This window comes from Chrysemys picta, chromosome 4, assembly GCF_011386835.1.
Source record: "Chrysemys picta bellii isolate R12L10 chromosome 4, ASM1138683v2, whole genome shotgun sequence".
Classification (NCBI taxonomy): Eukaryota; Metazoa; Chordata; order Testudines; family Emydidae; genus Chrysemys; species Chrysemys picta.
Window position 1 is genome coordinate 77,671,059 of NC_088794.1, and position 72,089 is coordinate 77,743,147.

The following is a 72,089-nucleotide window of genomic DNA, read 5'->3' on the forward strand; positions in this document are numbered from 1 at the left end:
ATCACTTGTGACCAGGAATTGAGGAGTTTGTAGTAGTGAGATTTTGCAGTTTGTGTGGTTCAGACTTGGTTTCAGTTATAGACAAAGCTTTTGGAGTAGAGAGATGTTTTACTCAAACCCCTTTGCCTATCTTTAACAGAATATATTCCAGTTACTGATTTGAAATCTTAAACAGTTGGAAGGTTTTTTGTTTGTTTTAAATTTAACAACAAACTTTTTCATCTCAATCTTTAAAGTACTCTGCCTCAAACTAATTAAAAATATTTTTTAATAAATTACTTTAGTATTTTCTGCTCCTGGGGACAATATTGCTGCAAGTTCTATTATTAATGTTATTAGAGCTAGTCAAAATTCTTACACCAAAACATTTTCTAAAATCTTCTGATTTTTTTTCAATAGAAATCTAAAAACTGTGAAACTTTTGGTTTGTTTCCACTCATGCCTCCCTCTCCCCCGGTTCTCCTAATCCCTGTTTGCTTCCACCCTCCCGCAACCCCCACACACCTTTTTTTTTCTTCAGTGAAAACAAATTCAAAATTCCCAATTTTTCAGGTTTCTTTTTACTGGAAAAAAATTAAAATCCCCTTAAAAAGAAACATTTTGGGGAGAATGAGGGGAGAATACTTTCCAATTTTTTGTCTAGATCCAATTGTTGTTACAGTCCTAGATACCTGTACACATGGACAGTCTTTTATTTTTTTTTAATATAATATAAACAGACAAGGATGAAAGGGGAAACAGGCAAAGTTGAGAATAGAATACCCAGGTTTCCTGTCTCCACTCCTAACCACTATACCACACTGTCTCTCCCCAGATTCAACACCTCTGCGGTAGTAACAGCTCCGGCCCTGGGTCTCAACATTATTTGGTCCACCAGGCCAGTGATATTTTAAAATGGTAGAAGTTGTGTTGCATGGTCAAGTTGCGTCATTTACTATGTCTGGTATGTGGTGCAGCATGGAAGTAGTTATACATTTTTAGACATAATTATCACTTGATAACGAGTAATATGGACCACATTTGGGGGTGGAGGGAAGGAAGAATTAAACATGGTTGAGAAAGAAATGATTCCATGCATTCATTTTTGCATAAAAGACTTGCTGGGTAGTGACATTTTTTTCAGTGGTCAACACAAATCAGCTGTCTCAAACATAATCAAATTAAATGGAATACTGATGTTGAAATGTGTTGTTTTAATTGTAGTCCCGAGGCTTTTCGACAGAGAAGATGCCAGGCTGGGATTTGTTATATAATGCATGTATTCATAGCTTTATATGTCTTGAACAATTTAAAAATAGGTAATAGGTTTTCCAGTCTCCACATTTCTCCAAACAGGCTTTTATTTTGTTTTCTGAATATCATTATACCACCTTACATGTATCTATTATTGTGGGAAGAGACTTTCAGGCACAGTTTCTAGCTACTGTAGGTTGGAGTGCACAAAGATCCTGCTCTAAACATAGATTCATAGATTCATAGATTCTAGGACTGGAAGGGACCTCGAGAGGTCATCGAGTCCAGTCCCCTGCCAAGTTAGGCACATGCAAAGGTTTTCACCCCATTTAGCCCATCATAGACTTCCGTATATCTCTGCATTTCCCTGTTCTGTCCAGAGTGGGAATGAATGAGTTAATCTTTTGCACAGCGCTTTGAACATACAAAACATGATTTGTTTTTCTTCAGACGGTAGCATTGAGATTGGCACACAAGATAGTGGGGCAGCTGATGAGATTGTCTCTAAGGGTTTGAGTATTCTGCAATCACAGGGTGTGATTGCAGCCAAGCTAGCTTTAATCTAGCTAGCTCGTGTACCAGAACAGTGAAGCAACAGCAGCGCTTTCAGCATAAGCTAGTCCCATGAGTAGCTATCCAAGGTATATGTGATGGGTTCCCCCTCTCCGAGTTGCCACCTGATGTACTGGGGTACCACTGAGCCTGCCTGATCCAGCAGCCTGGGCTCCCTTACACTGTCATGCTGAGCCAGGCCCTCTCAAGCCTCCTTCAGCACACACACAGGTAGGGACACAGCTGCAGAAAGACACAGACTCTGAAATCAGCACTGCATGGGAAGGCTTCAGCTAAGGAATTGCCCAGCACTCAAGTGCACACCTCCTCTGGAGTATAAACGCAAAATTGTATCATCTTGCGCTGCACAGAGAACTATGCATTGTAAGCTCATTGAAATCCGCCCCCACCCTCAGTGTGGAGGAAAATATGCACAGCTTTTTGCCCCTCCTCCCCAGGTATGAATTACACAAACCAGTTTTAGAGAAAACAAAAACAAGTTTATTAGCCACAAAAGATAGATTTTAAGTGATTACAAGGGATAACACACTGTAGGGGGGTGGTCACCTGCTCCTGCCCTGAGGGGTTTAAAGACAGCCCCGGAAGAGGGCTGTGGTAGGGGAAAATCTACTAGGCTGATTGGGGAAGTAGCCACAGCTGGGCTATGACCCAATCATGCCGCAGCTGGCCCTTATAAGAGGGCAGTGGACTGGGGAGCAGTCAGTCTCTCTCTAGCTGTAGAGGGAGATGGGCCTGGCTGCAGGGAGCTAGAGACAGGGTACCTGAGTGGAGCAGGACTGGGGAAAGGCAGAGGAGCCAGGGAGCTCCAGCCTGGAAAGCCCCAGGCTGCAGCCTAGCATAAGGCAACTGGGGATTGCAGAGGGCAGCCCAGGGGTAGGCAAAGGCAGCAGGTCCAAACCCAACCTTGCCGGTGATGAGTGGCTGATACTGTAGTCTGCCCCAGGATGCGGGGGCTAGATGGAGACTGGCAGTAGCCTTATACAGAGGTGAAGTGGAGATATGGGGTGGGGGTTCACTGGGGAAGGGAGACCCTGATACTGAGGGGTGTACTGCCAGGGGGCAGCACCCCAGATAAAGGGGCACTGGAATCCAGGGAGGGACATGGGGGCCAAGCGGCAGTGGGACACCGGCCCGCAGAGGGTGCTCCAAGGCTGGAAATGAGCTAATTCCCTGAGAGACTAGCAGGAGGCACCGCAGGGGTAAATCCACTCACTTACACACACAGATCAAAGCAGATCACCCAGCAAATAAAACAAATGAAATATAAGCTTAAAATACTAAAACTGGTTACAGGTAGTAATTTCTCACCCGAAATGTTGTTTTAGGCAGATTGCAGAGGTTCTTGAAGGCAAACTCCTCTTGCTTGCAGTTTAAAACTCCAGGTATTTCTTTCACGGGCCAGACACCTTTCCAACCTGGGCTCAGTCCTTCTCCTCTCCTTTGTCCTTGTTTCTTAGATGTTCACAGCAGTCATCCTAGGTGGAATTCAGCGAAGAATGAACCCTAATTATGTCATTCTCCTGCCTTAAATAGGTTTTACATATGGCGGGAAAATCCTCTGTTTTCCAGTGTTGTTCCCCCATCCCCTCAGTGGAAAAATACTGGTATTCTATCATGGAGTCCAGTACCAGATGACTTGATCACATGAGCCTGCAATGTCAAAATAGCCATTAGTCTCAGGTTATTTGTAGCATCCCAGGAAAGCTTCTCAGGAAGGTGGGAGATTAGCATCTTCAAAGACCTATTGTTCTCCCTAATGGTCCATTGACTTGTTCCCAGCTAGCCAACCAGACTGATTGCATTCTCTCTAGTGAGCATTCCCCAGGTGCAAACACTTTTGTAGTACAGATGTATAGTCAATATTCTTAACATTAGATACAAAAATGATAAGTGCGTACAGATAGGATAATCATATTCAGTAAATCATAACCTTTCCAATGATACCTCACATGACCTATCCTGCATAAAACACATTGATTATGACACAATCATATAATGTTACTATGAAAAATAAGGGCAGCAGTGTCACAGTGTAGACATACCCTCAGAAGCTTTATTAAGAGCTCTGTAATAAAACTATTTGACAAAATATATGGGATTGAAGAGGTGGACAAAGGGTTGCAAGTATGTGCCATGCATTAACACATATAACTGATCATACATCCTGTCAGATTTCTCACACCTGGCTTATTTCCACTAGACACATCAGCAAAATCTTTTGCAATAGGACTGGGAGAGAAATCACAGCTCACTTCTTATTAAACATTAAGTACACTAGAGTTAAGGCTAAGAATACATGTCAGTAATTTAGGGTAAACTACAGTACAAGGGTATTGTAAATATCTCAAACCTAAGAAAATTCCCAGTTAAGGATGAATTTAAAAGAAGTCCAAGTATGTTAAAGTTTGGAAATGTATAGTGAGGGCATAGGCCTGATCACAGATTCTTCAAACTTCCTATATTGCTAAAAGTCACTGAAATCTTGTGCGTAGGCTAAATATGAATTTTTTTAAAGATTGATGATCAATTTTTCCACAGGCTTTTCTTCAATAGAAACCTTAACTCCTGCCCTGTTGTGACACCAGTAGGAGACAAATTATAAAAATTGAATGTGTCTTTAAAAATCAGCTTACCCTCATTAAGGTCCACAAACACTAAACTATCTTAAACATAAACTACAATATGCATATATATTTGAATGGTATTACTATATGGCCACCATTTCCCATTGTTCTTTATGTGAATGAAGCCACAATTCTTCACACAGCACAGAGAAGATAAAAATGATGGCACTTGGAAAACAAGAGGAAGGAGTAAAGATCAAATCGGAGACAAAGAATTAGAGCTAGTGGAAAATTGAGTAACTTGGAGGACTAGTGTCGAAGAGTGGAAATAATGAAGATGGCATAAAAAAAGACTTGAACTAGCCACTGGTGCATTCAGAAAACTCTGCAAGATCTGGAAGGCTAAAGAAATGTATATAAAAATAAGTCAGTGTCTATTAGACAGCTGTCATGCCAATACTACAGGTCAGAATGTTGGAGTATGAGGAAACCTAAAAGATACTGACTGCAGAAATGATCTGGCAGAGAAATTTCAAGACTACAGAGAATAAAAATAAATGAAGTGATAAGAAAATGGCCAGGACAAGAAATTATGCTGTTACAGAAAATTCAAGAAAGACCACTATGAAGCTGGTGCAAGGGAGAAAGTAATGGAAAGACTTCATTTGGCTCCATCGTCACTGCTGAGATGATGGACAGGAATAAAAAGAATATATTTATCTAGTAATCTTTTGATGTCAAACTCAATATCTTAGTGCAAGAGTGCCTAAATAACAGATTAATTTTCATTATTTGAAAATTATCCATAAACAGTTATTCAGGGCACAAACTCAAAAATCTAAATGAATAGCAATAGATTATGTTTTTGTCAGTCTGTTCCCAATGGAAGCAAGAAAAAACAGAGCTCTCAGAAGAAAGCTTTTTGTCATGCGGTTTCCAGATGAGTTTTTCAGACACAAGGGTTTAGATAAACCTTGAATATGTATTCAAGGTTTTGGAGGGCGGGTTCCATGAAAATCATCTAATCTCTGAGGGTGAATCCTGGCCCTATTGAATTCAATGGCAAAACTTCTATTGACTTCATTAGATCCAGTTTTTCCTCTTCAATTTTTTGATATCCACTTACCAAAATGAAGAAGAGTATGAAGCAAATGGAATAGATATTTCAATAAGATTCTTGCCATTGGGAGTTTTTGTTCCTGTTGCAAGATAATTTCACATGAAATTGTTCATCAGTGCAGAGCTTTGCTACACTAGTTTCCACCTATTGCTTTGGAAAAAAAAGTGCTCATTATTGTAACTGGTTTCAAATAGGTAGTGGCTTTAACTTCTGGTACTGAATATGAAACTTTGTGAATTTAAAAAGTGGGATATTCAAAGAGTTTATGGGATTTAGGTGTCTAAATCTCATTGCTATTAAATGCTAAATCCCCTAGGTCACTTTTAAAATCCTCTAACATTAAATATCCACACAAGCAACACACCCTTACTTTGCCAAGAAAATCTTGGATAATTCACTTGTATTTAACTCACACAAGTCCTTGATTCAGCCATGCACTTAAGCACATGCTTACATTAAGCATGTAAATAATACTATTGAATCGGTCTATTCTCACAGTTAAAATTAAGCATGTGCTTAAGTGCCTTCCTAGATCTGGACCTGAAACACAAAGACACAAATATAAGTCAGATATATTGACACAGCCATAGAAACTTATATCACAAATACAAACTTCAGTCTCTTTCCCAATGTGACATTTTCACTGAAGCAAGAGGGACCCCTTTAGAAATAAACTTAGGCTTTTGCAATACATCTGTTTCATTGTAATTATCATTTGCATTATTACTGATAGAAAGTAAATCTTGTTTTCTAAAATATGCAGTTTTTTTGTAAGTCTGTCTTTTTATCATTACTTTGCAGCATTACTCATAGTGCAATAAAAGATAAAAGCATTTAAAATATATTAGTAGAGCGTAAGTGCAGTTTACCTTTGTGTAAATGCTACGCAGAATGTTTTTCAAGTAATTTAGTGATGTCTATGAATCAGATAATACTCAGAATAATAATGGGTGTGAATGGCATTTTCCATAATAACTTCCATTTTAACTTCTTTAGCTATACAGGTGGATGTAACATTTAATTCCACAGGGGTTTGGGTTTCACTGGGACACACACTGTATAAATATTATATCTTGCAGATCAGTGCTACTAACAAGCTGGGGGGGGGGGGCATTGAGGGGATGCATACATTCCCTTTTACACCCAACAGCAATTAAAAAAAAAAGAAATTAAACCAAATAAATGCCATTTATACTACATGAACGTATTTTGCCTGTGAAGGGATGTCAGTGGCTCCATCAGCCCTTTAATAAAATGGAAGTATTTGATTCACTGTCCTGATGTTCCAAGGAATATCAGTCAATAAGAAATTAATTACATTGTGACATGCAATGTTTTTCACTTGCCTGTGAATCCAGGCTTTTGAGAGCACATCTGCCTCCTTTGATGAAATAAATTCACACAAAAGACGCAAACTCCCACAACATCTTAAAATTATTATGTATTATTGTCAAGGCTGCTTCCCCACTTTGAACTTTAGGGTACAAATGTGCAGGCCTGCATGAAAACTTCTAAGCTTAACCACCAGCTTAGATATGGTCCGCTGCCACCACTCCCAAAACTAATTTCCTTCCCTGGGTAGCCTTGAGAGACTCTACCAATTCCCTGGTGGATCAAGATCCAACCCCCTTGGATCTAAAAACAAGGAAAAATCAATCAGGTTCTTAAAAAGAAGGCTTTTAATTAAAGAAAAAGGTAAAAATCCTCTCTGTAAAATCAGGATGGAAAAATAAGCACTCTAGCAAAAGGTACATTTACAAGTTGAGAAAACGAAGATAAACTAACACGCCTTGCCTGACTGTTTACTTACAAGTTTGAAATATGAGAGACTTGTTCAGAAAGATTTGGAGAACCTGGATTGATGTCTGGTCCCTCTCAGTCCCAAGAGCGAACAACTTCCCAAACAAAGAGCACAAACAAAAGCCTTCCCATCCCCGCTCCCAAGATTTGAAAGTATCTTGTCCCCTTATTGGTCATTTGGGTCAGGTGTCAGCCAGGTTACCTGAGCTTCTTAACCCTTTACAGGGAAAAGGATTTTGGAGTCTCTGGCCAGGAGGGATTTTATAGTACTGTACACAGGAGAGCTGTTACCCTTCCCTTTATAGTTATGACAATTATATTACTGTAGTACTTAGGATCTCCAGTGATGGAACAGGCCCCTGTTGTGCTAAGCACTGTACAAATACAGAACAAAATGTACATTTCCTGCCCTAAACAGTTTACAATCTAAGAATAAGACAAGTCACAACAGATGGATACAGGTGTAGCCTATGGGATGATTTAGGTTAAGAAATAAGTAGGCTAATGTAGGCCAAAGCCAAATTTATAAATGTAGAGGAGTATCTAAGAAGGAAATTGAAGTTGCTAGTCTAAGAAAGATAAGTTGGATACAGGGAATAAGACAGGGAAACTGAAGTTAGGAAGGACATAATCCAAGGTTATGTTGCAGTTATGTTTTGCTTAAAACTGTATTGAGCAAGGTTTTAATGAGTGTTTTTAAGAATTGTGAATATTTTATTAAATTGCTATCTGATATTATGGGAAAGACATTTGTGCAGAAGTTAATTTAAATAATGTGTAATGTAAAGAGCCACTAAGGAGGTGGTGGCCATATAATTAAGGTAAGGGGCTGTTTAACTTTAATTGGTATTATAATGGATTATAAAAGGAGTAGTTTTGCTAAATTGCAGGAGAGCTCCACGTAACATCAAAAGTGTACGTTAAGTTCCAGGACTTTAAGCCTGTACTTCACTCTGTCAGTGGACTCATCACCCATTGATACACTATTTCATCTTTGATATCACAGAAACTTGGTAGAATGATGATTATCAATGGAACATGGTAGTCCCAGTGGACAAAATATATAGGAATGACAGAGTATCACGCTGATGGTGGAGTGGCACTATATTTGAAAGAAAGCATAGAGTCAAATACAATAAAAATCTTTTATGACTCAAACTGTACCATAGAATCTCTACAGATAATGTATGCTTGATTAATAATAGTATAGCAGTAAGACTATACTACCAACCACCTGACCAGAATGGTGGTTGTGAAATGCTCAGGAAGATTAGAGGCTACAAAATCAGAAAAGCTATTAATAATAGGTGATTTCAACGTTCCCCATTTTGAGTGAAAACATTTCACCTCAGGACAGGATGCAGAGATAAAATTTCTAAGCACTATTAATGATTGCTTCTTGGAACAGCTAGTTCTGGAATCCACAATGGGAGAGGCCACTGTTGAGTTAGTTCTAAGTGGTGCACAGGATCTGATCCAAGACATGAGTACAGCTGAACCACTTGGTAATAGCGACCATAATATAATTAAATCTAGATTCTTATAAAGGGGGGGGGGATTCTAAACAAACCAACCACAATAGCACTTAACTTCCAAAAGGAGAACTACACAAAAGTGAGGAAGCTGGTTGAACAACAATTAAAAAGAACAGTTACAAAAGTTGGATGCCTGTAAGCTGCATGGAAGCTCTTTAAAAACACCAAAGTAATGGCTAAAACTATATGTATATCTCCCCCCCCCCTTTCAAAAAAAGCAACAAACCAGTAAAAGATCTAAAAAATACCATCATGGCTAAACAGAGTAAGAGATAATGAGAGACAAAAAAGACATCCTGTAAACATTGGAAGTCAAATAGAAGTCAAATAGAAAGGAGTATAAACTGTAGCAAGTCAGGTGTAAAAGTATAATTAGACAGGCCAAAACAGAATTTGAAGAGCAACTAGCAAAGGAAACAAATATTAACGGCAACATTTCTTAAGTACAGCAATGGAGCCATTGGATGATTGAGGTGCTACAGGAACACTCAAGGAAGACAGGACTGTTGCGTAGAAGCTAAATGAATTTTTTGCATTGGTCTTCATTGAAGAGGATGAGAGGGAGACTCCCACACCTGAGCCCTTCCTTTTAGGTGACAAATCTGAGGAACTATCCCAGACTGAGGTGTAATTAGAGGAGGCTTTGGAACAAATTGAGAAATTAAACAGTAATAATCCCCAGCACCACATGGTATTCACCCAAGAGTTCTGAAGCATCTCAAATTTGAAATTGCAGAAGTACTCCCAGTGGTATGCATCCTATCATTTAACTTAGCCTCTATACTAGATGACTGAAGGTTAATTAATGTAATGCTGATTTTTAAAAAAAGAATCCCATGGCAATCTTGGCAATTACTGGCCAGTATGCTTAACTTCAGTGCCAGGTAAATTGGTTGAAATTGTAGTAAAGAACAGAATTTTTAGACACATAGATGAACACAATGTAAGAACATAAGAATGGCCATACTGGGTCAGCCCAAACTTCCATCTAACCCAGTATCCTGTCTTCCAACAGTGGCCAATGCCAGCTGCCCCAGAGGGAATGAACAGGTAATCATCAAGTGATCCATTCCCAGCTTCTGGCAAACAGAGGCTAGGGACAGCATCCCTGCCCATCCTGGCTAATAGCCATTGATGGACCTATCCTCCATGAATTTATCTAGTTCTTTTTTGAACCCTGTTATAGTCTTGGCCTTCACAATATCCTTTGGAAAAGAGTTCCACAGGTTGACTGTGCGTTGTGTGAAAAAATACTTCCTTTTTTTTGTGTTAAACCTGCTGCCCATTAATTTCATTTGGTGACCCTTAGTTCTTGGTTTATGAGAAGGAGTAACTAACACTTCCTTATTTACTTTCTCCAAACCAGTCATGATTTTATAGACCTCTATCATATCCCCCCCTTAGTCGTCTCTTTTCCAAGTTGAAAAGTCCGAGTCGTATTAATCTCTCCTCATACAGAAGCTGTTCTATACCCCTAATCAATTTTGTTGCCCTTTTCTGAACTTTTTCCATTTCCAATATATATTTTCTTTTCAGATGGAGCTACCACATCTGCACACAGTATTTAAGATGTGGGCATACCATGGATTTATACAGAGGCAATATGATATTTTATGCCTTATTATCTGTACCTTTCTTAATGATTGCCAACATTAAGTTTGCTTTTTTGACTGTTGCTGCACATTGAGTGGATGTTTTCAAAGAACTATTCACAATGACTCCAAGATCTCATTCTTGAGTGGTAACAGATAATTTAGACCCCATCATTTTATATGTATAGTTGGGATTATGTTTTCCAATGTGCATTACTTTGCATTTATCAACATTGACTTTCATCTGCCATTTTGTTGCCCAGTCACCCAGTTTTGAGAGGTCCTTTTGTAGCTCTTTGCAGTCTGCCGGGAACTTAACTATCTTGAATAGTTTTGTATCATCTGCAAATTTTGCTACTTCATTGTCTACACCTTTTCCCAGATCTTTTATGAATATGTTGAATAGGACTGGGCCCAGTACAGACCCCTGGGGGACACAACTATTTACCTCTCTCCATTCTGAAAACTGACCATTTATTCCTATCCTTTGTTTCCTATCTTTTAACAAGTTACCAATCTATGAGAGGACCTTCCCTCTTATCCCATGACAGCTTACTTTGCTTAAGAGCCTATAAGAGGGACCTTATCAAAGGATTTCTGAAAATCTAAATACATTATATTCACTGGATCCCCCTTGTCCACATTCTTCTTGACTCCCACAAAGAATACTAGCAGATTGGAGAGGCATGATTTCCCTTTAAAAAAAGTTGTTGACTCTTCCCCAACAAATTGTGTTCATCTATGTGTCTGAAATTTTTTTTCTTGACTATAGTTTCAATTTTCTGGTGTGGCTTGACTCCTGTGGCACCCTCTCATTGATCTTGTAGGTGCCTGACAATGGTCCCAGGCTTCTTCAGACAGGGCAGTGATATGGTTGGCGCAGCTAAACCCCACAATGATTCTCGGCTGCAGTCACCCAGTTACCTCACTTGCCAGAGGCTCATAGGTCTCCTCCTCAGTCTCCCTTGGCTGGGACACAGAATGTACTCCCTGGTTGCTGCCTTGGCTGGCAGGCTAGTGATCCTTCCTATCACGTAGGGCAGTAGCTAGCGCCTGACTTTTCCCCAGTCAGCACTGAACTGAGCCAGGCTCTCTCCTTTTCTCTTCCCTCCAGGCCTGGCACTGGCTGCAGGTATAATGGGGCTGGGATAGCTGGGCCCAAAGTCTCTCCTTAACCCCAGTCATGCTGGTGGCCAGTTTCTCTGCTTCATCACACTATTATTATGAATTATTAGTATTGTAGTAGAATCGAGGAGCCCAGTCATGAATGCTATTGTGAAAAATACTGTATAAACACAGTATAAAATAAAAAGACAGTCCCATGCAAATTTCTCTTTAACTGACTACTTTGAACAAATGTGGCCTTAGCAGACATTTTTTAATTTTTCATATTTTGGACTGCATTTTGTACAAATTGAAGCAAGATGGATGTGGTTTCCCTCCACACTTCTGCAATGGGGCCTTTTTCCCTGCTAGCAATATCCCTTCCATTCCATAAGGACCCCCTGTGTGTATAGTGTTTTCTTTCTGATGTGGACTAACATACATTACACACTAGACTGAGAATCTATTTCATTTGTGATATAAATCATAAACTTCATAGATTGCAATAAAGCATTTGACAGCCTCCAATGTGATTCATTCTGAGATAAGTAGAAGTGTTATGGTAATGCCAACAGAAATAACTGTTGTCAACAAGGCTTTTTATCAAAGCACACCATGCACAGTTAAAATAAAGTAAATGCAGACTTGAGCGGGTGGTTCAACATTGACACTTGCTGTCAACCAAGATGCATTCTCTCACTTCTAATGTTTGACATTGCCACTGACGAAATTGTGAGGAAAATGTGTAGATGGCCACAACACAGTCATCACATTGCTCACCACCAAAACACTAGAATATCTATATTTTGATGACCTAGCTCTTCCAAATGACAAAACCACCAACTTGCAAGTAAAGACTGAAAAACTGTCTTCCAGCATTGCAAAAAAGATGTAGTTAATAATCAGTTATGAAAAAAACTAACCTAACATGAACCTCAGCAGCTCCCAAATCAAACATGACTTTAAAAGGCAAAGGAGTACAAGAAGTGAGTCAGCTTAGATATCTTGGTAGGAATGTGCAAACCAATAGAGAACTGCTGGGAGCCAACAAGTAGAAAAAAGAGCAGCCAGAACAGTGATTGCATGTGGTGAGGGAGGAAAAGAATAAAATGAGGTCCAGATGGGGCCACTCTTCCACCTAGGACCCCCCTGAACCTAGAATTGTGCAGTGGAGATCCCACCATCTCTGGGGCACTAGGACCCAGGCAATGCCTCCCCCATCATGTGGTCTTGGGGGAAGAATTGCAGAGTGCAACCAGTCAAACACTACAGCCAGTAGAACCAGAAGCAGACAAAGCAGGGATCTTTGGACCTCTGGACATTCTAAGCAAAACTGTAGAATGTTTTATTACTTGGTCTGCCCTATGCTGAGTCTTTGTTTGCTCCAATCCTCCAGCTCCCACTCCCTACTCCCCCCCCACCCCAGGGCTGGCTCCAGCTTTTTTGCCACCCCAAGCGGTGAAGGAAAAAAAAAAACCCCGATTGAGCGGCCGCCGAACTGCCGCCGAAGACTGAAGCGGGTCGATTGAGTTGCCACCGAAGTACCGCCGAAGAGGAAGCAAGGCACTGAAGGACCTGCCGCCAAATTGCCACTGCAGACCTGGATGTGCCGTCCCAATAACGAACGGAGTGCCGCCCCTTTCTATTGGCCACCCCAGGCACCTGCTTCCTTCACTGGTGCCTGGAGCCAGCCCTGCCCCACCCAGTCTCTTTACCTTAACTTCACTCCAAACCAACATCTCCTACCTTCTCCTCTCCTTCCCTGTCCCCACTGTTTCCTTCCCTTTTCTTTCAATTTAGCAGATTCCCTCCTAAATACTACCACCACTACTCATCTGCCTTCTGTATCGAAACTAAGTATTAATATAGGTCCTACTCCTTTCTTAAGTGCAGAGATCACATTCCAGAGAAAGTCGAGGCATGTCTGATCCTGGGCATTTGAAAAACAGAGATTGAAAACTGAAAAAGTCTGAAGTTCAAGGGTTGCTATATTCAGTATTTGCCAGTATTGAAAAACTACTGTCAGATCCAAGGAACAAGAATGATTTAAAGGTCCAACATCTTGTAAGCTATCACAGGTAGAAAGACAGCTGTGAGACAAAATGAAGGAATGCAGACAATTCAATTTTAAGTGTCAAATAGTGTTGCCCCCATCAAATACCTATCATTATGCAAATTGATGTAGGTCATTGAGCAACCAGGTTGGCAGTCCAGTAGTCCCACCATTTGTTTCAATATGAGCTGGAAATACATGTTTTTTCATGTCTTCACCTGGCTTACATTAAATGTTATATTGTATAAGAGAGTCTTATATGAAGAGAGGAAAAGTGGTTTTGTGGTTTGGGCCACGTGCTTTAACTCAGAGTATCCATGTTCTATTACTAGCTCTACCAAAGACTTCCTGGTCCTACTCCCCCCATTTGTAAAATGCTAATAGTCATTCTTTCTTTCTTCCACTCTTTCTTTGTTTTGTCTGTTTTGATTATTAGCTGTTTGGGGCAAGGATTGTCATTGTCTCTAATGATGTGTTTATACCCCATCTAGCACTAAAGAATCCCAGTCTTAGTTGGAGCCTCTGGGCTCTCCTGTAATATAAAATAATAAAAATTAAGATAACAAATATTTGAATTAAAACCTGTTCTTAATTCAAACATTTCCCTAGAATCCACACACGAGAGCCCTGTGGAATTTGCAAGAGAATCAGGAAGCGGCCCTCACTCCAAAGAAATGTGAATGTGGACTGTCATTGTTTAGGCTTAAATGTAATTTTGTATATTTTTATAATTTTGATTAATACTACCAATGTTTATTGTTAATTTTTTCCCATTTTATCAAATGTTCACAGTTGCACAAAAATATTTAACACACTTTAAATTTTTTTTATTGATTATAAATGTTCACAGTTGAAGGAAATTATGGGGGGGTCAGACAACAATTATTTAATGACAATAGATGTTGAGGGTGCAATTAGACACCTATGGCCAGGGCCATCCCTAAGGGTGTTCGGGGCTGAGTTTCTATGTGCCGGGGGTTGCTGCTCCCCAGGCCCTGCCCTAATTCCATCCCTTCCCCCAAGGCCCCATCCCCGCACTGCCTCTTCCCACCCCTGATCTGCCCTGCTTCTTCTCGTCCCCACTCCACCTCTTCCCTGCCCAGTTCCGCCCTCTCCCCCGCAGTGCCTCCAGATGTGGTGAAACAGCGGATCGGTGGTAGGCACTGGGAGGGACGGGAAGGTGCTGTTCGGCAGGGCCTGCCAGCAGGCAGGAGCCACTAGTGAGAGGGGAGGTTGGTAGGGGGGCTCCTCCTTGCTCCCCTCCCCCCTCCTGCTTCACCTCTCTGCCCACCTCCTCACGAAGTCCGGGGCCCTCCAAAGCATGGGGTCTGGGGCCTGGGGCAGTCGCCCCGATTTGCCGTACCCTAGGGATGGCTCTGCCTATGGTTGGCCTGTGCCAGCTGACTTAGACTAAGGGGCTTTTTAATTGCAGTGTAGATGTTCTGGTTCAGGCTGCAGCCCAAGCTCTAGGACACTACTACCTTTCAGTGCCTTAGAGTCCGGGCTTCATCCCAAGACTGAATGTCTACACTGCAATTGAACAGCCCCTTACCCTGAACCCTGTGACCTCTAATCAGCTGATACAGTCCAGATGGGGTGTCTAACTGCAGTGTACACATACCCTGAGAGTCAAAAAGTTAAAACTTTATAATCTTTAAAACACAGGTTGTCAACATCACATATGAAAATATACGAAGTATGTATCCTTACATCAAACACTAAGAAGTTGTCAAGCAGCATTTTTCTTGTCTATTTTTAAATGTTATTATCTCTTGGAAATATTTTTTGTTGGTCTGTGTATGTTGAAATTGGCATTTAAATAAAAATCAAATCCTTCCAAGCCTAACTATGTTTCCTGGTTCAAACTGAGTCTAATGTACTGCTTCCTGTTGGATGGGGTATTTATCATTGGCCTCATTGTCCCTTTATTTCAAGTAGCAGGGGCTATTCTTTTAGAGCAGTGTTTCTCAAACTTGGGACGCCACTTGTGTAGGGAAAGCCCCTGGAGGGCCAGGCTGGTTGTTTACCTGCCACGTCCACAGGTCTGGCCGATCACGGCTCCCACTGGCCACAGTTCGCTGCTCCAGGCCAATGGGGGCTGCTGGAAGCGGCGGCTAGTACGTCCCTCGGCCCGCACCGCTTCCCGCAGCTCCCATTGGCCTGGAGTGAACTGCAGCCACTGGGAGCCGCGATCGTCCAGACCTGCAGAGGGGGCAGGTAAACAAACCGGCCTGGCCCGCCAGGGGCTTTCCCTACACAAGCGGTTTTCAAGTTTGGGAAACGCTGTTTTAGAGAGAGAGGATTCGAATTCTATTACTGTTGTCACCCTCATGTTCTGAGTGGCCATGGTGTGTGGCATAGTAATAAAGTCCTATTTGACCACAGATTTGTTATAATAGTTAAGAGTAAACAAAGGTTTTACATTTTCATCTTTTGCAATATTCAAATTCTAGATTACAATGACCCCAGCAGCTATACATCCCAAATGTTGCTCTATGAAGTTTGTCTATCAGAAAAAAAGAAAAAGAAAATAAAAAATCAGAAAATATGTATCAACTTTGTATCTTTAGATGGAAAAATATTGTGTGATTCACACACAATATATTAGCAAGATTCCATCCCAAACTGAGACCAAGAATAACTGGTGTTCTAAATAATCAGATATCAGTAAACCCCACACGAACTTCCATATAAAAAGTTAAGTGTTTCCTCCAGCCATTACACTGTAGATTCCACCCATTGATTTGCTGATTGAAAGGTTGTCATCAGTAGTTGTCAGAACTCTGAAAGAAGAAGGAAGAAAAAAACAGACTGTAGAACAGAAAGGAAAATACCATTGAAAATGTTTTTTTTCTTCAAAGACAGTTGACAGACTGCTTTGATGTGGTCTATACATAACTGGAGCTTTGAACTGCTTAGATATTCCCTACCTAATTGGGTGCCAAAGTTCATTATCATTCTCATAGTCCCTGAATATTGCCCAATCTTTTTTTTCTTCAAACATTGATTTTTATCTAGAAATTGCTGCAATGACTTTCCCCCAGGCAAGAGCCACCTTTTGGAGTGCAAAGCGTTATTTTTGATTTCCCAAAGATTTAGGCTAAAGTGTCTTTTTACTGTTTGTCATTGTAATTTTTTCCTAGTGAGATATCATTTGAGTTATCTTTTAATTCAGAAATGCCAAGGGGTAAAAGAGGAATGTGATTTTGTTACCATGCATTTCCCAGACCAAAAAAAAAAAAAGTCTCAGGATGCATGGTTTAGAAATGGATTTAGTTCTGCTATAATGCTATTCAACTAAAATGAACAGGGTGGTTTATATTTTTTCTTTATCGCCTGAGCTGGAAAATTTAAATTAGCATGTTCAGCTCTATGAAGGGGGGAAGAAAAACCTAAAAAGCTCAAGCTCTCTGATGTCTACAGTATGTGGAAATAGGTAATGAATTAGGCATATCACCATAAATTTTGAGCTAAAGCTAGTGGCAATCAATTTGAAATGGAATGAGACTGTTTCAAATGAATCACATTTCCCAACTGTTGAACATACAAGGTTCAAAAGGAACACAGTTGTTGTTATTTATTTATTGTACTGCAGTAGTGCCTACAGGAATCAATCTGGTATTGAGGTCCTATTGTGTTCGGCATTGTACAAGCCTCTAATGAAAATCTGGTAGTCCCAAAATATAAAAGAAAAATATTCTAATTTAACTTTTCATCTCCCGGGGCATCTTGTCTTGTCTTTTTCCTCTTTGTAGCATGTATGTGTTTGAGGGCAGGAACACGTTGGAACCAATCCAGTCAGTTGTTGAGCACCATCAAGATTAAAATACTTAATAAAGATGCATGGGACCCATTTTAAAGTTGGCCTGAGTATTAGAAATAATTGGAAAATGTCCAGTGAAACAAGGATTTTAAAGATAAAACAAAATATATTCCCATATTTGACAAGATTATATTTTCCATTTTCTAACCAGCTCTGCTAAATATGGAAAATTGAAGTATTTTTTAAAAAGAGGTTGTCACAAACTTACTCTGTAACTTTTGGCAAGTGACTTAAGCACAATGTAGCTAAGTACCCCATCTGGAAAATGAAGGTACACACATTCTTCCTAGGCCAAAGGAATATTTTGGTAGAGAATGTTAGGAGGAGGAGATATTTGACCAGATTCTATAGTTTTCTTTCACTTTTCAAGTGTACCCTGAAGTTGACAAAACATAATCTCCACTGCTATGTGTTTTTCTTTGTTGGCATCACTAACAGAGAAATTAATTTAATTTACAAATAATGAAAACGTAAACATTTTACATTTTTGGCCTTTAAAATATTGCCTCTTGCACAAGCCCATGGTCATCAAATATCCTATGTCAATTTTGCAAAAATAGGGCATTAGTCCCAGTTTAGTCCCAACTTTGTTAATTGTGCTGTGCCTACTTAAACTCCCTTTGCTGACATTACAGTTATTCTTCTTCCCTTCCTGTCCTGAACTGATGTGCATTGTGGTTGTGCAGTGATAAGCTGATAGAAGCAATTGCTGCATGTAGATTGTATATAAACTGAAGTTTGTTAAGCACTCTTTGAATCCTTGGGATGAAAGGTGCTCTAGAAATGTTAGTTTTATTAATTAGTATTGCTTTTATTGGGGAGAATAAAATAAAATAAAAATGTTGCAAAGATCTCCTCCTCCCCCCCAACAGGTGGCTGAATACAGCACTAATGGTAGCATAGGTCTGTGCGAGGCTATCTAGAACCATGTGGGGCTCTCCATCTCTGGTACCATACTCACCCTCGTAACAATATTAATTACTATACAATGGTATTTTTTAATTTATTCAGTTGATCTTTTTTAAAGGCCAAGTGTCCTACCTGCAACAATGAAAGCAGGATAGAAGAGGACTCTGTTCTCTCTTTAACCTTCTCTCTAGTTTTTATATTTCAAATAGATATAAATTGTTAAAACACAAAGAAACATTTGTTCCCTCTAGGCCAGTCAGAGAAGGATGGAAGAAAGTCTGTGTAACTGAAAGACATGCACCCACTTTATAGGTCACCTTTACTTACCATGTGTGCTTCAGTGACTTCTTGAAGTAGCAGAGATCCTCTCATTATGTTCCTTCATGCATTTGAACATTCCCTGTGGGGATCATGCAACAGAAGCTCTAATTTTTTCTTTCTTCTCCATCTCTGCTTTCATAGTTTCAGATTTTTTTAAAGTCTTTGCATTTAATACAGCACTTTCCATCTGAGCATCTCAAAGCACTTTTCAAACATTAGTGATTTTGTTTTCCCAACACTCCTTTTACGTAGGGATGTATTATCATCCACATTTTACACATGGGGAAATAGAGGTGCAGAGCAGTTTGAAATCTTTGGCCTAAACTGCTGTGACCAAAACTATTCTGTGAATTCTGTTAAATTTGTGAATAGTTTCTGACCAATTGAAGTTGCATTTTTCAGTGAATAAACAATTTAGTTGAAAAAGTTCTCAACTCTACTCCTGATCTCTTCTCTGAAACACACCCAACAACCTGTCTCTATTGAACAACAAGCCTTCCCTTTTGTCACTCAAGACTGTTAGCTGGAGGATATATTTGAGTCTCCATTCTTCCAGCTGTTTCCAAATCCTAGCATTTCTTCATCAACATCATCATCTCTAAGATCTGACTTTTTCTTTCCTTCTAGACAACTAAAATTCTTTTCCTGGCCCTTAACATCTCTTGTCTTCATTATTGTAACCTCCTTCTCTTTGGCTGCCTGCACACCCACATTTAGCCTCGTCTGGTCCACACAACATACTATCTTTCTTGCTGATCAGTTTGAGCCTTCCCTTTGGTTCCCCCCATTGGCTCACCCTTTTCCACAGCATCTGTTTTGAGATACTTATCTCTTTCTTCAAGTCCTTCCATATTTTTGCCTCAACCCACATATCTGCCTTTTGTATCATGATAAGTGGAACTGGATTCAGAGGACCCATGTTCTCTGGAGGGAAAGTTACTTACAAGACAACAGGAAAACAGGTAACATGGGGCATTAGGCTGGAAGCAACACAGCCACATGGACAGAGCAGTAAACAGGATTTAATAAAGTTCTACCAAAACTGCATTCAGCTTCAGACTTTGCTAATGAAACATGGTAGCAGCATCTGAACTGAGAGTTACCTGAAGTGCAGCAGCTGGCAGTGTGAGCCACAGAACTCAGTCTGAAGCCCACCAGAGCCCTGGATTTTGCAGACACAAACCCAGCCCAGTTGAAGGAGGAGTATGAGCCATACACAGACCTGACCATGCATGAGGATAAAACCAGCAGGGAAGTAAAATGATTATTGTACCTTAATGGGGAACAAGGCTGATAGGTCTGCACCACTCCAAAGCGCACCACTGCCTTAAGCCTCACAGTGATACTTGGAGCCCTGGGGACCTATTGCTTCCCAAAAGCAGAATGAAACTGTGGAACAACACAGGTTTTTCACTAGAGACCAATCCAAAGAGGAGATACACCCCAATGTTACTCCATTACACACACTTTCCACGTTTACTACATGCAATTTCTGGGACTTGACAGACCCCTAATTCAGGACAGTCTGTGGCACTTAGGATCACCAACTGTAGGAGTGGGTAATATAGGAAGGATGATCCCACATTAAACAAATCCTTAAACATGGGGCACACAGCTGAAGCCTAAAGAGAAAGGATAAAAGCCCTCGAAGGCACAACTTCCCTATAAGAACATGCATGAGACAACAGCAAAGGAGAGCAGGTGGCCAGGGTGTCAAATGTTCAGTAAATGCATTTACTTTGAGAGACAGCATGAGTGAGTAAAAAGAGAAGTGCTTGGCATTAAAATTACATTGCAAGGAATATGGCAAGTTGAACCACTTTATCAGTGTGTGCAAGAATCAGAAAGAATTAGTCAGACTTATACAAGAGGGAAAGTCACATCAAACAGTGATGATGACATCGTGACTTTCTCCTTGAGTCCAAGAGCATATCAGATCCAGGCTGTTAGGACTGGAAAGCAACAAAAGACAATACTAACCTCTGTGCATGCAAAAACGTTAACAGGAAAATGCGCTGTATGATTTCAGCCGGGCCTCCTGCAATGCGATTCCACAGGGTGAATTGGACTCAGACATATCCATTAGAAAAAGCAGGTACAATCAAATAATGTACAATGAGAGCATAACACAACCTTGTAGGAAAATATGACCTCGTTGTTACTTTTTGGATTTGTTACTCATGGTACCAACTGAAGTTTGTGGTAAGCAACAGAGACATCTCTTATGGAATACAGTCATAAAAGCCCTGGATCTGATATGGATGTAGCATCAGAATTTTAGAGCCGCAGTGAAAGAAGTAAAAGTGCAAGTCACAGGGGTGTCTTGAAGGACAGCTACAAGTGGAAGTAGATTCCACAGTAGAACCTGTATATTTACCATAAAGGAAAACTACAGGGGAACTGCATAATCCAGTATGCAAGGAGCAAGAAAGTTTGCAGAGCCGGGATCTCATAGCACCTATAGAGATCAGCACGGCCATGGCAAGCAGCATGGTGATGGTAAAGAAGACATCACAAAAATTATGCATCTGCATAGAGCCAAAGCCACTGAACTGGGAATTGAAAAGATGCCACTGTACACTTCCCACAATTAGTGACATCTGGACACAACTTTCGGAAGCCAGAATCTTTATGGTCTTTTGATGTGACAAACAGGTTTTGGCACATAAGCCTGGATAAAGAGTCCAGTATGCTGACAACATTTGCAACACCATTTGGTCACTGCCAATGGGTATAAGCTCAGCATCACCATCAGAGGGCTTCCAGAGAAGGCTCACCAAACTCTGGAAGAACTGCCTCAGGTGAAAATAGTTGTAGATAGCTCCTTCTTGTAGGTGAAAGGAGCAATGATAGAGAAGCTGAATGAGACTATGGCAGAAAAAAAAAAACTATAAGCTTTTCTACAGTGATGCAGGCACAAAGATATAAATCCCAGCCCAGAAAAAAAATGCAACTCAAACAGCATGAAGGACATGCACTGGTCATCTGCTCATAGCAGAGGGATTGAAAGCAGATCCCAATAAGATCAAGACAGTTAGAGACATGCTAGCTCCAGTGGATGTGAAAAGGGGACAGCACTTCAGAAGAATGATATATTTTCTGTCCACATCTGGCTGTCATAGTGGAACCCATATATCATATGCAACCATATATCAGCTCTAGGCAGGATGTCGAGTGGGACTGGGCAAGTCACCACCAGTAAGTATGTGACAAGTTCAAACAAATGATAACAGATTTTCTTTTTGCAAGAGCAGCCGGTCACTTATGCCAGTAGGCCCCTGTCGGAGACTGATCAGGGATACACCCAAATAGAAAAAGAGAGTTCTTGGCTGTCATATTTGGACTGAAGAAACAATAAATCAGTACACCTATGGCCATTCAGTAATAGGGCAACCAGACCACAACCCACTAGCCACAATCATGGCAAATTCCCTTCTTCGTGTTCCAGAGAGATCGAAGCACGTGTTGATTTGTCTCCAACACTACCAGGTAAAGATCAGATATTGTCCAGGCCAACTACTGGTGTTAGCTATCACCCTGAGCAAGGCATACATACTCCGCATCAGTGAGCAGAGGGAAGGATGTCAGAACACTGGCTCCATTAACATAGAATCGTAGGACTGGAAGAGACCTCAAGAGGTCTTCTAGTCCAGTCCCCTGCACTCAAGGCAGAACTAAGTATTATCTTCACCATCTCTGGCAGATGTTTATCTAACCTGCTCTTAAAAATCTCCAATGATGGAGATTCCACAACCTCCCTAGGCAATTTATTCCAGTGCTTAACTACCCTGGAAGTTAGGAAGTTTTTCCTAATGTCCAATCTAAACTGCCCTTGCTGAAATTTAAGTCCATTGCTTCTTGTCCTCTCCTCAGGTTAATGAGAACAATTTTTCTTCCTCCTCCTTGTAACAAACTTTTATGTACTTGAAAATTGTTATTATTCCCCTCTCAGTCTTCTCTTCTCAGACTAAACAAACCCTTTTTTTTTTTAATCTTCCCTCATAGGTCATGTTTTCTCATTTTTGTTGCTCTTCTCTGGATTTTCTCCAATTTGTCCACATCTTTCCTAAAATGTGGCCTCCAGAACTGGACATAATACTCCAGTTGTGGTTTAATTAGAGTGGAGTAGATTTACTGCTTGTGTCTTGCTTATAACACTCACTCTAATACATCCCAGAATGATGTTTGTTTTTTTTTGCAACAATGTTACACTGTTGACTCATATTTTGCTTGTGATCCACTATGACCCCCATATTCCTTTCTGAAGTACTCCTTCCTAGGCAGTTATTTCCCACTCTGTGTGTGTGCAACTGTTTGTTCCTTCCTAAGTGGAGTACTTTGCTTTTCTCCTTATTGAATTCTGTCCTATTTATTTCAGACCATTTCTCCAGTTTGTCCAGATCATTTTGAATTTTAATCCTATCCTCCAAACATGCTGCGCTATCTCCCAGTTTTAACAGTGAGGCTGATGGAAATCAAAGAGGTTATAGAAAAGGGCATCCAACTACAGGCAATCAACAGAGCAATACTATCAAAATGGCGAGAAGACAAAAACCAAGTACTGGTAGCTACAGAAACTTATTTTCAAATGAAAGGTTAGCTGAAAATACAGGATGGAATCCAATTTTGAAGACAGAGAACTATTGTTCCTGCCTCCCTATGTAAGGAGGTATTGCAAAAAATATGTGCCTTACATCTGAGCATTGTGTTAGATGGACTTGAGTGTATGTTTATGGGCTAGGAAATGGATGCAAAACTCCATTCCTTGATAGAAGGGTGTGATAACTGTGAGCAGAAAAAGATGCTTACTATATGAGCTGCACCTCCTCTTATTTACCTTGATTACAGTGGACTACTACTGAATTTTTGGGGGAGTGGATGCCCTGCCTGATACAAGAAACAAATCAGTGATTGACAAACTGAAGGGCCACTTTGAGAGAGATGGCATCCTGGACACTATATTCACTGACAACAGGCCCAAATTTGCCTTGGAAGAATTCGAGAAGTTTTCGTGCAAATGGGAATTTGACCAGTATACCTCCTCCCCAGCATACCCACAGAGTAATGGTAAGGTGAAAACAGTTAAGAGATTGTTACACCAGGCTGTTTGTTCTGGTTCAGACCTTTAGTTAGCATTTTTGGCACAGAGGAATACCCCCATCACAGGGGTGCCAAAATAATCCAGTACAGGCACTGATTGGACAAAAGATCAAAACCCTGCTACCAATGATGGGAGACCTACTGTAGCCAGAAGGGTGGAGATAACTCAGAGAGAAAATGACCATGTCACAGGAAACAGAAACTAGAGTATGACAGGTCAGCCAAGGACCTACCTGTCCTGGAGACAGGCACTGCTGTGAGTATCCAGCCATTAGAGAGACACCAAAAGGAATAGACTAAAGGAGTCATGATGGGTGGTACATTGGCACCCAAATCATACAAGGTGACCATGCAAGAGGGACAAGTGAACTGAAGGAACAGGAGGCACTTATGAGACTGTGTATGTGACAACAAGAGAGACTCTACAGAGATCACTATAGAACAGAGAGGCAGAGAACCATCTGGAGGCCAACCCCACAATGAGGGAGGAGACTCCACAGAGAGAGTTTCCTAGATTCGGAGACAAATCACTCGTGCTATGGTCACCCGTTGAGGAGACCAAACTCTCTCAAAGACTACAAAGCCAGCTGAATCTATGGTAAAGATAAGACTCCAACTTGGCTATGTGTTAGTAGCCTCGGGCTAAAGGAGCATGGGGTGGGGATCTGGGCATCAACTATCTGTCTGGAATGTTTACATTAAAATATTTGTAAAATAGGGCAGGTGTATCATGATCAGTAGAACTGGAGTCAGAGGGCCAATGTTTCCTGGAGAGACTGTTTTTGAGGGGGCACCAGATGAACAAGGAACATGGGTAGTTAGGCTGGAAGCAACTCAGCCACATGGCTGGGCAGTCCACAGGGTTTATTAAAGTTCCACATGCTCAATGTAATCTGCATTCAGCATCACTTTCACAAATGAAACACCTTTTTCTTTTAGCACATTCACTCTTATACCTCTACTGTGTCAGTGATGCTAGTCTCAGTAGTACCCCATTTGCCCACTTCTCATACAACCTTCTTGCTTTTTTGACACTCCCTCCATATAACTTGAATGACTTTTCTGATCTGGTCTACAAAGACATGACACGACCTCTCTTTATTAAGGGCCCAAACCTGAAAGATATTGACTTCCAGGGGAGGGAAAAAGTGCTCAGCATCTTGTAGGACCAAGCTCTAGAGTCTTTCCTCAAGATCAACTTCCTCCGCAGAGCCAAAAATAAATTATCCAGCGAAGACATCTATTTATGGCATTTTTAAAGTTGCTTAATTTTCTTCTGCACTGATCCTTACTGCGTAACTGCATTAGCTTACTGATATTAACCCCATCCATTCTTCTTCTTCCCTACACCCTTCTGATATCATCTCTGATATTAGGATATAAGCTCCTCAGAGCTAGAATTGTTATCTTATCTGTATTATGAGATCCGAAACATAATTCTGAGTACTGTAAGAAATTAACAGGAACATAACTGTTAATAATACTTTATCATCACTTCCTTTCATCAAGCTACCCATTTGAAAATGTTGGTCTAAGTAATTTGCTCAGGCTCAGATAGCAAGTAAGTGGTAGAATCAAAAATAAAACCCAGAAGTCCTGTTCTCCCAGAACCTGTTTCTAACCACTAGACAATACTATAAATGCAATAGAATTACCTCAAAGAAAGCTTTTATATTTTTAATTTAGACCCAATGAAATTGCTGTTACTTTAGGGACCAACGTCTAATTTTAAAAATATAAATAAATTAATTTTTAAGACCCCATTCTATTTCCCCAGAGTAAATAGCAGTGGGTCTTTAAAGGACCTTCCATTCAGGGTAAATGTAAAAAGAGTCCCATTTCAAAGCAGCCCATTAGTATCTGTGATTAATTAGTGTGAAGAATAATGAGGTGGCTGAGACCAGAGTACCAATTTTTAAATTGATTGTCTGAGTTCTTGAATTAATAAAATCCAATTATTCTCTTTTGTAATCAGGACAAAGTTTATTTGTATCTCCTTTTTAATAAGCTTGCTAATGATATGAGAAGGTAAACAAAACAAACTAATTGTAAATGAAGACAAAGTTCAATTAAACCTCCAAACCCTGCCAAACAACCCTTGTAAACAGATTAGTTCAAAGTCCTTATTCATGCATAGACCACATACAAAGCTAATGGACATTTGTTCCCCACATACTTTTATGATAAGGATAAAATGTTTTTGTGCTATATTATTAATATCATTATTAATTTGCTAAATTGTGTATATGTGTCTAGGTGACAATGTCCTAAACCAGCATAGTTGGGGGGCCACTAGTTCATGAATTATTGCAACATACATGGTTGGGGTCTATAGCATTACCTCGTGAATGTGGATGAGGGTTAACGATTAATTAAGATGTTCCTTAGATGGTGCATTAAGACTGTTCCTTGGAATGGAGGCTCAGCTGCCTCAGTCAGGCAAATATATCCATTAGAAAGAAGCCAGGGCAGAATTCAGTTCTGGTGTAAACAGAAGCAACTCCATTAATTTCACTTTGCTTATACCAAGGACAAAATTTGGTCTCATGGGTCTATACAGGGGAATAAAGTGGGAATGAACAGGAGGAAGTGTCTGTTTTAGGTTAGGGAAACTAGGATGAAAGGTTTTCTTTTGTTGGAAGTGAGGATAGTAGACCAAGTAATAAAGGGAGGAACATTGAGGATAGAGAAGTGTACTACCTTTTTATTTTGAGGGAGGGCATCCTTTTAATCTTAATCCACCATTGAATATGAAACCTAATTTCCAGGTGGATGATTTGTGGAAACTGGGAGAAAGAACTAGATGTTTGTCAGATGTGTAGCAGGTGGGTTCAGTAGCTAAGGGATGAAAAGCAGGATGTGTTTGAGTGGTTGCTGCTTAGTAGCTGGGAGAAGGATTCTGAAGCTTTCCACAGAATAGGGATAACAGGAAGCATTCTGCAACTGGGAGGGAGGAAAATAATGTTTTTAAATGTACACATTGCTACATGTTTATTTCAGAGAAGGCAGGTCAAGGAATGATTTTTGCACTTGGAGCAGCAGGTGGTGAGCTTTACCATGGCCCTCAGTTCCTTTGGGAGTTCATTCCACAGTCTCAAACCAGCCCCCAGGAAAGTTCTCTCCTGCACACATGAGCCTGACCCTTGTAAAATGGTAGAAGGGCTATAAATATATAATTATTTTCAGTAGCTCAGAGCAATTCAGTGAAAATACTCAACCTCACGCATACAGCAGGGGATTCTTGTACCCTTCAGCTATAATAATGTGTTGGAAGGAATACATACAATCCTTACCACAACAGTAAATGATCTTCCACTATTCATTTTTATAGAATATTTTTATTTTATTTATAAGAAATCTAGTTATTTGCCTCTTTAAGGGCACCAACTTCAATTTTATTGTTGAGGCCTATGCATTTGTGGCAGGAAGGGATGCTCAGTTACCCCTTGCTGTTCAGATGAGAAATGGCAATGGCTGTAGCAATATCATCTCTTTGACATAAAAGGCTATAAAATTGGGGGGCGGAAGGGGGCAGGGAAATGTGCTCCTAAGAAGTGTTGGAAACAGGATTAAATTTTTGTTGTTGTTGCAAAAATTATTAAAATCATTGTGCCTTCTGTTTGTCAAAAGGAAAGCAATAAACAAGGGCTCTTTGTAGGTTCCAGTTACATGAGCTATAGCAAGGTATGAATTATTAATAGCAATAATCAAACCCTAATAATATTTCTATAATGCTTTAATTTGTGGGTCTCAGAAGCTTACAAGCAACTGTTTCTTAGGACCCACACTGGTGGTGTGAGATGCATTACAAAAAGTCACCATTACAAAAAGAACAGCTACCAGGAGTCACCAGACAGTTGTATCTGAGAGAACCTGGCTATTTGCTAGTTTATTATTGTTTAACAGCAGTATACAAAGACAATCATAGAATCATAGAATATCAGGGTTGGAAGGGACCTCAAGAGGTCATCTAGTCCAACCCCCTGCTCAAAGCAGGACCAACTCCCAACTAAATCAGGGCCCCATTGTACTATGTGTTGTACCCGCACATACTGAGAGAGAGTCCCTGTCCCATAAGTTTACAATTTATAGCTACAGTCCTGCAAGCACACGTTTAACTTTATTAATATGAGTAGCCCCATTGAATTCAAAATGCATAAATATAGGCACCTGCTTAAGTGTTTCCAGGACTGAGATCTAAATAGACAAGAGAGAAAAAGGGTGTATGAAATAAGTATTATTAGCCCTATTTTACAGTTGGGGATATGAGGCACAGAGAAATAAAGTGATTTGTCCAAGGTCAGACAGTGAATCAGTGACACAGCGTAGAACTCAGGTTTTCTGATTCTCAATGCTCTGCTCTAATCACTATATAAAATGTGTCCTTGGAGTCTTTTGTCCTATTTATGTTCTGCAGGCCTACATTTAAAAGTGCCTTTGGTTAAATACATCTACAAATACACCCACCCACTCACATTTTTTTTTTGGAAGACAAACATTAAAAACTTGCAGTGCTTAAAAAGTATGTTCGCCAGATCATCTTCTATATAAAAAGGCAGAGATAGTTTTCAATATAACATAAAGAAGGATAACAACAATAGACACTTTAGTGTGCCCTTGCATCCTCTACATCTTTATTAATCTTTAGATTGTAGAAGGTGATTTTGTTGTTGTTCCTACCTATTTGACTCATGAATAAATTCATTCCTGTTTTACCACTGCTTTCTCTGATATGGAAATGCTGAGGTTCTGAAGGTGTCACAAATATACAGCCCTAATGCCTCACTGATCACTCAGAGTCCATAGCAAAAAATACATAATCCTAAATAGAGATGGTGTGATAGCAAGCTGGAAGATATTGCTGTTGCTAAGTTTAATAAAATAAGATTGACATGCTTGGATTTATCATGGCCAAGATCACATTCTTACAACAATCCAAAATGACACACAGCGAAAATCATTACTTGCATGCAGAACTCAGAGACTCAGAGCTCAATGCAGCAAAAATTCTCTCATTCTGGAACACAAATGAACCACCTTCTGTAGTGCAAATCCTGCCTTACACTGAGACCACATGCCTTTCTTCCTGTAATGGCAATTCAGAGACAATTTGTAATCTGTTATTTGCACACCTGTGGACAATACTTCTCATACTGTTCATTCAAACACAGACCATTCATTATTGCAGCATCTATCCAGGTTGCATTAGTCTAGGACACAATCTTGTTCGTTAGTTGTTCAGTGTCGATGCAGATATCTGAATTTTAGGGGGATTATGAAAGACTGCAGTACCCAGGAATACAGTAAATACTTTAAAATCATGTTTTGAATAGAAGTTCATGCAGGGAAATAGGGACCTTCCTCTTGTTTCCCCCTCTCTCCTTGCACTACTTTGTTGTGTTGTTTCTAGCTGTCACCAATGTGTGATATTTGCAAAGAGGGGCAATGACCTCCTGGGTCATCAAGTCCAGTTCCCTGCTCTCTCAGACAACCCCATCATATGATCCCATCCACAAATGTATCAAGATCTATTTTAAAACCAGTAAGGTTTCTTGCCCCCACTATTCTTATTGGAAGGCTGTTCAAGAATGTCACAATTCTGATAGTTCTAAATCTTCTTCTAATTTCCAGCCTAAATTTACTCCTGTTTATATCCATTTGTTCTTGTCCAACATTTTCCTGTCAATATTGAAAGATCTGCAGTTGTAAATATACGTATCACATTTTTATTCCTTAGTATTTGATGGTCATATTTTAGAAATTAAACTCTAACTTTTAGAAAACTGAAATTTGATTCCCATTATAAAAGGGTTGCTGAAGTAAAAAAAAAAATATACAAAGACAGCCAAGTCATTAATTATTTTATTGATTCTTTATACAAAATCATCCGCAGAGGGCATTTACTTGATGACAGTCTTAGAATCCTCATTTCATTGAAACATTTAATTTCTAGGAGGATAACCATTATTATTATTGGTATTGCAATAAGCATCATAGGTGATTTGATAGATTGCAGTATTGAAAATAACTAAATCTCACTTGAATTCAAACTAAAAGCATCCCTACTTTGGAAAAAACAAAAACAAATGACTATTTCAATATGCATGTAATAATCCAAATTTGCCTAGGGGTACAGTATTTGGTTGTGTGGGATGATATTTACAAATGGCTTAGAAGTAGCATTAATCTTCAAATCCCCATTTATTTCTTCCATTTCTTCTTGTGGTTTATTTGAGTGATGAATTAGGTTAATGGACCCCTGGGTTTTGTACTGTATGTGAAGAAGAGGGAAGAAAGGACATAGCTGTATGTTCCAAAGTGTTATGATTCTTATTTTTAAATACAGATAAAACTGGGGCTGGATGAACTGATTTGGAAGTGGTAAATAATCCAAAGCTTGTCCTCTCTTAGCCCTCTTTCATTTTGAGTAAACCTGTGTTATGCTCAAAATAGGTTATGTTACCCTGGTTTATTTTGTTATGGTTTTTTGTTTGTTTGTTTTTGATTATCACACACCTCTGCTTCTAGGCTCTGGCTGAATTCTGAAGTCCCTTAACTTGCTACATAAGAACGGCCATACTGGGTCAAACCAAAGGTCCATCTACCCCAGTATCCTGTCTTCCGACAGTGGCCAATGCCAAGTGCCCCAGAGGGAATGAACAGAACAGGTAATCATCAAGTGATCCATTCCCTGTTGCTCATTCCCAGCTTCTGGCAAACAGAGGCTAGGGACACCATCCCTGCCCATCCTGGCTAATAGCCATTGATGGACCTATCCTCCATTAATTTATCTAGTTCTTTTTTGAACCCTGTTATAGTCTTGGCTTTCACAATATCCTCTGGAAAAGAGTTCCACAGGTTGACTGTGCGTTGTGTGAAAAAATACTTCCTTTTTTTGTGTTAAACCTGCTGCCCATTAATTTCATTTGGTGACCCTTAGTTCTTGGTTTATGAGAAGGAGTAACTAACACTTCCTTATTTACTTTCTCCAAACCAGTCATGATTTTATAGACCTCAATCATATCCTCCCTTAGTCGTCTCTTCTCCAAGCTGAAAAGTCCCAGTCTTATTAATCTCTCCACATATGGCAGCCGTTCCATACCCCTAATCAATTTTGTTGCCCTTTTCTGAACATTTTTCATTTCCAATATATCTTTTTTCAGATGGGGCGACCACATCTGCACATAGTATTCAAGATATCGGCGTACCATGGATTTATATAGAGGTAATACGATATTTTCTGTCTTATTATCTATCCTTTTTTTAATGATTCCCAATATTCTGTTTCCATTTTTGCCTGTCACTACATATTGAGTGGATGTTTTCAGAGAACTATCCACAATGACTCTAAGATCTCTTTCTTGCGTGCTAACAGCTAATTTAGACCCCATCATTTTATATGTATAGTTGGGACTATGTTTTCCAATGTGCATTACTTTGCATTTATCAACATTGAATTTCATCTGCCATTTTGTTGCCCAGTCACCCAGCTTTGAAAGATCCTTTTGTAGTTTTTTGCAGTCTGCCTGGGACTTAACTATCTTGAATAGTTTTGTATCATCTGCAAATTTTGCCACCTCACTGTTTATCCCCTTTTTCCGATCATTTATGAATATGTTGAATAGGACTGGGCCCAGTGGTGGGGTGTTGGCAATACTATTTTTTTAATTAATACTGAGGTTCTCACATAATAACATGACTCCAGAGCCTGGGGCTTAAAGAAAAACACCAAATATCATCAGAACCACAAAAAAAGCAAGAATTGGCAACATTTAATCATCAAACATTTTGAGATCTGGCCCTTATTGATTAAAACTCAGACCATAGTGTAATGTGCTGGCTTCTGTTTATGTGAATGACTTCCTTGTACGGGATGTAACCAGATCCACTCATCAGTGTACTAGCTTTTTGTTGTTTCATCCCATATCATTTGACCATTAAAGAAGAATGAAGTAGTGTTGAAGTCAATATAGATTTACATCAGCTGAGAATCTGACCCATAAGCTGTAATGCTACTACTAGTTAATGGAAATTCCCCTTTAGCTTAGATGATAAATAGCAATCATACTTTGAGATCTACAGATTAAAAGCTTTGTATAACAGCAAAGAACTTTACAAAGGAAGTATTCATATTCCCATTTTGCACCCGAGGAAGTTGAGGCACAGAAGTGAAATGACTTGTCCAAGGACTCGCAATGAGTCAGTGACAGAACCTGAACCAAGAAAAGAACCCAGGGCTTCTTTTTCCCATGCTGATGTCTTTTCTCTTGAACCATAGTCTCACTTGTAAGTACTGATTTATTTTCCCCATGCTGTATGCCTGTCGCCACCCAATGTGTGTATGTAGCCATGCATCATTGCAGTAGGCTCAAAGTTAATGACATCTTAGGAATACTGATGCAATTAGTGCAGAGGTGTTCACAAACCACCATTAATAATGCCAATGCCAAATTTTCCCTTTGAGTGGAGTTTCTGGCCACTTATAAGCATATCTGACAAATGCATCAACTACTTAACTGACTCATTATTCAAAATTCCATACTGTTTCATCTCCTCTGCTATCTGCACCAGTTAAATTAATTGCTGACAAAGGAATATATCATTTGTTAACTTTAATAACTCTTTAATTCCTTTGAGCTTTGCTCTGAGTCTACTTGTTCATGGCCAATAGGCCATTGAACAGTGCTTAATTTGTAATGAAAGAGATGTCAGGGCTCAAGTAATTTTTTTACTTTCACAACTGATGCAGCAAGCCCAGAGGTGCTGGGGCTATGAAATGCCAAGCCTAGAAGTGCTGGGTCTCAGCCCTGGCAAGCCCTGGCTCAAACTAAGCACTGCCGTTGAAGAGGATGTTGAAACCTCAGGTTCTAGGGAACTGTGATTCAAACATGTTAAAGGTGAGGGTGTTGGAGTTAGGACAGGCTATAGGAGATAGTGACTGGAAAGAAATGCAGATGATGCAACATCTTTATTATGGTAGTGCCTATGGACCACCATGTGTGAGGTCCGATTGTGCTAGGCACTGTACAAACACAGAACAGTAGGTGGCCCCTACCCCAAAGAATGTGTAATCTAAATAGACCAGCCAGATACAGGTGCGAGAAGGGCTATTACACAGTGAACAATGGAGTTGCCGCAACTGGCATGGTAGTTCCAGAATTGGGGACGGGGGTTGGGTGAATGGCTGGGGAGGTAGTTAGGGAGATAATCTAAATACAAAGGAAAAGAAAGGTGTGTGGGGGGGGACAGGGCAGGATAAGAGGGGCACACATACAGTGAAGTTGAGATGAAGAGACTGGGAGTAGGGAGGGTTGGAGCAGGCAGCCAATCAGCACAGGGCCAAGGAAGTCCAGTCAGGCTCCCAGAAAATTCTCTAAATGGTAGTGTGATCAGATGTGTGAAAAATCGGGGCAAGGGTGGGGGGTAATAGGCACCTATATAAGACAAAGCCCCGAATATCAGGACTGTCCCTATAAAACCGGGACATCTGCTCACCCTACTTAATGGCCAAAGGATCAAAGGTCCCTACTTTGGCTGCCTCTGCTCCTACCAGCTGGACTCTCTGGAACTGGCTGGTTCCTCTCTGTGGTCCACATGGCAGTGGGGAGGGAAGGTTATTCATCCATTAGCTAAACTTTCACACCTCCTCTCATCAGGGCTCCCCTCCAGTCCACACTGGGCACTGACTTCAAGGCTTCAGCCCCAAAGTGGGCAGAATTTTGCAACAGTTGCCATGGCTTCTGCAGCCCTGAAGCTTCAAAGTAGCAGCTGTGGAATGGATCCACAGCTATTCCGTAACATAACCCTATAAGCAAGAGTGAAGCCCTGCAAGCATTCCCCCTCAGACAGCCCATTAATGATTTGTATTCACTAAAAAATTATGTTGTGTTAGAAATGTCCTTAAGAAGTTGTATTAGCTAAGATGATTAATGCCACTTTATAGACAGGGTTGAACCATTGAGTTGATTCCTTTAAACAGGCTTGACTTTATCAAAACTCCCTGTGTTGTTATTGTTAGCACAAAAAAACCCACAACATCATAAGCATCATAATTATGTTAGTATGAGTCAGCATTCAGACTGGAATTTCCGGTAACACCCCCGTGACAAGCACTATACCCATGCCCGGTATTGTCCAATAACAGCCCCTCAAAAAAAAAAAAATCCCAGACTGCACCACGTGTTGTAGACTCAGCTGCAGTGAAATGTGATAGTTTATTAAATCTGTTCTATGTTCTAAATCATCTTTTTTCTCCAAGCTTTATGCAGTTGAGCCATTTGACATTTTTATTGTAAATTCAAGGAGTATAAAAATAATAGAATCTTATATTCTCTAGCCAATATACTCTGAAATAATTTTCTCTGTGTCAGTGATAAACCTGAATAAAAACTGCCTGCCACCCACCAGAACGTGCACATATCTACATACACTTCCGCTGCTTGTACTCTGTGGAGATGGACAATTGCAGGTCCTCCCATTTGGACTTGTATATATAATCCACATGATTTCATTGCAGTGTTTAGTAGTGTAACCCTTCTGCCAGGTGTTAATGGCAGCAAAAAAGGTTCAGGTTCAATTTTCTAGGTGTTTCCTTAAAGGCTTAACTATCACAAGCTTAAGCCAATACCCCGAAACCTGGGAAACCATATACACTACCCTGGGTACCCTTGCTGGGCAACACTTTCCCATGAGCAAACACTGAGTCCTCTTAGAGCAGGGGCGGGCAAACTTTTTGGCCTGAGGGCTGCATTGGATTTAGGAAATTGTATGGCGGGCCGGTTAGGGGAGGGAGGTCATGGCCCAGCCCCCACCCCTTATCCGACCCTCCCCGGGACTCCTGCCCCTTCCAACCCCCCCGTTCCCTGTCCCCTGACCACCCCCGGAACCTCTGCCCCTGACTGCCCTCCGCCGCCCCATCCAACCCCTCCTCTCATTCCTGACACACACACACAGATCCCTGTCCCATCCAACCATCCCTTCTCCCTGTACCCTGACTGCCCCGGGAACCCCTGCCCCTGACCGCCCCCTCTCATTCCTGACTACCCCCCAGGAAACCCTGCCCCATCCAACCATCCCTTTTCCCTGTCCCCTGACTTCCCCTGGAATCCCTACCCCTGACTGCCCGCTCTGCCCCATCCAACCCCCCTCTCATTCCTGATGCCCCACCGGGACCCTGCCCCCATTCAACCCCCCTGTTCCCTGCCCTCTGACCGCCCCAATCCCTATCCACACCCCCGCACTCTGACCATCCCCCCAAACTCCCCTGCCCTCTACCCAACCCCTCCACTCCCTGCCCCCTTACCGGGCTGCCTGGAGCACTAGTGGCTGACGGCACTACAGCCGCGCCGCCCGGCTGGAGCCAGCCCTTCCGTCGCCACCGCGCAGCACAGAGCTCCGGATCAGGCCGGGCTGTACAGCTGCGCTTCCCCATAAGCTCACAGCCCTGCCACCCAGAGCATTGCATTGGCGGCGGAGCGAGCTGAGGATGCGAGGGAGGGGGGACAACAGGGGAGGGGCTGGGGACTAGCCTCCTGGGCCAGGCAGGAGGGTCCCGTGGGCCACATGTGGCCCACAGGCCATAGTTTGCTCATATCTGTCTTAGAGGGTGATAAAAAGAGGTGGAGGGAACAGAATTAATTTGGGAAAACCAACAATTAGTGAATTAACAAATTCTATGAGGTAAGACTAACATGTGCTCAGGGTGCCTTAACCATAGTCCCAACCCAGTTCTCCTGGCAATGATGAGTGACTGTTGCATTCCAGCCACCTCTCTCCCCTCCAGCTCCCCACTCACTACTAGCTGTCCTGGACTGGAGAAGTCTAAGGATTCCGGCAGGCCAGGATCCCTGAGATGCTCTACCACCTGCTTCAGCTGGGGTGATTCAGCTTTAATTGCTAGGTAGGGAGGCCTGCAGCTGAGTCCCTAAGGCTAGGTCTACACTAGCGGGGGGCATCGATTTAAGATACGCAAATAGCGTAGCTGAATTCGACATATCCGAGCCGACTTACCCCGCTGTGAGGACGGCGGCAAATCAACCGTGGCGTCTCCCCCATCGACGGCGCTTACTCCTACCTGCGCTGGTGGAGTATGCGCGTCGATTGGGGGATCGATTGTTGCATCCCGATGAGACGCGATAATTTGATCCCCGAGAGATCGATTTCTACCCACCGATCCAGGCGGGTAGTGAAGACAAGCCCTTAGATAGGCTCCTGCTCTCTCCGCTGCTTCAGCCCAAGCTGCCTCAACTCTGCTCTAGCCGCCACCACTCTGTACTGTCTGTCACCTTGAAGCTGCTGTTGCTGCCGCCGCCACTCTGTTTCATCTGCTGCCTCAAAGCTGCACTGCTCTATGCTGTCTGTTGCCTCAAAGTCAGCAGTCCTCTGTCCATTAGTCTGAAGCAGCCTCAGCTCAGCTTAGCTTTTAGAGAGAAATCAGTGATATCTAGGACACTTTACAGAGTGTTCACCACCCAGAGATAGGAGAGATAGGAGCCTTTTTCACCACATTCTTTTCCTCTTCTCAGCTGTGTCCAAGCTCCCTTGCCCAACTGTGCCTGACAGAAGTCATGGTAAGGGTGACCCCAGGCATATTTGATGCCTTGTACTTGCATTTCCCAACAAGGCCAGTAGCATTTTCTTGCCCCGAACTCAAAATTTAACCAAAATACCCCAAACTGTTCCATAACTAGATGCAAAAGAGGTCTGGCCCATTCAGTCAATTTCCTTTGCTCTCCAACATATGCCAGCAGAAAGCTCCTTCTCCAAAGGAGCCCCTGCCAGTTTGTAGTCCTTAAGTAGCTCTGGGCTGCTCTTCTATCATTTCACCAACAAGTGACAACAGAGAGCTCTTTATTTTCTAAGGCTTCAGGACACAGGGCTTACAGTAGTATAAAATAAAGGTGAAAACAGACAGATGGCTACATACTTTCATGTTTTAGTGTTTGGGGGCTTTGTGTGCCTGTGGAGATGGGTAGGGTGATTCTCCTAGATGGACTAGAATCATCCAGAAATTGTGGTGGCAGGCAGTAGGCATGCTCATTAGCTCTCTGAAGCTACTTTGGTGACCTCCATTATGAGAAAGAAGCTTCATAGAACACAACCAGTCATTCTCTAAGAGTGGAGCCAATGGGAACTCTAGGGGAGAGGGAGGAGTTTATAAATAGATGTGGGAGTCAGACTGGAGGACTCAATGAAAAGAGAAGAAGGGTTTGGTATAAGGGTTATGTTTCATGGATTTTGCCTATGTTGTAGGATTATGCTCCCTCACTCCACTAGAGAAGAAAATGAGAATTTACAGCAGGCTGTACAAATTGCAGACTGTCCTGGCAAAAAATCAAAAGGAGTTTTGAAAGAGACAGTAGGACTATCGACTGTTTCCTGATTTCAAGGATTTGGCATGCCCTACAGAACATTTGGACACCATTCCACAGAGACTGAGGTAAACCCTTGCAGAGAAGCATGCATCATTATATTTTGCATTATATTGTTATATATATGCATTTTATTTTGCATTTGAACTTGTGATAATAAGTACTAAAACTTGGGGAACCCCCTGAAAGTGTGGACTGTAAATAAGAGTTGTTAGGACAGTCATCATAATTGTCTCAAGAGTTATAAGTAAACTGTTATGTATGTTATGTTATGCTATGCCATGAGAGAGAGAGAGAGAGTTAAACATTTATCTTTAAAGACTGTCATTCTTCTCTCAGAGTTTTAACTCTGTATAATATAGAGAGATATAACTAAAAAAAGACTAATCTGTGTTCTGAGTCACAATAGAATGGCAAACTGAGGTTCTGGAAAGGGGAAAGGAACATTATATTTAACAGTAAAGTGTTTCCTCGTAATTTAAATGCAAAAGAGGCCTGGCCTATTCAGTCAATTCCTGAAGTGATAGAGATGGGAAGAATTTGCTGCAGAGCTTTAATATTAGGTTAAATCAGAGATTTTGAAAAACATGAGTTGCTTGTGTCTAAGTCACAAATGTGAAGATGCTTTAGGGAAACTGTTATGTGTAGTCATTGGGTGCTTTTGAGAGACAGGTTGGCACTTGGTCATGTTGAATTTATACTTTTTGTTTGTTTGTTTCTTGTGGTGGCTGAGTCCACTGTCTTTGTGAATTTTGAGGTTGTTGTGCATATTTGAACTACACAAACAGACACATTCACCAATACAAATCAACTAGCTCCTTACCAAAATAGTCACAATATGCTGCATTTCTCCCATAGTTTTAAGGGAGGCACATGCTTCTGGACATGGTACATTTATGAAACTTATTATTTACAATGTATATAGACCAGAAACAAAGTGCACTATTGGCTTTATAGACAAGTAAGAGGACAAGATCCTTGACACCTTACAGATAAAGGATAGCTTGCCTTCTGTCGGTTTCTTTCAATTTCAGTTGCCCATTCCCCTCCCCCCCATAACACTTAAATTACCTCCTTTCATAAGAAAAAAAATCTTCTTAAGTTTCTCTTCTATTGCTTCGGTACCTCATTTGTACTTCCTTACTTCTCTGCCCTTTCACAATATCTTCAGGGCAGAGAAAGTATCTGAGACTAGGTCTGTAACTTCTAAATTAACAGGACTATATAAGGGCCTAATTCTGGAAGGTGCTACGCACACTCAGTGCCCACTGAAGAATGATGCTCCAACATCATGATGATAAGCATGGCATGAATGACTAAATAGCTAGAGGTGCTCAGCTTGTTGGAGGTCTAGGAGCTGAACACTTATTAATATAGTCCTAAACAATGTTGTAAATTTATTATTACATGTGGTGCCTCACAATGGACACAAATGATTGAGTTCACCTGAAGATGCCTCAGTTCTCTTTGCCAGGGCTGCATTTGCAGAACATAACTATTAGTAAGTCACTAAAAACTACTGTGACGAGATGAAGAATCTAGGTAGGTGATCTATATAGCACCATACCTGCAATCACCAACTACCCTCTTTGCAATAATTGGTTCATTTAAATTAACAAGATAGAGCAGCATACAACCAACGGACACATTAGAACACAGACACAGCCCTCCCACTAAATCCATACCTTCTATAACAGTAAGGGAAATATATGGGTGAGACATAACTGCCATGTTCTCCTTTAATCCTATGTCCACCCCTAGAGCTGTACATTAATATTAAAAACCTGATGAAACATTGATGTGTTAACATGCTCTATAAACTGCTCCTTATTAGCAGCACGGGCCTCTTTAAACATTTCAGTAAACTTGCAAAATCAATAGCTGTCAGTGGCACAAGTGAAAGTGTTGCACCACTGTGCAGAGGACCAGCCCATTTTGGGAGTTCAAATGGAACATAACTAGTGCATAGGGCTTGTCCTGGCCCTCTGGACAAGGGTGCATTTACCCTTGGTTACCTGATATACCCATGTGTAAACAGATATGTATTGTCCCAGTGAAAAGCCTCAAAGGCATCATTGCTGATTGAGATTCAGTCTGGAGAAGTTTTGTGCCCTCTCTGTTCCATTGTGGAGCAAGGCACAATTCAACCCTCAATGTACTTCATTAAAATAAAGGAATGAATATAAAGATACTTTATACTAGCTGTCTTATGACATGTATTTTTAAATCATATTGTTAGAATAGCCTGGTCAATTATTCAAATATTGATACTGTGAAACACTAGTTATGGAAAGCCTGAAAACCAGATACATATAGTAACATTTATCAGATGGGGAGGGGAGTCTGACCTTGAAGTTTTTGCACTGATAAAATAGCTATTAACTTCAGGAGCAGGCCCCTGCAAGGTAAGATTTACTACAAGTGAATTCTAGCTAAAGCTATGTCATCTAGCTTTCTTCAACCAGGAACAGGCCTCCATTTCAACTCTCTTATTAAAACTGCAGCCTGCATGGATTAGGAGAGTCTAAGTTAAATTCCTGATTGGAGTCTCTCTACTTGTTGGTTTCCCAGCCTGGTCACTAGTTGGCAGTCACAATAACCAACAATGAAAATCCCACAGAAGTTAACACAGTAATACACTTTGATTTTGAACAGTTACGATGACCAAAAAAATAAAACAGCTTGAAACATATTTTGCTCCACTTTGTTTGGAAGGAAAGTGAAAAACCTTCTCTTGTCTTAGCAAGGCCAGCATTAAAGAGCAGAGATTAACAATTATTTTATAGCGGCAATATGCTTTGATTGAGAGGATATTGCAATTGACTCATTTTAAATTCTGTTCCAAGTAGAGATGTGATAGTGCACTTTCTCCATCTATCAGAAAGATTTTTTTAGATAGTCTGTCTATAAAACTGCAAACAATTTAGTGGTTGCCTGGCTTTTGTGTTCTGCAGTAAATTCTTATTGGATGCAGTAAGACAGAAAGGGTCTCATTTAAAATAATGAGGAAAATTCAGAAAGCATTTTTTCTCCTGAAATGTAAACGTGTGTCAGAGAGCATGAGCAAGTGAGAGTACATACAAACACATATGGAGATTGTAAGTCTTTTTCCTGCTGCCTCCTCAATACAGGGTAGGTTAACTTTACAATATGCAGATTTAAGGATCCCATGATTCAGCAATCCATTAAACAAAATAATATAAAACATTTAAAAAAATTTTTTGCCTTACTTAGCAAGATATTTAAACATTGACTTGAAAACATGGGCCATCCCAATTGTTATACTTTAACTTCTTTTAGGATATTTTCAGATTAACTGCTTACTGAATTTGCAACTGTTTAAGGAGTGTGCAGCATCTAAACTTTTCTGAGATGTCCTTCAGATAGATAACCTTTGGAGGTAGCCACTGCGTGATGGTAATGGGTACATATGAGGATGGTAATGGGTACAGACCTTTTTGTCTTTGTGTTACATATGTAAATCCAGCTATCGTTAGAAGTTAGCTGAGAGATGTCACCATCTGATGGGGAGTTCACAGTACCAATTAAAAAAAAATCTGAAGTGCATGTATATATTAGTACATTGGGAACCATTAATTTACTAGACTGAGTGTTACTGGATGACAAACAAATAAGGGACCAGATCCTAAAGCCATTACTCAATCCTGTGTCATTCAATACTCAGACAGTGGAGTCCACAGAAGTTTTGCCTGAATGATTATCAGGGATGTTGAGAACTTGCAGTTCCATTGACTTTGAGTGATGTTGTGGCTGCTCAGAAATTCTGAAAATGATGCCAGATGGACTGAGGGCCGGACTTTCAGAAGTATTTAGGTGCCTAAGGATGCAGATAGGCACCAAGTGGGATTTTCAAACATGCCTAGGTTGCTAGCAGTTAGGTACTAGGCTCCTACCTGCATCTTTAGGTACCTAAATGCCTTTAAAAATCTGGCCCTAAGGGACAAATTCCATTCTCCTTGAAATCAATGGTAAAACTCCCAATGACTTCAGTAGGATCGCACCAGACCTTATGTAAGCAGGATTGGTCCAGTTTTAAACAACCAAACAAACTTCCTGGTATTTCATAATTCTGAGTAAAGGGGATGGGTCTGCCATGTTCAAAAAGTGTATGTTAATTTAACTCTATGCGAAGTTTAATATTCTACAAATGTGGGTTTTTTTGGCTGTTTTTGTTTAAATGGGCATGAAATTGTCCACTCTGAGCTGTGACAGATTTGTCATGTGTCTTAGAGCTACAGATAATATTCATGAATCATGAAGACCCAAAGGGAAACACATGCATTTTTCAGGTTATTGTAAGCTTTCAGGATCTCACTGACTGCAGACTAGATGTGTAGAGACTTTTGAGAAACTATCCAGAGGAATGTGCTCGAGTACTACAGTGCAATCTGACTGAGTTAGGAAAAAAAACTGTCTGGGTTACATTATAAAAGTATATGGCCTAATAATTAGATAATACACTATTCATGTTTGAGACTTGTTCAATAGAGAGCAAAATAGGGAGTCTTAAAGCAGCTTTCTGTCTAAGTGAACTGAATCAAAGTGTATTTTCTGTACGTTATTTAAAGCGTGTTTGTGTGTATGATATGTGTGCTGAGGTAGTAGCAGTGCTGTCTGCTGCTGCTGATTAGAAATGTGCATCTACCATTAGGCTAGATGGTGTCCTTAGAAAGGGACAACATATTTCCTCTCTGTTTCCCACTTGCTCCCAGGGGTAGTGATTTACTGTTGGCACAAGCTTCCTGTGCCAACTGTAAATTACTACCCCAGCATGCCAGCTTAGCTTAGCGGCAGCAGGCGTGTTGAGGAGGTAGAACCTAGCTTTGTTCATTCTCTGTGCACTCCCACATAATTAGGGTGAGGAGAAGGAAGCAGATTTGCAGTCCTTTGTCCCTGTGTGCCTAGACCCAAGGTTTAGATGGTCCCTTGTAGGGGGGGTTTACTCTTTTACTTCCCTTTGCAGGTGTTCAACCCACTGCACAATTATTATTAATGAGAATTTCAAGCCCAATTTCATGATGTTTTTTCCTGCCTAAAACGATTCCATATGGAATGTCCCTGGTATCCATGCTTTATACCTCCTTCTGACTGCAAAGCCATGTGGTGTAGTCACCCACCATTATTCTGAATAAGGAGGAATGGTTTGGGCCAAACTGACGCTTTGGAGTCCACCACTTCTGAAACTTCAATCAGCTGAGGAAATGACTGTTCTCATAAATATAAGGCTATTCCTTCCCTGGCCCCAAACGGAAAAATATTTATCCTTTGTAATACATGGGCCATCAAGTTAAAATGTGTTTTCAGTGTATGGTACTCTGTCCATACTTAAAACACAAAACCAAGATGAACCAAAGATAGAATTCCCCTGCCAAATTGATGAAAACATATCTCAGATACAGGAGATCCAAGTAGTGATCAAGAAAGAGAAAAAGTATATGATATAATTTTGAAAGTAGCCAGTCCACTCATTAGCTTTCTGTGAAGAGGTTCAGAAATGGATTGAAGTTGTATTATCTAGCACTCATATCGGTCAGTCATTTCAAGCATACTAGTTTTGGAAATTCCATCTTCTGGAAGGGAGTATTGCATGCATGACCTCTAAACATGAAGTGAAGCTCTAGGTGAAAACATGGGATTGCAGGACATCTAACTTTCTGGGTATCTAGTACCTGGAGAGGCATAATGTATTGGGAGCTAACACAGAACATTACTATATGACTAGGCTGCAGTGAAACTGGTAGTAAAAGGTGACTTGTAGAACTGCACATTTTTTGGAATTGGCACCAAACTGAAAAATCAAAGAACATTTTATTTCGAGTCTACCCAAAAGTGATTTTTTTCAAAATTTTTGGCAAATTGAAAGTTGGAAAAAAATTTGTTTGGGTTGAACAAAAATTTGTTGGGGTTGAACAAAACATTGAGTCTGACCAAAATCAAAATATTTTATTTCAATTTCCAGTATGTGTTAAACTTCTTAATTTTTTAAAATAAAATTGAAGGAAATTTCTAAATGAAAAGTCATTTTTAATAAAAAAATTGAAATGGCTTTTTCAATTATTAAAAATAAATGCTTCAACTTTTTAATTTTTTTCTAACACAATTTGATAAAATCAACATGAATTCATAAAACCTTTTGGTGTAGCCAAATCTTCATCTATCACTGAAAAATAAGTTTTGACCCCAACATTTTGCCTTGTTCTGGTGACCTGTACAGAATATGAAGATCTGCCATGTGTCATTCAAAAACTTTTAGTTAAGAGTGAGATGTAGGCCCCGAATACTGAAGGCCCATTGTGGTATGGAACATGTTCTTTATAATGAACCAGATACCAAGCTCAGTTTTTACCCAGTTAAACTCCAATTGATCTCAATGGGAGTTTCCTCAGTGAGAACTGCGTCAATGACAGCATACTAATATATAATCCCTGCCCTATCTATAGATTTAGTAATATAACAGTGTCTGTAGATGTCAGCAGCATGAATAACAAAACATGAATATTTCTTAGGGATTGTTAGAATCAATGGTGGATTCTGGTTTAAGAATCTAAGTGAAATGAGTTTGTTGGTATCTGCTCAATTCTTGCTGTTCCATTTGCCACTCCCTATTTATCACAGACTAACTTTTTTGAGAAGATTCCAGAGTTAGAACAGAAGTAAACCTTCCAGTCATATTCAGCGTGTTGCAACTAATAATGAATGAACAGGAAAAGCTCAGATTTTCAGCTGAACCTCACATGAGCTACCCGTAATCTTGAGTTTGTAAATCTAAAAATCAAATCTGATATTTCTGGTATTTCTATTTACCATTATGCCCAAACTACTTCTGTACATTCAAAAATATCTGTGATATTTCATAACATTCTCTTCTGTCTATCTTAAATACTTTCAAGAGCAGAGTCAGACTTACTGGATCTAATCCTCATTAAGTGTAACTCAGTAGAGCTTGCCTGACTTCAGCCAGTGTTTTCTGGACCATTTACTTGAAGAAAAAAAAAATGAAGGCCAAAGCATAGCATGTTGTGTGTCAAAATTATGATCAAGATATATGGGCTACAACATGGTGAACCTTTCCAGCCAAGAAGGCTGCCTTACATCAATGTGTCATCATTGAAATCAATGTAAACTGAGTATAAAATGCTTCTATTCTGGTTTAGCAGCATTTTACAGCCATTTTGTAATCAGGTTCAACTGTTTATACAAGGTCAATGGCAGTGGAGAATCAGGCCCTGAATATCTGAATTATTTTAAGTCCTTTCATGCCACAAAATATTCATATCTGTGTAATCAACTTCACACTTTCCCTGCCAAACACTGACAAAAGGGTGGTTATGATTGGTGGAGCAGCTTCTGCATTTCTTGCTAGCATCCAGCTGACTTTATCCATTTATATCCTTCTTAAACTTTCACAAATACTAAAAGTCATAGGCAGAAAAAAAAATGAAAGGAAGGAAGGGAAGATGGATGTAACCAAGAAAAACTGATTTTAAAATAGAAAAGTGTTAGCAAAAATTCCCATATAACTGATTAAACCAGCTGGAAATATTTGGATCTGATGTAATAAGTTAGTTTTAATATACAGCAGAGCTTACAGTGAACTGAAATACCTACTGGCTGGAGGAAAAAAACCCACATCTCTTGAGCTGAGACTATATTTTATAAGCCATTTTCACAGGGGTAAAATATGTCAAGCAAAATAAAACTAGTGATACACATTGCTAAGATCATTATTGCACACACAGTCTTTCTGTCAGAAGTCTCCCTTAGTGCTAGTTTGGAGTTGAAAGGCTGCAAAGTCATACATTATTTAAACAGAAAACCACTGGCACATCAATGAAATGCGCAATTTACTCACAGGTGCCCTTGTTTGCTACTGTTCCAACCTGACTGCTGAAAGACACTTTCAGCTCACTAAGTAGCTGACATTTACAGCTTATAGAGCACTCAGACATATCCTTTTAATAACTCAAGGCAAAGGTTAGGCTTGTATCAAACAGGAGTAGCATAAATCTTACCTTTAGCATAGTGGTTGCTACATTAAATTATTCAAGTTTCCCCCATCTTGTGGCTTGTCTACACTAAGAAGATAATTCAAATTGATGTAGGGTGTGAATTTAAAGCAGAAGAACCGTTCCTGAGAGTTAATACTCTCTGTATGGATACTCTGATTCCAGAATATGAGTGCCTTATTCTGAATTAGCTTAATCTACTTCAAGCCTAAAGTTAGCATCGGTGATTATATTTGCCTTTGCTAAATTTCTGATATCATTCCACGTGGATACAGAATTCTTCTTACCATTCGTTCTACTCGATTAGTGTTGTGCATTAGTAAGCACCTGCTCCATTCCACCCAGGAAATGGCTGTTTTTCAATGGCAGGTAAAGTAACTCTTATATATGTCATAACTTCCTAGTAGGATATTTTGATAATTATTTATTATTTTCAATGCACTTTCAGATAAATGATTAAAATTGCTATAAATGTACAAAATTATTATATTTTATTATTTAAAACATTCATAAAAATTCTTTTCATATTAGTTTTTTTTAAATACTTTATTTACTATTTTTTAAAACAGAACCTACATGTTAGGCTTACACTACTTGACACTGATATTTTAAACTGTTCTGAAGAGGACTTATAGGAGGGGATGTGTGAAATCTTCACAATACCATATAACTTAAAGGGTCCAGTCCTCCCAGACTTCTATGTACTTACATGGATAAGTATTACACATGTGAGTGAGGCCTTCAGCATCAGACATGTGCTTGATAACTAGAACATTTCCAATAGGACAGTGACTGGATGTATATTTATCACTTGGCTGCTGTCTCATCATACACTTGCTTCATCAAAGAAAATACATCTGCTGCTGTGCCTCATCTGTAAGGGAGATCACCATTTCTAACCATAAGAACATAAGAACGGCCGAACTGGGTCAGACCAAAGGTCCATCTAGCCCAGTATCCTGTCTACCGTCAGTGGCCAATGCCAGGAGCCCCAGAGGGAGTGAATCTAACAGAGGCCAGGTCTACACTAACCCCCTAATTCGAACTAAGGTACGCAACTTCAGCTACGTGAATAACGTAGCTGAAGTTCGAAGTACCTTAGTTCGAACTTACCTTGGTCCACACGCGGCAGGCAGGCTCCCCCGTCGACTCCGCGGTACTCTTCTTGTCTAGCTGGAGTACCGCAGTCGACAGCGAGCACTTCCGGGTTCGACTTATCGCGTCCAGACAAGACGCGATAAGTCAAACCCGGAAGTTCGATCGCTCGCCGCCGAACTACCGGGTAAGTGTAGACCTACCCAGAGAATGATGAAGTGATCTCTCTCCTGCCATCCATCTCCAGCTTCTGACAAACAGAGGCTAGGGACACCATTCTTTACCCATCCTGGCTAATAGCCATTAATGGACTTAACCACCATGAATTTATCCAGTTCTCTTTTAAACGCTGTTATAGTCCTAGCCTTCACAACCTCCCCAGGTAAGGAGTTCCACAAGTTGACTGTGCGCTGCGTGAAGAAGAACTTCCTTGTATTTGTTTTAAACCTGCTGCCTATTAATTTCATTTGGTGACCCCTAGTTCTTGTATTATGGAAATAAGTAAATAACTTTTCCTTATCCACTTTCTCCACATCACTCATGATTTTATATAACTCTATCATATCCCCCCTTAGTCTCCTCTTTTCCAAGCTGAAGAGTCCTAGCCTCTTTAATCTCTCCTCATATGTAGGGCTACCATATGTCCGGATTTCCCCGGACATGTCCAGCTTTTCGGTCTATAAATAGCCATCCAGGGGGGATTTTTAAAAATCTAAAAATGTCCGGGATTTTCCCCTGGTCGGCTATTTATAGACAGAAAAGCGACGGCCAAGCGCCGCTGGGCACCCAAAGCCCCTTCCCAGCTCCCCCCATCCCCTGCAGCCTTACCACACTGTCCGGCCCCGCAGCTGTCTTCCCCCTCCTCCACTCCCCTGACCGCTCCGCCCACCTGCTCCTCCCCCTCCCCTGCTTCCCGCGATTCAGATCTTCGCGGGAAGTTTGAAAAGAAGCAGGGGCAGGTGGGAGGCAGTAGCAGGTAAGCTGGGGCGGGGGGGCGCGAGGAGGAGAGCTCCGGGGAGGCGCGTCCCTGGCCGAGCGGCTCCCTCTGGCCCGGGCCGATCGGCGCCTGGCAGCCCTAGCGGCTCTGGCCCAGCTCGGGCCCCAGCGGCTCCGGCCCCGGTTCCGGCCCCAGGGCGGCGGCCCCGGTTCCGGCCAAGCGCGCCAGCCTGATGCCGGCCGAGCACCTCCAGCCCGGCCTGGCTCAGGCCCCAGCAGCTCCAGCCCCGGCAGCTCCAGCCCGGCTCGGGCCCTAGCAGCGCCGGCCCTGGTTCTGGCTGAGCGCGCCAGCCCAGCCCCGGCCGAGCACCTCCGGCCCGGCCCCAAGCCCCGCAACCCCGGCCAGAGTGCAGCCCGATTCCTGAGCTCTTTAAAGCCGGCCCTGGTCAGGGGACGGGGACGGGGACGGGGGGGGGGGGGGGGGGTTGGATGGGTCGGGAGTTGGGGGGGGGGGAACTGTCAGGGGGGTAGGGGTGTGGAGAGGGGTTGGGACAGGGACAGGGAGCAGGGGGGGTTATATGGGCCTGGGGTTCTGGGGGGGGGGCTGTCAGGAGGGCAGGGGTGTGGAGAGGGGTTGAGGCAGGCAGGTAGCAGAGGGGGTTGGATGGGTAAGGAGTTCTGGGGTCTTGTCAGGGGGCGGGGAGCAGTTGGATAGGGCATGGGAGTCCCCGGGGATCTGTCTGGGGGCGGGGGTGTGAATATGGGGTGGGAGTGTGGATAAGAGTCGGGGCAGTCAGGGGACAGGTAGGGTCGTAGGGGGTTCATAGGAGGGGGCAGTCAAGGGACAAGAAGCAGGGCAGCTTAGATGGGGGTGGGATCCTAGGGGGCAGTTAGTGGCAGGGGTCCCAGGAGGGGGCAGTCAGGGGACAAGGAGCAGGGGGGTTGAGGGTTCTGAGGGGGGCAATAGGGGTGGGAAGTGGGAGGGAGTGAATGGGGCGGGGCTAGAGCGGGGCTCCTCCCCCCAGTGTCCTCTTTTTTGCTTGTGGAAATATGGTAACCCTACTCATATGGGACCCGTTCCAAACCCCTAAATCATTTTAGTTGCCCTTTTCTGAACCTTTTCGGTGCCAGGATATCTTTTTTGAGATGAGGAGACCACATCTGTATGCAGTATTCGAGATGTGGGCGTACCATTGATTTATATAAGGGCAATAATATATTCTCAGTCTTATTCTCTATCCCCTTTTTAATGATCCCTAACATCCTGTTTGCTTTTTTGACCGTCTCTGCACACTGCGTTGACATCTTCAGAGAACTATCCATGATGACTCCAAGATCTTTTTCCCGACTTGTTGTAGCTAAATTAGCCCCCATCATATTGTATGTATAGTTGGGGTTATTTTTTCCAATGTGCATTACTTTACATTTATCCACATTAAATTTCATTTGCCATTTTGTTGCCCAATCACTTAGTTTTGTGAGATCTTTTTGAAGTTCATCACAGTCTACTTTGGTCTTAACTATCTTGAGCAGTTTAGTATCATCTGCAAACTTTGCCACCTCACTGTTTACTCCTTTCTCCAGATCATTTATAAATAAGTTGAATAGGATTGGTCCGAGGACTGACCCTTGTGGAACACCACGAGTTACCCCTCTCCATTCTGAGAATTTACCATTAATTCCTACCCTTTGTTCCCAGTCTTTTCATCAGTTCTCAATCCATGAAAGGACCTTCCCTTTTATCCCATGACAGCTTAATTTACATAAGAGCCTTTGGTGAAGGACCTTGTCAAAGGCTTTCTAGAAATCTAAGTGCACTATGTCCACTGGATCCCCCTTGTCCACATGTTTGTTGACCCCTTCAAAGAACTCTAATAGATTAGTAAGACATGATTTTCCTTTACAGAAACCATATTGACTATTGCTCAACGGTTTATGTTTTTCTATGTGTCTGACAATTTTATTCTTAACTATTGTTTTGACTAATTTGCCCGGTACCGACGTTAGACTTACCGGTCTATAATTGCTGGGATCACCTCTAGAGCCCTTTTTAAATATTGGCGTTACATTAGCTAACTTCCAGTCATCAGGTACAGAAGCCGATTTAAAGGACAGGTTACAAACCTTAGTTAATAGTTCCGCAACTTCACATTCTTTCAGAAATCTTGGGTGAATGCCATCTGGTCCTGGTGACTTGTTAATGTTAAGTTTATCAATTAATTCCAAAACCTCCTCTAGTGACACTTCAATCTGTGACAGTTCCTCAGATTTGTCACCTACAAAAGCCGGCTCAGGTTTGGGAATCTCCCTAACATCCTCAGCCATGAAGACTGAAGCAAAGAATCCATTTAGTTTCTCTGCAATGACATTATAGTCTTTAAGTGCTCCTTTTGTGTCTCGATCATCAAGGGACCCCACTGGTTGTTTAGCAGGCTTCCTGCTTCTGATGTACTTAAAAAACATTTTGTTATTACCTTTGGAGTTTTTGGCTAGCCGTTCTTCAAACTCCTCTTTGGCTTTTCTTATTACACTCTTGCACTTAATTTGGCAGCGTTTATGCTCCTTTCTATTTGCCTCACTAGGATTTGACTTCCACTTTTTAAAGGAAGTCTTATCTCACTGCTTCTTTTACATGGTTGTTAAGCCACGGTGGCTCTTTTTTAGTTCTTTTACTGTGATTCTTAATTTGGGGTATACATTGAAGTTGGGCCTCTATTATGGTGTCTTTAAAAAGCACCCGGGCAGCTTGCAGGTACTTCACTTTAGTCACTGGACTTTTTAACTAACCCCCTCATTTTTTCATAGTTCCCCCTTTTGAAATTAAATGCCATAGCGTTGGGTGGTTGTGATATATTCCATGTTCATGTACAGAATTCCCACGTAATCAGTTTGTGCCACAAATAAATACGGATGTCTCTCTTAATATGTGAAAATAATAAAACTTCACATGTTTTATAGCACTTTCCATCTAAGGATCTAAAAGCATTTAAATATTAATTAATAAATTCTCATGATACCTGTCTGTGGTGAATGTTATTATCTATTTGGGGAGAACTGAGGCAAGTCAGTGATCTGTGACTGCTAGAAGCAAATATTCCTAATAGCCTGTGATGGGACACTGGATAGGGAGGGCTCTGATTAACTATAGAGAATTCTTTCCCATGTGTCTAGCTGGTGGATCTTGCCCACATGCTCAGGGTCCAACTGACCACCATATTTGAGGTTGGGAAGGAATTTTCCCCTGGGTCACATTGGCAAAGACCCTGTTTTTTTTGGGAGGGGGGGTTGCCTTCCTCTGCAGCATGGGACACTGGTCACTTGCAGGTTTAAACTAGTGAAGTAGTGGATTCTCTGTAACTTGAACTCTTTAAATCAGTGGTGGGTACATGGCCCCTCAGGGTAATCTGCTGGCAGGCCGTGAGACAGTGTTTATATTGACCGTCTGCAGTCACGGCCTCCTGCAGCTCCCAGTGGCTGCGGTTCACCATTCCCAGCCAATGGGAGCTGTGGGAAGCATTGGCTGGGAACGGCAAACCATGGTGCCTGGAAGCTGTGGGCGGCTCTGCCTGCGGATGGTCAATGTAAACACTGTCTGGCCAACGGATTACCCTGCTTTAAATCATTATTTGAGGAATTCAGTAACTCAGCCAGAGGTTATCGGTCTATTACAGGAGTGAGAGGGCGAGGTTCTGTGGGCCTTCAATGAGCAAGAGGTCAGAACAGATGATCATAATGGTCCCTTCTAGCCTTAAAGGCTGAGCTGGTATCACAGCCAGGACTAGAAACTAAGAGATTTGGTCCTATGCTCTGCACAAGAGAAAATGCTTTGTGTCTCTGTTTTTCTGCACAATTTATACCTTAACTGCTTCTTCATTAAAGCTAGTGGAAATAATTCAGAAAAAATAAGGTTTTGCATAACAAATGCAAATCACAAGCTTCAAAATATTAGCTATAAAAGTGTCTAAATCTTTATAAATAAGGCAGTGTAAATGTAAATTTTTTTTTACATATTATATAGTAATGAACTTAGTCCAGGGAAAGTTCCTGATATTAAGCAGGCAAAAGAAGCCAATTTTACTACGCAGGTGTGCAGCAAAGGGGCTTACAGAGGGTGCACAAACAGAAAAAAAAAGAAAATAGTTCTTACCTGAGAAGGTTGTGAAGGCTAGGACTATAACAGCATTTAAAAGAGAACTGGATAAATTCATGGAGGTTAAGTCCATTAATGGCTATTAGCCAGGATGGGTAAAGAATGGTGTCCCTAGCCTCTGTTTGTGAGAGGGTGGAGATGGATGGCAGGAGAGAGATCACTTCATCATTCTCTATTAGGTTCACTCCCTCTGGGGCACCTGGCATTGGCCACTGTCGGTAGACAGGATACTGGGCTAGATGGACCTTTGGTCTGACCCAGTACGGCCGTTCCTATGTCCTTATGGTCTTAGTCAATATAGAGGAGTGAGTCAGAGACAAATCCAGACATTTTAATGACAATCATTATGGAAATAGTATATGTACACATACAGAGAATCTGGATATGCTCACTTGGGGTAAATCAAGAATAATTGCACTGAAGTCAATGGACTTATTGCACATAGATATAAATATGGTGTAAATGAGAGTAAAATTAGACCCAGAACTTATAACTACTGATGTGTTGCAGATACAAAATTCACATCTGGATGCAAACTTTCCAAAAGTTTCAGAGTGTTCAAATGTGGAGTTCTGGGTGGGCCCATCTCACTACATCCAGTTTACTCTGAGATAACACCAGAAGACTTGTCTTCTAACCCAATGATATGTAGAGTACATTTAATGATAATGCCACTTTCACAGTTTTGTTTGGAGAGAATACTAGTAAACTATCCTATATATGTGTCAAACAGATAACTTTTCCATTGTGGGTGGGTTTAAAATGTAAGAAAATATCATAACACACCAGAGAAAATTGTCCTCTCCACAACAGATGTATTATGATAAAAATAATTGAGTATTGTGGATGTAGCATCATGCATAGTGTATAATTAATTAAACACACACAAACCTGTTAAAGTAATGTTAAGGTTGCAAGGCCAGATACTCAAAAGTTAGGAAATTCAGAATTAAAGTGGCCAGTACAAGTCACTTCAATAGGATTATTCACATGAACAAGGGCAGTAGGAGTGGTCTCATGCTCTCTCCATTAGTTCCCATCATCCCCTTTCTTCTTCTGCCTCCTTAATGCATCCTATTTCCTTTCTTCGGTGTGCCTTTTTTACCTCCCCTTTTCCAGGGCTTTAACTTATCTGAGGCTGCTTCTCTTTTACCATTGCAGAAGGAAGTCCCATTTATAGATCCACGCGAGCGCTCATAACAGCTCTGGTAAAATGTGCTTCCCATGTCCTTTAAAGCAGGGGACTACTCATGCTTAGGCAGCTGTGCCAAGGTTATTGAGTATCTTGCCCTCCGGGGCTTCTGCTGACCCCAAGCTGATATATAGGCTAATTCTCCCTGGACACTGTCTCTATGCTGTCTATACCTTCTTCCACACTACTCCATGTATCTAGAACAGCTTCTCAGTTAAAATACTGGTAACATCAAGTCAAGCTTTCACTATCCTCTTAAAACCTGTCTGTTCTCAGATGCTTTGCAAATAGAATCTGCAATCTGCCACTCTATATTTGTATTGCATTGTTTTCTATTGTTCTTGCTGGTGCCCTCAGATTGTTAGTCCTTCAGGGCTGTGAACTATTCATTTCTATCACTGCTCTCCTGCTGTACAGTGTTATGTAAACATATTGCATTGCATAAAGAATGAAGATGTAATGGGTGAATATCTCCCTGATAAATCCCTAAAATTACAATTATCCACACATGAAACCAAAGATTTTCATAAGATTTTAACAAAAACAAAATCAGAAATACATTCTTAGGTATTTGGTAGCTTCTAAAATCCTGTCACCTAATCAGGGTGCTTCACAGTTTCCTAACAACCAGTTCTTGAGATGGATATGGGAGATGAGATGGAAATAGGAGACTGACTCGTTGAAAGTCTCTGGATAAGGATAAAAGGGGTAAAAAACAAGGGTGATGTCATGGTAGGGATCTACTACAGACCACCTAAACAGGTAGAAGAGATGGATGAAGCTTTTTTTAAACAGCTAATAAAGCATCCAAAGCACGGGACTTGGTGGTATGGGGGATTTCAACTTCCCAGATGTCTGTTGGAAAAACAACACAGCAGGACACAGATTATCCAATAAATTCTTGGAATGTATTCAAGGCCAGTATGTCCCTCGGCCTGCACCGCTTCCAGTAGCTCCCATTGGCCTGGAGCAGCAAACCGCGGCCAATGGGAGCCGCAATCGGCCAGACCTGCGAATGGGGCAGGTAAACAAACCGGCCCGGCCCGCCAGGGGCTTTCCCTACATAAGCGGCATCCCAAGTTTGGGAAACACTGATTTAGATAATGGCACACAGAGTACAGTTATAAATTGTGCGGATGATACCATGGTGGGAGGGGTTGCAAGTGCTTTGGAGGATAGGATTAAAATTCAAAATGATCTAGACAAACTGGAGAAATGGTCTCAAGTAAATAGGATGAAATTCAATAAGGACAAACACCAAGTACTCCACTTAGGAAGTAACAATCAGTTGCACACATACAAAATGGGAAATGATTGCCTAGAAAGGAGTACTGCCGAAAGGGATCTGGGGGTCATAGTGGACCACAAGCTAATTATGAATCAACAGTTAATGCTGTTGCAAAAATAGCGAACATCATTCTGGGATGTATTAACAGGAGTGTTGTAAGCAAGACATGAGAAGTAATTCTTCCGCTCTACTCCACTCTCATTAGGCCTCAACTGGAGTATTGTGTCCAGTTCTGGGTGCCACATTTCAGGAAGGATGTGGGCAAATTGGAGAGAGTCCAGAGAAGAGCAACAAACATTATTAAAGGTCAAGAAAACATGACCTATGAGGAAAGATTGAAAAAAAGTAGGTTTGTTTAGTCTGGAAAAGAAAAGACGGGAGGGAGGGGGCATGATAATAGTTTGCAAGTATGTAAAAGGTTATTACAAGTAGGAGGAAGAAAAATTGTTATTCTTAAACTCTGAAGATAGGACCAGAAGCAATGGGTCAAAATTGCAGCAAGGAAGATTTATGTTGGATATTAGGAAAAACTTCCTAACTGTCAGGGTGGTTAAGCACTGGAATAAATTGCCTAGAGAGGTTGTGGAATCTCCATCATTGGAGATTTTTAAGGGCCGGTTAAACAAACACCTGTCAGGAATGGTTTAGATAATTAGTCCTGCCATGAGTTCAGGGGACTGGACTAGATGACCTCTCAAGGTCCCTTCCAATTCTATGATTCTTTGTCTGGGGCTTTGTTGCAAAATAGCTGCCAGCAGCAATTACATCTTCAGTGAACTTTGCTTAGCAAGTGTTAGGCCTCATGCTCATGGCAACTTTTGAAGACTGAGAAATATCACTTATATCCTGGCCAACATTTCCTATCTCAGAAAAAACAGGTTGTGTTATACTCAAGAGTGAGTGTGTGAGCTATTGCTGATGGCAAAATGGCTGCATGCAAGCAGACAACTTCATTTCAATACCACTTGTTCAACTCATTACAAGTCAAGGCACTTAAAGTTATCTTGAACATAACAAGCACTATGTAAAAATGAATTCTCTTCTATTTGTTTCTTTATCTTTGTCAATCTCTGCCATTTAGGCCAATATCCCTTGATGTTGACCTGAAGCCTGCATCTCTGTTGTCATTCATGTAATCTGTTGAACACAACAAGAATTCTATTAATGTTCATATGAAACGCCTATGCAAAAAATAAAACAAAAGATAAAAATGTATATTCAGGTTCTAGTCTAGATTTTGAAAGCACACAAGATTTGGGTTGCTAGGTTTGAATTTACAGTCTAAAGGATAAATACAACATGGGATGAAATTTTCAGATGAGGATAAATTAGAGTTTTTGTTTTGGGGATAATTCAATATACCTGTTTCTGTCCACTTCATACTTGCCTTAATTTTACAAGCATCTCTACTGACTTGAATGACATTACTCACATGAGTAAGATTTGCAGCATTTGCCCTGTTTATGATAATGATCACCAACTTCTTTAATTTGCAAGTCATGGTATATATTTATAACCCTCCTAGAAATTGTTTTTATTTATGTTGAAGCATAGGGTCAGTTGGAGGACTTACAGATCCTACTAAAACCAAAGAATGAAACACTAATATATGTTATGTAGCTCTTGAATAATAAAGGCATTAAAGCACAGCATACTGTCACTTAGGTAACTTCAGTAAGACAATAGTTGAAAAGCAACTTTGGTTTTTTTCACTTGTCAGTTACATGCCTAAATCTTAATATCTCTTATTTTAATCATCCTGATTGTAGCTGAAACTGTGGTCACTCAAAATATTCATGTTTCATTTTATAGTTTGACACAAAACCAGGTTAACTTCCAAGTTTGGGGCTTGAATCATGACCATTTCTGATGGCCAGTAGCTAAGGAAATAAAAAATAATTACTCACAGGTGAACCCCCAGTACTTTATTACATTGACCATATGTGACAAACTGTGTGATGATAAGGCTGATATAATGTGTTTACTGCCATTCTTGAATAATGTAATCAGTGCAAAATTGTTCTAATAAAACTTTATAGCCCCCATGCAAACAGATATTCCTCTTATACTGAAGCTTGGTTCAGTGTATAAAAATCATGAACATAAACATAGTTTAGATTTATTTAATTCTGTTCTAGCATTAACAGTATAATTTGTGATGTGTTTAAGTTAATTTGCTCCTTTCATGCACATCAAAATATATTGTACCATATGTGTTTTCTTTATTCATAGTTTATAGTAAGAAAGATGCAGCAAGAGTATAATGTTTGACTTTTCCCAGGAGGTCCCCAGAAAGGCATGTTAGAGACCATGCAAAGTTTGGGCCCAAGGGTGACAAATTATGTTATAATTAAAAAAAAAAAAACTCTATCTGACTGAGAATTTTCTAGAGTCCCTTAAAGTGTATCATAAATTAGAGGGGAAATGCACTTAAGTCGTGGAACCTTTGTGGTCCATAGTAGGGCTGGACATAAAATAAGATTTTTATCTCCCAGAAAATAATCGAACTATAGAGACAATCTCTGTCTCTTGTTGGAGCAGTTCCATTTTGTTTAAATAATTATTAGGGAAGAGAGAGAGAGACTGACTCTGTAGCCCAGTGATCAAGGGACTCACCTGGAATATGGGAGACCCAATCAAGCAGTGCCAGGACTTGGGTCTCCCACATCCCAGGTGAGTGCCGTGTCCACTTGGCTATTTTGGAAATCTGTCTTCGTCTTCCAGAGATTCCATCCTGGACCTGAGAAACTTTCTAATCAAAACTAATAAGTTTTTGTGAAATGAAGATCCATATAATCCTCCCTTCTTTCAATATGCACATGAGACCACTAGGAGAGATAGTGAGACACCATGGGCTTAGATTGTCAAAAGTATACTGGTGACAGTCAACTATATCGCGCATTAACAACTGATGCAACCACTGCCACTACTAAAATGCCAAAAAGCCTCCAAGAAATTGGCTCTTAACTGAAGAACAGCTGGTTCAAGCTGAACCCAGGCAAGAATAAAGTGATGCTGGTTGAAAAAGGGAAATACTTTGAAGAACTAGCCAACATGTTATTTTCATTTTCTATCAAATGCCTACAGCCTTCATTCATCAAAGCAAGCCTCAGAGACCTATTTGATTCCTCAGTAAGTTTGGATACTCATGTAGCCCCGGTTCCGGGAAATGCCTTCTTGCTAGGAAACTTTGTTCCTTCCTCCAGGTCAAGGAGCTGGCCCCATTAATCCAAGAAATTGTCACTTAGAGTCTGTATTCCTGAAACTCATTGTATTTCAAATTGAAGGTGAAGATGATGCACAGGTTTCAGCTGGTACAGAATTCAGCTGCCTGTCTTCTCCATGGCTCTGGCCACGGTAAGCACATCAGGGCTCTGCTCAAGTCTCTCCGCCGTTTACCAGTCAGTTTCTGATGCCAGTTTAAGGCCTGGGGCCTTACTGTTAAAACAATTAATGGATCGAGCCCCTGCCACATCAAAGACTGAATTTCAATTTCAGAATCACTATGACGGCTAACTCCTCTGGGAAAATATAGATAACAAATCCCAGGATGAAATGAGTCAGAGCATTTTCAGGCAAGAGTATCAGGTTATGAAACAATCTTGCAGACATGATCAGGTGAATCCAGAGTCTGACCATTGTTCGGAAATGTTGCAAAAACTTCCGATTTCAGAAAGCCTTCCCACACTAAGTAGCACTCACAAGATGAACATCTCCTTCTGTTCCCAAAACTCCATCAACAACCTCTCCTGCCCCAAATAAATAAATAAATAGATAAATAAACATAAACCCCTACCCCAAGCAGCATTCTGATGATGTAAAAGGAAAAGTTCCAGAAACTCCGTGGAATCCAGCAGGGACTTCGGTATTGATTTATGTGGAAGGTATTTAGATCCTGCAGTGATGGGGAGGGGAGGGGCAGTATAAAGATAAGACAGATGGGTAGGCTTCTGTCCATGTCCTATATATTCTCTGGATAATGACAAGAAGACTTGTCTCTAAGGCTGTCTATTTAACACCTTTCAAGAGACCTACAATTCATTTTTATATAAATAAATTAAAGGATTCACAGATGGCAATTTACATTGAAATGTCAAAAAGCACTGTTACCAGAGAATTGCACTGTTGTAATTCAATCCTGTTTTGTGAAGGTTGGCCCTGTTGGGGATAAATAGGAAGTTACTACCAAAAAAAGTAGTCAAGGTAGAACAGAACAGCTGAAAAGTGAATTACATGCGGGGCTAGTGTTTAATTGTGAAGGTGCCTTTTTTTGCAAGAATCATAAACAAGAAGAAAATATTTAGATCCATTCTGTCATTGCAGGAGAAATAGTCCCTAATTATTGCACGTATCACAAAGGGTGAGAACAACTGTGGAACATCTGGGGTAGAGCTGAGAGAGTTTTGTAAAAACCTGCTAGGCCAGCAAATATGAGCTCTCTGTCTTTCGCTTTATTGCTGAGTACGCTCATTATATAAACTTGGGTTGAAATTATCCAAAATAAACGTAGACTAATTATCAAGACAAATTTCCAGTGGTGATGAGATATATTATATTCTGGATTAGCACCTGAGAGAGTGGTAGAAGCCCCATTGCTTCGGTTATATAAAGCTAAGGTGGACAAAACACTGGAGAACATACTACAGGGAACTATCCTGTCAGTACATTGGTACCTGAGGATGGCTTAGATGACCTAGCAGATCTTGTACATCTCTAATTTCTATGATTTTAGGATAATTATGACCATACAATGAGACTTGACTTACAAATTCATTACAAGTTGCTCATTCCTAACCTTGATACAGCAGATTGGACTGGAAATACCAATGCTCTACAAATTATCTTATCTTGTGGACTAATTGTTAGTTCTCTACTTATAAATTCAGTGAAGAGTAGGGATTTAATCTAATACTACAAATAGGGCATCAAGTCACCTGGATTCTATTCATGTTGGTCTTTGACTCAGTGTATGCTCTTAAGAAATTCACTGAAGCCAAAATATTAAAATTTAACCATCTAAATCTATGCAGCTACAACCTATATTTAGGCACTTCAATAAATGGCTTGTTTTTCAAACATTCTAAGGGATCTATAAAGATTAGTACTTCTGAAAGTCAAACTTGTTTAGGTGCTTAAATATGGATTTGGGTGCCTAACTTTAGGGTCCCTAATTTGAAAACTTTGGTCTTACATTTTTCAGTTTGCCTTAGTTACCACATTTGTTTCATGGATATAAAAATCCCCATCTCACAGCGTGCTTTAGGAATTACTGTGTTTGTGAAGTGTTTTCGTGCCTCACATAAAAATATTCCAAAAGAACAAATTATTATGATACTATTACATGAAAAATAAGCAATTTTGCAGAAAGAACTTTACAAACTGAGGATGTAGTGATTGTTGTCCTTTCTCTGCCCAGTTTACGACAGGTAAGGATCATTACACTGTATTCTGAAGAGGCAACCCCATTCATGGGTTGTTTTCAGTTCTAGCAATACTCTGCCTTCAGTCATCAGAACAATTTTGGAGACATACTTGTGAACCATCTAAATGACTTCTAGCTTTATTCAAACCCTAGCTACAGAATTATCCCCGTGTTCCTTTGGATCAATCGTATGAAATACAAAATTGGCCTGACCTACACACTTCACGTTGAGACGTGACAGTCCCTGAAAGTCCTGAGCATTTGGGTCAGGATTTGGTTCCTTTGGCGATAGGGATACAGATCAGGTGCAAATTCTGGACTCTGATCTCAACATCTCCTAAGTCTGGATGATTTGGGAATTTGTTTTTGCACAATCTCTACTTTATATGTTGATAGTGTAAGTCAAGTGTATCTTGAAAGCTTGGTTCCATTTGCTGATGCTACAAAAACATGAAATAAGGTGAGGACAGAGATTGAAGTCAAGGACCTCCATGGTAGCATTCTTTGAAATGCTTCCAGTTCCACCCACAGGGCTTTTAGACAGGCAGCACTGCAGGGTCTCAATGCATGCTCAGAGGAGGGATTTAGGTTTATTAGGAACTGGGGAACCCTTTGGGAAAGGAGATGCCTATAGAGGAAGGATGGGCTCCACCTAAATCAAAACAGAGCCAGGTTGTTTGCACTTAAAATTAAAAAGGAGATAGAGGGTTTTTAAATTAAGGGCAGGGGGAAAGCCGACAGGTGCAGAGGATCACAGGGTTGAGACAGACACTTCTTGGGGAGGATTTATTAATGGGGATTCTCTATATCCTAATAAAGAGGAGAGGATAGAAGTTGATAAAGTACAGGTAGGAATTGAAGAGAAACAAGAGTCTCATTGAGTTATAGCACATGCAGGTGGGTAACTAAATATTGACAAATGCCTAAATACTAATATCTAAATACTAAGATGGGTGAACTTGAGTGTCTGGCATTATATGAGGATATTGATATAACAGGCATCACAGAAAATTAGTGGAACAATGATAATCAGTGGGACACAGTAATAGCAGAGTATAAAATATATAGGAATGACAGAGTAGGTCGTGGTGGTGTGGGAGGATCACTATAGGTGAAAGAAAGCATAGAGTCAAATATAGTAAAAATATTAAATGAATCAAATTGTACCATGGAATCTGTATGGATAGAAAATCCATGATTGATTAATAAGAGTTATAGTGTAGGAATATACTACTGACCACCTGACCAGGATGGTGATAGTGATTGTGAAATGCTCAGGGAGATTAGAGAGGCTATGCAAATAGAAGCCTCAATAATAATAATTAATTAATAATGGGTGATTTCAGCTATCCACATATTGAAGAGTACATGTCACCTCAGGACATGATGCAGAGAGAAGATTTCTAGACCCCATTAATGACTGCCTCTTGGAGCAGCCAGTCCTGGAGCCCACAAGGGGGGAATGCAATTATATGAATTAGTCGTAAGTGGTGCACAGGATCTGGTCCGAGAGGTGAGGATAGGTGAAGCTAGTTAAATGAAAACTAAAAGGAACAATCAGAAGAATGACAAGGCTGCAAGCTGCATGGAAAATTTTAAAAACACAATAATAGAGGCTCAAATTAAATGTATATTCCAAATAACAAAAATAAAACAGAGGACCCCCCCAAAAGGCCACCATTGCTAAATAATAGAGTAAAAAAAAGGTGGTTGGAGGCCAAAAGGCTTTTAAAAACTAGAAGTCAAATCCTACTGAGTAAAATAGAAAGGAACATAACTTCTGGCAAGAAAGTATAAATGTATAGTTAGGCAGGCCAAAAAAGAATTTGAAGAACAAATAGCAAAAGACACAAAAACTAATAGAAAAGAAATTAAGTACCTAAGAAGTAGGAAGCCTGCCAAACAATCAATGGGGTCATTGGATGATCAAGATGCTGAAAGAGCACCAAAGGAAGACAAGACCACTGTGGAGAAGGTACATGAATTCTTTGCATCAGTCTTCACTGCAGAGGACATGAGGGAGCTTCCCACGCCTGAGCCATTCTTTTTTTGGTGAAAAATCTAAGGAACTCTCACAGATCAATGTGTCATTAGAGGAGGTTTTGGAACAAATAGGTAAATTAAACTGTAATAAGTCTCCAGGACCTTGTGGTATTCACCCAAGGGTTCTGAAGGAACTAAAACAAAAGTCGGCAACCTTTGGTACACGGTCCATCAGGGTAATCCGCCGGCGGGCCGCGAGACATTTTGTTTACATTGACTGTCCACAGGCACGGCCCACCGCAGCTCCCAGTGGTCACGGTTCGCCAATCCCAGCCAATGGGAGCTGTGGGAAGTGGCGGCCAGCTCGCACCACTTCTTGCAGCTCCCATTGGCCGGGATCAGCGAACCGCGGCCACTGGAAGCAGTGGGGAGGGGGCTGTGCCTGCGGATGATCAACATAAATGAAATGTCTCATGGCCCGCAAGTGGATTACCCTGATGGGCCATGTGCCCAAGGTTGCTGACCCCTGAACTAAATTATGAAAGTGCAGAACTACTACTTGTGTTATGCAGCCTATTACTTAACTTAGCCTCTGTAATAGATGACCAAAGAATACTTAATGTAATGCTGATTTTTTTAAAAAGGGTCCCGGGGCAATTATAGGCCAGTAAGTCTAACTTCAGTACCAGGCAAATTGGTTGAAATTAAAATAAAGAACAGAATTATCAGAGACATAGATGAACACAATATTTTGGGGAAGAGTCAACAGGGCTTTTGTAAAGGGAAGTCATGCCTCACAAATCTATTAGAATTCTTTAAAGGTGTTAACAAGCATGTGGATGAGGGTGATCCAGTGGATAGTGTGAACTTGGACTTTCAGAAAACCTTCAACAAGGTCCCTCATCAAAGACTGTTAAGCAAAGTAATCAGTTATGGGATAAGAGAGAAGGTCCTCTCATGGATCAGTAATTGGTTAAAAGTCAGGAAACAAAGTGTAAGAATAAATGGCCAGTTTTCACAATGGAGAGAGGTAAATAGCAGGGTCCCCCAAGGATTTGTACTGGGACCAATGCTGTTGAACATATTCATAAATGATCTGGAAAAGGGAGTAAACAATGAGGTGGCAAAGTTTGCAGATGGTACAAAATTACTCAAGATAATTAAGTCCAAAGATGACTGTGAAGAATTACAAAGGAATCTCACAAAATTAGGTGACTTGGCAAGAAAATGGCAGATGAAATTCAGTGTTGATAAATCCAGACAACTCAAGCCACAGGGTTCTTATAAACAATGTTCAAGGCACAAAGACCTCCAGGAAGCTGAGTCATTTTCAACTGTTACCACTCAAGAAAGAGATCTTGGAGTCATTGTGGATAGTTCTATGAAAACATCTGCCCAGCATGCAGCAACTGGCCAAAAAAAAAAAAAAAAAAAAAGCAGAATGCTAGGAACCATTAATAAAGGGGTAGATAATAAGACAGAAAATATCATAATGCCCTATGGCATGCCCACATCTTGAATAATGCATGCAGTTCTGTTAGAATTGTGAAAAGTAGTGAGAAGGGCATTTAAAATGATTAGGGGTATGGATCAGCTTCCATATGAACAGAGAGTAAAAAGACTAGAACTGTTCTTTAGGGAACTGGATCTCAATACAGAATATAGAATTATTTTATATAATGTGCCGGATTTGGAACCTTATATCTAAACAGCTTCCTATCCAGCTTCCCAAATTTAAATGTTTATACTGATGTAAAATGATCTTGATCTAAGCTCTGCATCTGTCACTTCTCCAGTTTATCTTTCCCTCATTGGTTCCTCTTTTTTTTCAGTAAAAAACTTTTTTTTTAAAGAATCAATTGCAGTTTTTATCAGCTTTCTTTTTCAAAATTGCATTTCTCTAATTCTCACTCCCTCTTTATCCTAAACAATATTCTGGTCTCAGGCTTATCTCTCACACCCAAAGCAGTATATTCCAATGAAGCTCAGGAGGTGTTAATTCCAAAGCAGGGATGTTGGAAGAGCTGAAAGAAAAGGCTCATTCAGCGGTTGTGTATTTAGCTATATAACAGCTATTCCTTTGCCTTCTATTATACTGCCTCCCAGGGCTCTGTTTCTGCACAGTTGGCCATTTTGTATTAATTCCCTGACAAGCAGAAAAGACTTCACACACTTTACTTGAGGTAGGCTGAAATTTTTTTCAGCGAAAAATGCAGATTCTACATCAAAAAGTTTTGCAAATTCATGTCAGGTTCACTAAATTGTGTTAAAAACATCCAAAAAGTCAGAACATTTATTCTGATATTTTCTAAATGAAATGTTTTGATATTTTTGATTTGAAATGATTTTTTGTTTTGAAATTTCCTTCAATTTTATTCTTTCCACACAGTCTCTTATTTAACTTTGTAGGTTCTAATGTGGAACCATCACTATAGTATCTAAGCATTATGGAAACCTGAAAGGTTTCCAGTTCAATGAAGAAGAGAAACATCTGAAAATATAACAAAGGCATAATGGCCACATAGCTAAATACATAACTACTGAATGTGTTCTTTCCTTTTAACTATTCCAATGGCTCCCATATTTGGAGCAGCTAGAAGTAAGAGTTACATTTCTCAGTATCACTATTTATGGTGGGTTTATTTGGGTGATGTAGGTCAGTGGACACTTTAGATTTATCACAATGTGTCCTTCAGGTCAAAGAGAGAACAGGTCAGATAATGTGCATATTGTTGCACACTTAGAGGACTTGCATCGAGAAATCTGTAGATGCCATTCTCAGGAATTTTCAGTGAGCTAGTATCAATTATTTCCTGTTTAAACTTCCTCTGTGTTTTCTTAGTTTTTTATCAATGAAATGGAAGTGAATGGAACTGAAGCCACTCAAAATAAAGAAAACACATGAATAAATGCAGTCTTTCATTAGCAAAATTCACATCTTTAAACAAAATTATGTGCTGATAATGTCATGTAAAGGAAAATATATTGCAAACTTGCTTAAGCTCTGGAAAGGCTTTATCTGGGCTGCTGAGTGATGTGAGACACACACCCAGTGCCCAGTGAACTCTGGTCTATTCCTGTCCACTTCGTGTTTTCACTTACCATGTAATTATCAGATAGCATTTTGGCTGCCTAGATCTTGGATTTCTTGCTCCTTGGCACTGATTATGTATCTTTTAAATTACAGTGAGAAATGATTCTTTGACAGATGATTGCAATCAGGATGATAATATATAATTTTGATTAATCAATGGAGTTTGATTAATTTCGGTGTTGATCCTAGAATAATCCTGTGCTGGAAAGAAATGCTGTTTACTGTCATTCAAGATGTGTAATAACAGAGTGAGTGGAACACTTGTTTTAAAATTCCTCAAAACATTGGTTTGGAGCTTTTCTGCATTTCTGGGTGTCTGTTTCTTCTGGAAAAAGTAAACAGGACACAAACATTGCACAGAGTAAAATCCTGTATCATTCTACATAGATTATATGTACACCTATTACAAGCAATTGCTGTGAATGGCCCAAGAGCTCAGAGAAACTTTAAAGCAAAGCCCCATTACCAGTAGGTCATTTATTTTGTTTCATGATGAGCTGAGTAGGATTAGTGGGATTATTCTTTTCAGTGCATTTCCTAGTACTTTGTCCATTCCACTTTTAGTTCTCATTCCTACAGCAGTTGCAAAAACAAAATTCACATTGATCCTATGGGAGCTATATGCATGCAGATATAGGGAAAGCTCCTAAATGATTTGAACAATGGGGCTACCAGCATTTCCCTTAGCAGGCTAGATTTTATTAACAGATTTAACCATTACAATTATTTTCCTGATCCTCAGCCTAAATTGTCTATTGCTAAATTTAATCTTATTACTCTTGAAGTGGCCCAAGCAACTCTCTTAATATAAATGTAGACAGCTATCATATATGCCTACTGTGGTCAGAGGTTAGCTAAGTTATTATGTACATAGGGGTTCATTGTTCTAATCAGAAGTCAATGCCACCAACCTTTCTTCTCATTTGTATTGTTCTTCTATGAATGCCCTCACATTTGTTAACATCTTCCAGATGTTGAAGTATCCATTACTGAACACTGTATTATGCTGGTAGATGTATTCTCACCAGTGTTACATAGAGAAGGACTATTGCCTACCACACATGATGACATTTTTCAAGCAGTGATGGAACATATTGTATATGTACACAGTTACACTGCCTTTTGGTACAATTTCAGGTATTAATTAAACTTTAGTCACTCTCGTCTCTTTCACAGATACAATTGACACTTGCAGCCTTTAGAGCAAAAACAGACATGGTGGTACAGTTATAACAGAAGGTGACCCACACATGTTACAGTGGTATGGCATCATTAAGGTCAAAGAGCAAATCAGCTGATGCTGACATCCGCTACTAATATTGTAACAGTAACCACTGCAGTATTTAGATACTGAGATTTGACAGGTCATGTGGCAGGGACCATGTTTCAGTTACAATACTTTTGTGAGTCAGACCCATATTACAGATTCCATTCATTCCCCCTTTATTCTCTTCAATTACTTATACGTGTCTATAAAACAGAGTCAAACAGCAGCTTGCCTACCTGTAACTGTTCAGACCCCCAGAATGCATTTGATTCTGTTTTATTGATTGAGGTACTGTTTTCTACTGTACATTTACGTAGAGGTGCTAGGAGTAGCTATAAAGCTACCTTTCAATCATACTCTGTGTATGCCTGGCTGAATGCAGGGCACTGAGCATCTGTTCTAAACCACAGAGACATATGAAGGCTGTTACAAAAGCATTGCCTAATGCTCCCAACTGGCCTCAGAGGCTGGTCTAGAATATAGATGTCCTCCTCCCCATTATACATAGCTATTTTTCTTCTTTTGTATGTAAATAGCAACATTCACAAGTTAATAGAATAGAAAGATCTGAAATTCATTAGAGAGCTTCAAGAGATGCAAAGTGCACCTTTGCTGGACTATATCCTGGAATTGAAATGATGGAGCACTTGATCACAATGTGTTTGATGGTTTGTAGGTCTCCACATTCACCCTGTGGGGAATCTTTGATTCTTCATTTGTGCATCAGGTGTATGCATCTTCCATGTAACATCTTAATACTGTTGGTTGTAGTCCACTGTCTTTGACAGAGCAAGAAAGCAGGTGATTCAATGGTGGGATCATCTATGAAGTGTTTATAGTTTGTCAGAGCCTGCCCATTGAATCCACCAGGTGTCTTCTGGACTGAAGATGGATGACAAAGGGGCATCTCCAGCTGCCCAAAATGGTGGGTGAGATTTAAGCCAATTTTTAGGTGGTAGAAAAAGGTTGACATGGAGTGGGAGCTTTTGGTTAGTGAGAGCTTTCTTGTACTCATGCAACAAAACCATCTCTCACTGGATGTTTGGAGGAACGTTTGTGAGAACTGGAAGCCAAGTCAGAGGAATGGACTTGAGGGAGGCAATTGCAAGTCTTATATCCACTTTTTGCTGGATATCAGTGACTTCCATATGTGAACTTTTTCTCCAAAAAGGTGCACAGTACTCTGCCATAGAATATAGTAAAGCTAGTGTTGTCATTGTGTTCAAGCATCACAACCCCAGGTAGAACCTGATAGCTTTGGGGTGAAATCACTGTGACTCTTCATTTTGTGGCTCACCTGCTTCAGATGTTGTTGATACGTAAGGCTGCCATGTAGAGCAACTCCTAAGTAGCAGTGGTTAGGATTGTGGCAATTGCCTTGCCACAGAAATTTATGTTCAGCATCCTCTTAGCTTCAAGGATTACTGAGATTACACCATTTTTGATGGATTAGGTATGAGCCACCAGTACTTAAAATAGTTTTTCATCAGCATTAAGGGCATCTTCTGTTTCCTTGAGTGTTGCAGTCCATGTCATTAGTGTCAGGTCGTCAGTATAAATGCATTTGTGGCTAAACAATACCTTCCATGTCACCAGCGTAGAGTAGCCACGCCACACTGAAGATCAGATGTAAGATATGCGTTAAGGCAGATATTACTATAGGAGGAAAACTATTGTCATGGGAGTCAGAATCATCCCAATAATGATGGATAAAAGCACATCAAACTGTTGAAAAGCAGCAACTGGTATTAATCTGATCTAGTTTGCTCACAGCTTTTGTTTGCAAGGCCTACCCAGTACATAATACATTTGGTAGCCCATACTAAAGAATGTGCAATCTGGCTCTGGAGCAATTGTAATCACAACTAAGAATAGCCCTCACAAATGCTAGAGGACTGAAATTTCTGTCTTCTAAACACCTTTCTCTGAAGTTCCTTCCTGAAACGGATTTCTTACATGAAACAAGATTGCGTCACATTAGCTGCTGCTGTCTAACGTGACAATGGCTATCACAAGTCTGGGTTACCTGGAATAAGAAACCTCAGATAATAAGTTCTAGATCAATGTGTTTCCCCTTTCTGAGCTGTATGTGCTCTTTAGGGTCTAGTCTACACTAGCGCTCTAAGTCGACGTAAATTACGCTAGTTAAGTTACGTAAGTAATATGACTAAATTGACGTAGCTTACATCGACTTAAAGTGGTGTCTACACCACACTATGTCGCTGGAAGATGCTCTCATTAAGGTGGACTAATTAAGTCGATGGGAGAGCACTCTCCTGTCAATCGCATCTTCACTAGACCTGCTAAATCAATGCCACTGCATTGATTGCAGTGGTACCAGTTTGGCCAGTAGTGTAGACAAGGCCTAGGACACATTTGCATGCAACTGAGAGATTGAAGGACATACAGCTTTTCATTGGTTAACACAGTCAATAGTCTAGAGGGCAAAGTTCTTATCTAGAGAGGGGCTGAGTAGTCAGTATATTGATTTTGGTTTTGCAAATACTTTTTATGAAGTCTGTAAAATTGAAACCAAGATTGTTCTGGATTGGGGCAACATTAATCTGAACCCCTAATATGTGGAGGTAAAATATTTGGTACAATGTCTTTAACAAACAAACCAGGGTTTTGAAGATATTTGCAAATCTGTCAAAAATTTCAGACCAAATGTGGCTCAATCCTGGTTCCTTTTTATCTAATTAACTAATGTTAGGAGTGAGTTCAAATACTTTTCTAGGGTCAAGCTACTTACTGTCACAGAACATGCATCCAGCAGAGCATCTGCATGTTCTGTGAATACCTCTCAGGGAATTATGTCTTACTTGTGAGTTAATAATATGGAGATAAATTATCCTGAAAACAGTAAGAATTGTTTGGTGGAATTGAACAATGTTAAAAATTCTCTCTCTTTCTCTCATACACACACACACACACACACACACCCTTATTCTTTCATAGTTCAAAGATAAAGCAACATTTATTTCCAAAGAAATAGATACCCACATAAGCTAAAACATAATATCATTATTTAATTGACTTAAATTTCACTCTTCGAGATCTACATTCAAATCTGCTTTAGATAGGAAATGAAAACAATTGTGTGGTCTTTCTTGTTCCCCCAACAGATATTGGTCAAATAAACCAAAATACCATTATATAGCCAGCATTCTCTTCACAGGTTGGTGTGGCAAAAGCAGAGGGGTGCATTGGCAGAGAAGGAACTATACTTTATGAAGATGTTTGCCCATTTGCCTTTCTTTTAACCAAGGTCATCCACCTGTCACTTCCATTTAAATATCCTGATGACAAAGCATTAAGGTAAAATGTTATTTTAAAAAAGGCACATCAGACTGGTTACACTTTCACTATATTATGTTTAGACTCAATGATGTGGTGATTCCCTGTTTCGTATATGCTCACCAGATTCTGAAAAATGACTATTTCTGTGCATTAGGGTTATGCATATTTTGGAATGAAGAAAACCAATTTCTATTTGCTGTGCAACCGAAAAAAAAAAAAGGGGTATATGATGGGGTATACAAACCCCACATCAGTCTGGAAGGCATTAAAGGTCAGTACTGGGCCAAGACAGCCCCACCCCTCCAGCTCTGCAGATCATGCTCCAACTGGAGAAGGGGTTGAAAAAGGAGCAACCCATCTCAGAAAGGGGAGGCTGGGGCGGAGGATTAACCTCCCTTGAAGGCTCCCGAGAAGGGTGCTGAAGGAGCCTCCCTGAGAGAAGTGAGACTATGTGCTGAACCAGATTGGGGCTGATGGTTTAGTTACCTTTTTCTTTTTCCTTTTCCTGTATCTGGGACTGAAAGCTGAGAGGGGAAAGCAATGGTAGGGAGTGACCCAGGCAGAGAAACTCAGAGGGCAACTTCAGGGGTCAGACATTGTGGACCCTCCTAGGTCCCGGGGTCAGAACCCAGTGCAGTGAACGAGCCCAGGCTCCCCTACCACTACTACATAAAGGACTTGAACCACCTGTACTGTTCACCACCCCTCTGAGGGCTTGTCTACACTACCGTACGAGGTCGATCTAAGATATGCAACTTCAGCTATGTGAATAGCTGACATTCTCCCGTTGACTCCGCTTGTGTGCCTTGTTCTGGTGGGGTACCAGAATCGACGGGAGAGCATTCAGCAGTCGATTTATTATGTCTATACTAGACATGATAAATCGACCCCCGCTGGATCGATTGCTGCCGCTGATCCAGAGAGTAGCCCCCTGAGTAACGGGGGCCAGGACTATAAGCCAGACACACCAGGAGGGAGCACTAGATGCATTAAGCACTAGGCCACCTAACCCACCAAGGACCCTATTGCAAGTTCCAAGATCCCTTTGCTACTGTTTGTGTTGATTTGTGTACTTAGAAATAGAAGGATTTACAGGGGCCTCACTATAAACTATTCACAAAGCATAGAAAGCTTTTCTTCTAAGAATGCCCAAATGGATTATAAAACAATACATTACTTTTATGTCCTCATGGCTCATTAAATCTTCTTTAATGCAATATTCTTTTGAATCAGTAAGTTTTGGCTGTACCAAAGTAGTAGCGCAACCTGCAGTTTTCATTATAGGGAGAGATCATTATTCAAATATGTCTCTTTTTATCATTATCTGAGTAAACAGTATTAATTTCTGAGTTTAAAAACATTGAGTGGGAATCTATTCATTATTCAAGCAAATAAGCATTTCAGCAAAAATGGCCCTAGATGGAATGCTAAGCATACTTTATCTTCACTACTTTGCACTGCTTAGACTCCTCTTATTTATTGCTCTACATGGGTGCTTTCTCGCCAGCAGATCAGCATTTGCCCTCCACAGATATTTTAAGCCAGGGGTCAGCAACCTACGGCACGCGTGCCAAACACGGTACGCGAGCCAATTTTGAGTGGCACGCTGCCTGCCCGGTAAGAGGAGGGGGTGGAGGGGCCGGAATGCACCATGCTGTGGGAAGAAATGGGGGAGGGGGAAGCTTGGCTGCCGCAGGATCAAGCTTCTGCCTCCTGCCCCTTCAGGGGAAAGCGGGGGGATCCCGGCCACCCGCCGCACTCAGCCCCCCCGCCCACCGCTGCTCCATAGAGCAGGCAGAGAGAGGTAGGGACAGGCCTGGGGGAAGGGAATGGAACAGATCATATCCCTCCCAGCCCCCTGCCATGAGCCGCTCAGGGCAGGGAGCACCCCCATGAGTCGAGCACCCCAGCCTTCTGCCCTGCACCTCCCCACCCCAACACACCCATCCCTCTGCCCTGCACACCCCCAGCCCCAGCCCTCTGCCCGGCACCCCCCCAGCCCTCTGCCCTGACCTTGAGTTGCCCCCAACACCCAGCCTTCTGCCCTGCATCTCCACACACACACCCCAGCCTTCTGCCCTGACCTCAAGTCTCCCCAACACCCAGCCTTCTGCCCTGCACCCCCACACACACATCAGCCCTCTGCCCTGAACCCCGCCCTGCACCCAGCGTTGTGCCCTGCACATCCACACACACCCAGCCCTCTGCCCTGAGCTCGAGTCCCCCCTCAACACCCAGCTCTCCGCCCTGAACCCCCGACCCAGTGGGCTGAGCAGGCTGGCGGCGTAAGATCAGCATTTTAATTTAATTTTAAATTAAGCTTCTTAAACATTTTGAAAACCTTGTTTACTTTACATACAACAATAGTTTAGTTATATAATATAGGCTTAGAGAGAGACCCCTTGTGACAGGGTGGTAGCTCACCACTGTGGCGCCTCCTCCTGGTCGTCTCGGGGAATTAGCTCGAACCAGTAGGGCGCCCCTTCGGGTGGCGTCCCGCCTGTCGTTCCACCTGCGTTGGGTGCGCGGACTTGCGTCACCCTCAATGTACGGAGTCCTCTTCCGGAGCACTGTCCTCCGACAGTGTCCCTTTTGTCCCTTCACACCCCCTTCCGGGGGGGGGGGGGGGGTAAACAACAGCCCCACACCTTCGAGTCTGATCCTCACAGTCCAGGACCTGGCGTGGTTCTGGCCGGCCGCTCCCTGTGGCCTGTGGCTGTGCATAGGGCAGCACAGCAAACAAAGGGGGGAAAAAGGTGGGGGGGGGGACTCAGGCCCGCCCACTACTCTGAGTCCTGGTCCAGAGGCCCTCGGGCGACAGTCTTGCTGTCTTCCTTCTCCTTCCTCCTCTGACTATCCCTCTGGACCGCTTCCCCAACAGCCCTTCGCTACGCTAGGCCTCCTCCTCCCAGGCCTGCCGCCTAGCAGGCTATGGAGTAGGGCCTTCTCCCACTCTCTCAGGCTGGCCTGCACTGCGATGTCCGTGGTGCTGGCCTCCCAGCTCTGGAGACAGACCTTCCCCTCTGAAGGCCTGGGACAGACTGACTGCTCTGGGCAGTCTTTTATATGGCTAAGCCGGGCCCTGATTGGCTCTCTGTAAGCCCTTCCCTGATTGGCTATGCGTCTGCGCAGGCGCCTAGGCCTGCTGCAGCCCACCCTCTCTGGGCGTGGGGCAATCGCCCCACCACACACCCTCCCCCTTAATAACCTCCCCGGGGGGGGGGGAAATCCTAAGCAA